Raw genomic sequence first — 72,089 nt, 5'->3', positions numbered from 1 at the left:
CTAGATAAGGTTTCATTTGCATAATTATTTTGGTAAATAATTTTTTGAAGACCCTTTTCAGTAGTTAATTGATTTGGGGCTTGAACTAGAGGAGTTGCAATAAACATATTGTTAATAATAATTTCTCCTTTTGGTGGAAAATTAGCAATAATTTCTTTATTAGAAATAATATCTTTATATTTTTTCTCTAAAATGGGAGTGATAGAATCATTTTTAAATGGGTAATTTATTTTATGTTTAGGGGCATAAATTACCATTGAAAAAAAGGAGAATGAATTTTATTTGATAAAACATAATCTTCCCAAAGGCATAAATGGAGAAATCTTAAGTAGTATGAAAAATTTTCTTCGTGCCAAGCTTTTTTGTTATTGTTATAATCTTTATAATACTCAATATATTTTAAGTAATCAAAATAACCTTGATATTCTAAATTCGAGAAATTCATTTTAACAGGTTGTTTTTGTTAGGATTGAAGAAATATGTTTTATTGATTCTAAATTATGACTTCTTGATTTTTCGTATTTTTTATTCCTATCTTTAGCCTAGAATTTTTTTCTATTTGTTTATTATATTTATTAGTGTATGGAGGTATTTTGTATAAATTATAATTTTCATGAGTTCTAGTTTCTTCTATATGTTGAATGGTTTTGCATATATTAGAATTTATCTTCCAGTGCCTTTTTAACATATTAGCCCAAAGCTTATTATTTTTTGAACAATTAATTTGTACTTTAGAACTCATAATTGTTGTTTAAAAATTTGAAGTTCATCAATAAAATCTGATTTAGTAGGACTAGGAAGACTATTTTCACTTTTTTGATCATCTTGATATAATGGTTTGGGAATAGAATTAGTATAGTCAACAGTTTTTAGTTTTAAAGATCTGGACTTTAATAACGAAGATTTTGAAGAGCCTGTTTCTGGGATAAAAGAAGTTGATAATCTGGATGATGAAATATTTAAGGAAGAAAAATTTATATCTACAAAACCATCATTATATTCAATAATATTTGAGATTTGTTTTGAAGAGTCTAGTGGTTTTGGATCGATAACATTTTGTAAGTTCCAATTACATGATTGAGTTATATCAGACCATTTTAATCTTTTTATTGTGTGAACTTTGGTATGGTTAGTATTTGCTTCACAAATAATTGTTTCATTTCTAGGACTTGATAAACATGTTTTCGGTTCAAGTGTAGTTGTCATAGTTTTGTAACAAACACGATAAATTATTGCTAAAGGCTTTGTATCATCTTTAAATTCTAAATTTTTTGTTTTTATAGTTAACACCAAAGTATCTAAAATATTTTTATCAAATAATCCTACAGAAAAATTTGGATAACAATTGAAATAAATAGGCCCGTTAACAATATTTGTTTCAGCCATAGCTAAAATAGAATTTTAAAAATCTTTATGTCTATTGTCTCTTAAAATAAGGAGAACATGGGCATCTATTCCAATTCTAAATAGAGGCTTGATAGCAATTTGGACTAAACCGACATGTAAAAATTTATATTTCGTTCAATGCTCTAGAATAGATCGTGATGATAACAAATGTAAATTTTGTTGGTTTTGACCAATAGACAAAGTTTGCTCTGTCATTTTAATAGAATAACCTTGAAAATAATCAAAAGTTCCTATTCTATATATTGTATTAACATTAGTTTTAGGTATTGTCCAATTATTCAAACTATGTTCTATGTTATTAATGGTTTCTTCAATAGAATTTATTTGATTATCATCATAATCTTGTTCATTGTTGATACTTTTACCAGGAATATATTTTTTTTTGGATAGTATGCCTGAAAATTTACTCATATTTAATTAATTTTGCTTTAAAATTCTATAAAAAAAACTTACTTGTTTTAATAATGGTGAACAGAGGGGAATCGTCCTGACGATGATTGTGGTCCGGCACCGCGACTTACGTCCTTATCTGCGTGCTTTACGCTAATCCAACCAATCATGGTCTTGTCTCTGAATCATGCTTATTAAAACTTATAAATTTCTTATAGAATACTAAACAAAAATTCAATAAATTTGAAATAAATATACCATGCATAACCACCCCAAAAAACTTATATATATATATATATATATATATATATATATATATATATATATATATATATATAGAGGGTTGAGATCCGTTCTAATGAAATAAAAGTGAAGCGTTAATTAACTAATTAAAGGCATGATTGTCATCTTACCGATCACATTTAATGTTTAATTTTTTGTATTAGTGAAAATATTATTAAAAAGGTCTAAATATTAACAAAATAAATCAAATTTAAGATTTTTTTTAAATCAATTTTCGATTTTTTTAAATGGAGATTTTTTTACTTTTTTTCAGGAAACATGAATTTTTAACAAAAATTAAAAAAAATATATATTTTAAAAAAAAACTGCATTATTTTTCAAAAAAACTCCAATTTAATTTTAAAAAATTGTAATTTTTTTAAAAACTGCAATTTTTTCTTAAAAACAACATTTTTTAAAAAAAGTAAATTTTAAAAAATCAGCAAATTAAAAAAAAAAAAACTAGAATATTTAAAAAACAAAAAACTCTAATCTTTTTAACAAAAACAATCAACGTTTTAGGTGCACAGTGTTACTATTTCTTCATATTAAGATCTTCATTTTTTTTCAATTTATCACTTTTCGCATCTTATTTAAAGAGAATTAAAGAAGGAAGAGAAATGAAATTCTATAGCAGATGATAAATGAGAACTTACCCAAATAAAACTGAAGCTGAAGTGTTTAAGACATATGTCTCGCCAACAACTATTTTAAAATGCATCAATTCGGATACATAATAACCTGATGTTCCACTACCATCTCCATAGTGGAGATCGTAGGTGTATTGATTATCGAAACATGAGTTGGATTTCGGAGAACATCTTTCGTCCGAACATAAGATAGGAGAAGATGTGGAGGAGCTTGCAGGATCATAGATAGTAATAGGAATCTGTTCAAAGAAAGAAAAATCATACATATAGTACCAATATTAGTTAATAAAAAGTCACACCTTATAAGAAATGATCATAACATACTTGTAGTGTGGATGATGTTGGCAGGGTTTGCAACCTACCCACAACAAGTCGCTTCCTGTATCAATTACTAGATAGTATTTTTTTTTTGGGGGGGGGGGGGGGAATCCTAGCTTGATTTTTGTGTAGTACAAGCTACAAGTTAACCAAATTACAAGATGTTAAGGAATTGAAGAACATGTGACTAAGAACTGGAAAAATTGACTTGTTCACAAAGTCTTTTAAGTTTAACTAAAACATATGCAAGAATAGAACAAGTGTAAGTCTTTGTTCATCAAAAACTATAAAGCAAAACGTGAACTAGAATTGAAAAAACAACTAAGAGATTAATCCAATTTATACTAATCATGAAAGAAACCTAATGCAATACGCTTATTGACAAAAAGAATCCTAAATAAATACCAAGAATTAAAAATTTGGCAGTTTTTCCCAGAATACCCCCAACTATTTTTTGTCCTAGATTTTGTTTTTATGAAACAAAAGTTGGTGTGGTGATTAATAAGGATTAAGCGTTGTGACTGCACCACAACAACATAGAGAGGAATTGAAGAACAGGTAACTAAGAAATGGAAAATTTGACTTGTTCACAAAGTCTTTCAAGTATAACTAAAACATATGCAAGAATAGAACAAGTGCAAGTCTTTGTTCATCAAAAACTATAAAGCAAAACGTGAACTAGAATTGAAAAAACAACTAAGAGATTAATCCAATTTATACTAATCATGAAAGAAACCTAATGCAATACAGTTATTGACAAATAGAATCCTAAATAAATACAAAGAACTTAAAATATGGCAGTTTTTCCAAAAATACCCCCCGACTATTTTTGTCCTAGATTTTGTGTTTATGAAACAAAAGTTGTTGTACGTACCCAACATCAAAAGGATCGTACGTTCCTAATACTCCAAATCCAACAACCACATTTGGATCAGAATACTTGTGTAGTATTCTACGACGTCTTAAACCATCTCTTTCCGCATGTCGTTTCAACTCAACGCCATGGTTGGTGGGAAACGATTTTTCCAGCTTTAGAGTCACCGAAAACCCAAGAACACCAACAACATGCAGCAACACGAGACACAACAATGTCGAAGTAGCCATTGGTTGTATAGAAAGGGAAATGGGCATCTTTTTAAATCGGGCATTTCTTCCGCTATATCAGCTACCAATGAATCAACACTACACTTTTGTAGTGTTGATTCATTCGTAGCTGATTTAGCGGAAGAAATACTTGATATAAAAAGATGTCAGTTTCCCTTTTTGTACGACCAATGGTGACTTCGACATTGTTGTGTCTCGTGCTGCTACATGCTGTTGGTGTTCTTGGGTTTTCGGTGACTCTAAAGCTGGAAAAATCCTTTCCCACCAACCATGGCGTTGAGTTGAAACAACATGCGGAAAGAGATGGTTTAAGACATCGTAGAATACTATACAAGTATTCTGATCCAAATGTGGTTGTTGGATTTGGAGTATTAGGAACGTACGATCCTTTTGATGTTGGGTACGTACAACAACTTTTGTTTCATAAACAAAAAATCTGGGACAAAAATTGTCGGCGATATTTTGGGTAAAACTGTTATATTTTAAGTTCTTGGTATTTGCTTAGGATTCTATTTGTCAATAACCGTATTGCATTAGGTTTCTTTCATTATTAGTATAAATTGGATTAATCTCTTAGTTGTTTTTTCAATTCTAGTTCACGTTGTGCTTTATAGTTTTTAATGAACAAAGACGTCCACTTGTTCTATTCTTGCATATATTTTAGTTATACTTGAAAGACTTTTTGAACAAGTCAATTTTTCCAGTTCTTAGTTACATGTTCTTCAATTCCTCTCTTTGTTGCTGTGGTGCAGTCATAAAGCTTAAACCTTATCAATCACCACACCAACTTTTGTTTTATAAACACAAAATCTGGAAAAAAATAGTTGGTGGTATTTTGGGAAAAACTGCCAAATTTTTAATTCTTGGTATTTATTTAGGATTCTATTTGTAAATAACTGTATCGCATTAGGTTTCTTTCATGATTAGTATAAATTGTATTAATCTCTTAGTTGCTTTTTCAATTCACGTTTTTCTTTATAGTTTTTGATGAACAAAGACTTGCACTTGTTTTATTCTTGCATATGTTTTAGTTATACTTAAAAGACTTTGTGAACAAGTCAATTTTTCCAGTTCTTAGTCACATGTTCTTCAATTCCTTAACATCTTATAATTTGGTTAACTTGTAGCTTGTACTACACAAAAATCAAGCTAGGATTCCCCCCCTAAAAGAATACTATGTAGTAATTAATACAGGAAGCAACTTGTTGTGGGTAGGTTGTGAACCCTGCCAATCTTGCCCTACTTCATCCACACTATAAGTATGTTCTGATCATTTCTTATAAGGTGTGACTTTTTTTATTAACTAGTATTGGTACTATATGTATGATTTTTCTTTCTTTGAACAGATTCCTATTACTATCTATGATCCTACAAGCTCCTCCACATCTTCTCCTATCTTATGTTCGGACGAAAGATGTTCTCCGAAATCCAACTCATGTTCCGATAATCAATGCACCTACGATCTCCACTATGGAGATGGTAGTGGAACATCAGGTTATTATGTATCCGAATTGATGCATTTTAAAATAGTTGTTGGCGAGACAGATGTCTTAAACACTTCAGCTTCTGTTTTATTTGGGTAAGTTCTCATTTATCATCCACTATAGAATTTCATTTCTCTTCCTTCTTTAATTCTCTTTAAATAAGATGCGAAAAGTGATAAATTGAAAAATAAAATGAAGATCTTAATATGAAGAAATAATAACACTGTGAATCTTTGTCGCATTTTTTATTATTTAAATTTTCTTTTGTATCAAATAAAATACTTATACAATTATGTTCATAGATTAATTAATAAAAATACGATTTTTTATGATTTACTTACGAATTTTATAGTATAAGAAATATGCATATGTGCACCTAAAACGTTGATTGTTTTTGTTAAAAAGATTAGAGTTTTTGTTTTTAAATATTTTTGTTTTTTTTTAATTTGCTGATTTTTTAAAATTTACATTTTTTTTTAAATATGCTCTTTTTAAGAAAAAAATTGCAGTTTTTTAAAAAAATTATAATTTTTTTAAATTTAATTGGAGTTTCTTTTTGAAAAATAATGCAGTTTTTTCTTTAAAAATTTGCAGTTTTTTTAATATATATATATATATATATATATATATATATATATATATATATATATATATATATATATTTAATTTTTGTTAAAAATTCATGTTTTCTGAAAAAAATTAAAAAAATCTCCATTTAAAAAAAAATCGAAAATTGATTTTAAAAAAAAACTCTTAAATTTGATTTATTTTATTAATTTTTAGACCTTTTAATAATATTTCCAATAATACAAAAAATTAAACATTAAATGGGATCGATAAGATGACGATCATGCCTTTAATTAGTTAATTTTGATTTAACACTTCACTTTTATTTCTTAGGTTCTCGAGAAACTATGGGTTCTCAACAGATCTCAACCCTATATATATATATATATATATATATATATATATATATATATATATATAAGTTTTTGGGGTGGTTATGCATCGTATATTTATTTCAAATTTATTGAATTTTGGTTTAGTATTCTATAAGAAATTTATAAGTTTTAATAAGCATGATTCAGAGACAAGACCAGTGATTGGTTGGATTAGCGTAAAGCGAGCAGATAAGGACGTAAGTCGCGGTGTCGGACCATAATCATTGCCGGGATGATTCCCCTTTGTTCACCATTATTAAAACAAGTTTTTTTTATAGAATTTTAAAGCAAAATTAATTAAATATGAGTAAATTTTCGGGCATACTATCCAAAAAAAATATTCCTGGTAAAAGTATCAACAATGAACAAGATTATGATGATAATCAAATAAATTCTATTGAAGAAACCATTAATAACATAGAACAAAGTTTGAATAATTGGACAATACCTAAAACTAATGTTAATACAATATATAGAATAGGAACTTTTGATTATTTTCAAGGTTATTCTATTAAAATGACAGAGCAAACTTTGTCTATTGGTCAAAACCAACAAAATTTACATTTGTTATCATCACGATCTATTCTAGAGCATTGAAAAAATATAAATTTTTACATGTCGGTTTAGTCCAAATTGCTATCAAGCCTCTATTTAGAATTGGAATAGATGCCCATGTTCTCCTTATTTTAAGAGACAAGAGACATAAAGATTTTTAAAATTCTATTTTAGCTATGGCTGAAACAAATATTGCTAACGGACCTATTTATTTCAATTGTTATCCAAATTTTTCTGTAGGATTATTTGATAAAAATATTTTAGATACTTTGGTGTTAACTATAGAAACAAAAAATTTAGAATTTAAAGATGATACAAAGCCTTTAGCAATAATTTATCGTGTTTGTTACAAAACTATGACAACTACACTTGAACCGAAAACACGTTTATCAAGTCCTAGAAATGAAACAATTATTTTTGAAGCAAATATTAGCCATACAAAAGTTCACACACCAAAAAGATTAAAATGGTCTGATATAACTCAATCATGTAATTGGAACTTACAAAATGTTATCGATCCAAAACCACTAGACTCTTCAAAACAAATCTCAAATATTATTGAATATAATGATGGTTCTGTAGATATAAATTTTTCTTCCTTAAATATTTCATCATCCAGATTATCAACTTCTTTTATCCCAGAAACATGCTCTTCAAAATCTTCGTTATTAAAGTCCAGATCTTTAAAAGTAAAAACTGTTGACTATACTAATTCTATTCCCAAACCATTATTTCAAGATGATCAAAATAATGAAAATAGTCTTCCTAGTCCTACTAAATAAGATTTTATTGATGAACTTTAAAATTTTAAAGATTATAACAATAAAAAAAAAAGCTTCGCACGAAGAAAATTTTTCATACTACTTAAGATTTCTCCATTTAGGCCTTTGGGAAGATTATGTTTTATCAAATAAAATTCATTCTCCTTTTTTTCAATGGTTTGAATTAATTTATGCCCCTAAACATAAAATAAATTACCCATTTAAAAATGATTCTATCGTTCCCATTTTATAGAAAAAATATAAAGATATTATTTATAATAATGAAATTATTGCTAATTTTCCACCAAAATGAGAAATTATTATTAACGATATGTTTATTGCAACTCCACTGTTGATGAATGGAATATTGATGGCCATTCCGAACATCAAATTATGAATATTTTACAAGAAATGACTATGGCTGCTAATGCTTATAAATCTCATAATAATATTCAACTTTAAATTGTTAATATTATTACTTCTGGTTTTACTGGCAGTCTTAAAGGCTGGTGTGATTTCTATATTTCACAAGAAGAAAAAGATTATATTTTATCTGCTAAGAAAACTATTATAAAACAAGAAAATAATCAACAAATACAAACGTTTGAAGATGATATGGTTAACACGTTAATTTTTGCTATTATAAAAAACTTTGTAGGAGATCCTACTAATTTTCATGAAAAAGCTTCAGAAATTTTAATGAATTTAAATTGCAAAAAACTTACTGATTTTAGATGGTATAAAGATAATTATCTTGTTAAAGTTTTTTCGAGACTTGATTGTAAAGAGTCTGATTGGAAAGTACGTTTTATTGCTGGCCTTCCAAAACTCTTTGCAGAAAGAGTTGGACAAAAATTAAGAGAAAATTTTAATAATACAATCCCTTATCAAAATTTAACTTATGGAGATTTAATAAACTATATTAATAAAGAGGGATTAGCAGTTTGTGCTGATCTTAGGTTTAAAGAAAAACTCAAAAAGGATAGAATTAACAGTAAAAATGAATTGGAAAATTTTTGCCAACAATATGGTTATCAGCCCTTGAATAGTCCGTTTACTTCAAAATCTAAAGTATATAAGAAAAGATCTTCAAAATATTTCAGGAAAAAGAAACATAATCTTCCAGAAAATTATAAAAAGGGCAAAGATTATGCTTCGAAATCTAAAAAACCTTATAAACCAAATTATAAAAAAATCCAAAAGAAAATAAAAATATATTATTATTTGTCATAAATGTGGGCGTAATGGTCATACAACTAATAATTGTTATGCTAAGACAAAAATAAATGAGTTAAATGTCTCTGAAGATTGGAAAGAACAAATAAGAAAAATTATTTTAAATATCGATTCAGATTCCGATAAAAGTATTTCTGATTGTCAAACAAATGATTTAAAAATTCTCGAAAATACTACTTCAAGTTCAGAAGATTCTGATATTTGTGAGTGTATTGGTAAATGTCACTATAATAATTTAATCAATATAATTACTAGTAGTTCCATTAATGTTCTTTCACAAGATGATAAAGATATTTTCAACTCTCTTGATTCTATAAAAGATAAAAATATCCTAGAATTATTAATAAAACATATGCTTAATAAAACTAATAACATAACTCCTGCTAATAAAGAAAATTTTAATTTAAAAAATATATATGAAAGATTTACTGAAGCAAAGCCAATTTCTATGCAAGAACTTCAAGAAGAATTCAAAATAGTAAAAAAAAAAGAAATAAAAGAAATAAAAAATAAAATTTTAGTTTTAGAAAAAGAAAAACCTTCTAATTTTAAAAACAAAAATATAGAAAATAATAACTAAGAAGAAAATAAAATTGAAAATGTAACTATTCGTAAAATTATAAATAATCAAGTGTCTCAAAAATGGAACACTCAAATTACTTTAGTCAGAGATAATTTTAAAATCAACCTAAATGTTTTAATTGATAGTGGTGCTGATATGAATTGTATTCAAGAAGAAATTTTCCCTACACAATTCTATGAAAAAACTGCATCTTAATTTACTGGTGTCGGAGGTACAAAATTAATTGTAAATTATAAAGTTTCCGATGTTGATATTTGTAATGACCAAGATTACTGCTATAAAACTCACCTAATTTTAGTAAAAGATCTCTCTTCTCCTTTAATTCTAGGAACGCCTTTCATTACAAAACTATATCTTTTTATGGTTCATGATGATGGTATAAGAACCAATGTTTTTGGAAAAGAAATTATATTTAAATTTTGTGAACCTCCTCTATATTCAAGGATTAATGTCCTTAGTTATAAAACGCAACAAGCCAAATATCTTATTAACGAAATAAATAATGTTCGAATAACTAATCAATTAAATGATAATAATATTAAAAATAAAATAACCGGTTTAAAATTAAAATTTTAAAAAATGTTTGTTCTAATATTCCTAATGCCTTTTGGAATAGAAAACCACATATTGTAGAACTACCATATATAATTTTTTTTAATGAAAACGATATTCCTTCAAAATCTAGAGCCATTCACATGAATAATGAATTAGAAAGTCATTGTAAAAATGAAATTCAAGATTTAATAAATAAAAAACTCATAAGACCTTCTAAATCACCGTGGTCTTGTTCCGCATTTTATGTTAGGAATGCCGCATAATTAGAAAGAGGATCACCAAGATTAGTTATCAATTATAAACCTTTAAACAAAGTTGTAGAATGGATTCGTTATCCTATTCCTAATAAAAGAAATTTGCTAAAAAGGCTTTATGATTCAAAAATATTTTCAAAGTTTGATATGAAATCAGGATTTAGGCAAATACATCATGAGGAAGATAAATACAAAATTGGTTTTAATGTTCCCTTCGGGCATTTTAAATGGAATGCAATGCCTTTTGGATTAAAAAATGCTCCTTCTGAATTCCAAAATATTATGAATGATATCATAACTCCTATAAGTAGTTTTGCCATTGCTTATATTGACGATGTCCTAATTTTTTCAAAATCAATTGATCAACAGTTTAAACATTTCAATCAATTTCATGATTTAATTTATCAAAATGGTTTAGTTGTCTCAGTAGCAAAAATGCATTTATTTAAAAATGAAATTCGTTTTTTAGGACATGATATTGTCAAAAACACTATTAGACCTATTACAAGAAGCTTGCAATTTTCTATTAAATTTCCTGATGAAATTAAAGATAAAAAGCAACTTCAAATGTTTTTAGGATGCTTAAATTATATTCATGATTTTTCAAAGATTTAGGGATTATATGTAAACCGCTTTATAATAGATTAAAAGACAATCCTGAACCATGGACTGAAAAACATACAGATATAATTAAACATATAAAACAAAAGGTCCCTACTATGCCATGTTTAAATTTACCTCATCCCAATGCCAATATCATAGTTGAAACCGATGCTAGTGATATTGGATTCGGAGGAAATCTAAAACAAAAATTTTCTAACTCAACTGAGGAACAATTGGTTCGATATTACTTTGGTGCATGGAATGATACACAAAAAAATTATTCAACTGTCAAAAAAAAATTTAAGCATTGTTTTATGTATTAAAAAATTTGAAGATGATTTATTTATGAAAAGTTTTTTTATTAAGAATAGATTGTCAATCTGCAAAAACTATTTTAGAAAAAGATGTGAAAAATATTATTTCCAAGCAAATTTTTGCTCGTTGGCAAGCCCACTTAGGTAACTTTGATTTCGAAATAGAATTTATAAAAGGAGAAACTAATTCACTTCCTAACTTTCTTTCTCGAGAATTTTTGTAGGGAAAATGAGTTCGTCGTCCTCTTCCAAACATGATGACAAGAAGCCAGTCTCTCAAAAGCTTGTTCCATTTCAAAATCAAATTCATTTTTCTGCTTTAACTCCTACTTCTAAGAATTCACAACTTTATTCTAATATCCTTCAGTCAAAACTTGTTACTCCAAAAGTTACTTCAACCGACACGATAAGCTGTTTTGTAAAACCTATCACTCCTCAAACTCAAAAATCTATTACTCCTAGACCTTCTACAAAAACTCCTTATGTTCTTAATCCAAATTTCTTAAGAGTTCAAATTCTTGAAGATTTTAAAATCCATAAGTTACATCAAGGTTTTCATATTCTCACAAATCATCTCTTTGGTCAATGGAAAACCTTTTATGTTGATTCATATAAAACTCGAGAATATTATCAAGCTATTCTGCAAGAATCTGGTTCAGTCAATTTTGTTCATCGTTCTAATTCAAAAGAGGGAAACATTGATTTTAGCAAAGCTCATATTATTAAAATCATCTCTCTAGAAAGTTGGGTTCCAAACCTTCACTCTGAAAAACCTCTTATAAGTTATCCTGCTTATCCAAGATTTTCTTACTATGATTGTCAAGATGCCTGGACTAAGGCATTCTTTGTTCGGAATTATTCGCATTCATCGTTTATCTTCTTTGATTTGAACTTCAATTGTGAATATCCAAGATGTTTTATCAAGTGGTACAAATATATAGGAATTCTTCCAAATTGTTTACCAAAAGAAATTTACGCTGGATATCTCAAATTTAAGGAATTGTTTATTCAACAAATTCTAGAATTTGAATATATGTTACAATTCACCATGATATTTAAAGTTCCATGGATAATGTCTTGGACTTTTCATTATCAAGAAGAAAGGATTCCTTTCCTCCTTGGCTTAATCGCCAATTTCGCTCAAAATGGTGGGATAAAATGAAGATTTCTCAAGCCAGTGAACAGGTAGTAATTAAACATTATCAAGAAATATATATTCAAAAACCAGAGGTTGAAGCCACTTTTATCAACAGTCTTCCTCAAAGTGATGTGGATCTAATTGAAAGAATTAAAGATGCTGCTACCTCTTCTCCTGAAGAACTTCAAAAGCTACTTCAAGAAATTCGCCAAACTCCATCAGTTTCATAATATTCTCCAAAATCTATAAAAAATGATTTATTTCAAGACTCTCAGGACCCTTTTAATGATCCTTGTGAAGAAAAAGAAATTCTTATCATTAAATTTGGTGTAATACCTTCAATGTAAGGTATTTTGTTTCTTCTATTATCAAAATTATTATTTCAAATACGAGTGTGTATAAACTGTGTGAGTATACACAATATATGTATTTATAGTGTATAAACAAATATTATCAAAATTATTTATTCTTATCATCAATGATAATATGAAGACAAGAAACTTTAGAAGATGCTCTATAATGGCATGCTTTATCAAAAGAATATATTCATTGATTACAAATGACAATTTCTTCATAAGATGAGTGACAACCACTTACAAGTAATTGATTGGCCATTTGATCATACGACAAATTTCACTACAAGATTTCAAGGCTTTGAAGACTTCAAGATGAATATAAATAAACATCATATTTGAGTAGAGGCAAGCAAGAAAATATTCATTCTCTAAAAAATGTTCATCCCATGTCTAAAAAATCTCCAAGAGTCTCTCTTTCTACTAGTAGATGTTCAAAGTCTCTAGATTTTGAAATAATTCTTTCTCCAGATGTATGTATTGATTGTAATTCAAGCTTAATTCAAGAAGGTACTATCTGAATATTTTATCGTTGTATTGTTGTTATTAAATTTATTTCTCCATGATAGTTTCATTTCGAGTTATTCTAACTATTAATTATACAAGATTTGAAATTTTTGTTAAAATAGTACTCGTTTTTAATAATCAAGTTAATCAAATTCATGCTTAAATTATTTAATTATGTCTAACAAAATCTTGATGAATTGTATTCCTAATAGAAATATTCTTTTAAGAATACAGCAAATCTAAGAATCTATAAATAACTTTCAGCAAAATCTTAAAGATTCTTATAAACCTGTTAATCTAGGTACGATTTTAAACAATAATCATATTCATGATGCTAGATGGCTCATAAGAGCTAGTATTAAAATTTATAACAAATAGATACGTTATCTAAAAACAAAACTATTTCTTTTCTAAAAATAATATTTAAAAAAAATTAAATATTTTAATAATATAAGTCTGAACTCTCTATAGATAAAGAAAACTCAATTAAATACAAACACTAAAATGGTATCTCTATAGATAAAGAAAACTCAATTAAATACAAACACTAAAATGATATCAAAGCCAAAATTAAATAAATTTGAAATAAATATACCATGCATAACCACCCCAAAAACTTTTCTTGGCTCTAATACCATTTTAGTGTTTGTATTTAATTGAGTTTTCTTTATCTATAGAGATAACATTTTAGTGTTTGTATTTAATTGAGTTTTCTTTATCTATAGAGAGTTCATACTTATATAATTAAAATATTTAAAACATTTTTTTTAAAAATATTATTTTTAGAAAACAAATAGTTTTGTTTTTAGATAACGTATCTGTTTGTAATGAATTTTAATACTAGCTCTTATGAGCCATCTAGCATGATGAATGTGATTATTGTTTAAAATCGTACCTAGATTAGTAGGTTTATAAGAATCTTTAAGATTTTGCTGAGAGTTATTTATGGATTCTTGGATTTGCTGTATTCTTAAAAGAATATTTCTATTAGGAATACAATTCATCAAGATTTTGTTAGACATAATTAAATAATTTAAGCAAGAATTTGATTAACTTGATCATTAAAAACGAGTACTATTTTAACAAAAATTTCAAATCATGTAGAATTAATAGTTAGAATAACTCGAAATGAAACTATCATGGAGAAATAAATTTAAAAACAATAATACAACGATAAAATATTTAGATAGTACTTTCTTGAATTAAGCTTGAATTACAATAAATACATACATCTGGAAACAGAATTATTTGAAAATCAAGAGACTTTGAACATCTACTAGTAGAAAGAGAGACTCTTGGAGATTTTTTAGACATGGGATGAACATTTTTTAGAGAATGAATATTTTCTTGCTTGCCTCTACGCAAATATGATGTCTATTTATATTCATCTTGAAGTCTTCAAAGCCTTGAAATCTTGTAGTGAAATTTGTCGTATGATCAAATGGCCAATCAATTACTTGTAAGTGGTTGTCACTCATCTTTTGAAGAAATTGTCGTTTGTAATCAATGAATATCTTCTTTTGATAAAGCATGCCATTATAGAGCATCTTCTAAAGTTTCTTGTCTTCTTATTATCATTGATGATAAGAATAAATAATTTTGATAATAAATTTGATAATATTTGTTTATACACTATAAATACATATATTGTGTATACTCACACAGTTTATACACACTCGTATTTGAAATAATAATTTTGATAATAGAAGAAACGAAATACCTTACATTGAAGGTATTACATCAAATTTAATGATAAGAATTTCTTATTCGTCATAAGGATCATTAAAAGGGTCTGAGAGTCTTGAAATAAATCATTTTTTTTATAGATTTTGGAGAATATTCTGAAACTGATGGAGTTTGGCGAATTTCTTGAAGTAGCTTTTGAAGTTCTTCAGGTGAAGAGGTAGCAGCATCTTTAATTCTTTCAATTAGATCCACATCACTTTGAGGAAGACTGTTGATAAAAGTGGCTTCAACCTTTGGTTTTTGAATATATATTTCTTGATAATGTTTAATTACTGCCTGTTCACTGGCTTGAGAAATCTTCATTTTATCCCACCATTTTGAGCGAAATTGGCGATTAAGCCAAGGAGGAGAGGAATCCTTTGCTTCTTGATAATGAAAAGTCCCTGACATTATCCATGAAACTTTAAATATCATGGTGAATTGTAACATATATTTAAATTCTGGAATTTTTTGAATAAACAATTCCCTAAATTTAAGATATCCAGCGTAAATTTCTTTTGGTAAACAATTTGGAAGAATTCCCATATATTTGTACCAATTGATAAACCATCTTGGATATTCACAATTGAAGTTCAAATCAAAGAAGATAAACCATGAGTGTGAATAATTCCGAACAAAGAATGCCTTAGTCCAGGCATCTTGATAATCATAGTAAGAAATCTGGGATAAGCAGGATAACTTATAAGAGGTTTTTCAATGTGAAGGTTTGGAACCCAACTTTCTGGAGAGATGATTTTAATAATATGAGCTTTGCTAAAATCAATGTTATCTCTTTTCAATTAGAACGATGAACAAAATTGACTAAACCAGATTCTTACAGAATAGCTTGATAATATTCTCGAGTTTTATATGAATCAACATAAAAGGCTATCCCTTGACCAAAGAGATGATTTGTGAGAATATGAAAACCTTGATGTAACTTATGGATTCGAAAATCTTCAAGAATTAGAACTCTTAAGAACTTTGTATTTCCTATATTAAAATTACCATCGATTTTGCAAGGAACAAAACTTGAATTATTAGTGCTTGCCATATCTTGCTTATTAACGTTTTTATCTTTGAAAATTTTTTCTTCAATTTTAACTAAATGCTCGGTAATACTAGATAAGGTTTCATTTGCATAATTATTTTGGTAAATAATTTTTTGAAGACCCTTTTCAGTAGTTAATTGATTTGGGGCTTGAACTAGAGGAGTTGCAATAAACATATCGTTAATAATAATTTCTCCTTTTGGTGGAAAATTAGCAATAATTTCTTTATTAGAAATAATATCTTTATATTTTTTCTCTAAAATGGGAGTGATATAATCATTTTTAAATGGGTAATTTATTTTATGTTTAGGGGCATAAATTAATTCAAACCATTGAAAAAAAGGAGAATGACTTTTATTTGATAAAACATAATCTTCCCAAAGGCCTAAATGGAGAAATCTTAAGTAGTATGAAAAATTTTCTTCGTGTCAAGCTCTTTTTTTATTGTTATAATTTTATAATACTCAATATCTTTTAAGTAATCAAAATCAACTTGATATTATAAATTCGAGAAATTCATTTTAACAGGTTGTTTTTGTTAGGATTGAAGAAATATGTTTTATTGATTCTAAATTATGACTTCTTGATTTTTCGTATTTTTTTATTCCTATCTTTAGCCTAGAAATTTTTTCTATTTGTTTATTATATTTATTAGTGTATGGAGGTATTTTGTATAAATTATAATTTTCATGAGTTCTAGTTTCTTCTAAATGTTGAATGGTTTTGCATATATTAGAATTTATCTTCCAATGACTTTTTAACATATTAGCCCAAAGCTTATTATTTTTTGAACAATTAATTTGTACTTTAGAACTCATAATTGTTGTTTAAAATTTTGAAGTTCATCAATAAAATCTGATTTAGTAGGACTAGGAAGACTATTTTCACTATTTTGATCATCTTGATATAATGATGAATAGAATTAGTATAGTCAACAGTTTTTAGTTTTAAAGATCTAGACTTTAATAACGAAGATTTTGAAGAGCCTGTTTTTGGGATAAAAGAAGTTGATAAGCTGGATGATGAAATATTTAAGGAAGAAAAATTTATATCTACAGAACCATCATTATATTCAATAATATTTGAGATTTGTTTTGAAGAGTCTAGTGGTTTTGGATCGATAACATTTTATAAGTTCTAATTACATGATTGAGTTATATCAGACCATTTTAATCTTTTTGGTGTGTGAACTTTGGTATGGTTAGTATATGCTTCAAAAATAATTTTTTAATTTCTAGGACTTGATAAACGTGTTTTCGGTTCAAGTGTAGTTGTCATAGTTTTGTAACAAACACGATAAATTATTGCTAAAGGCTTTGTATCATCTTTAAATTCTAAATTTTTTGTTTTTATAGTTAACACCAAAGTATCTAAAATATTTTTATCAAATAATCCTACAGAAAAATTTGGATAACAATTGAAATAAATAGGCCCGTTAACAATATTTGTTTCAGCCATAGCTAAAATAGAATTTTAAAAATCTTTATGTCTCTTGTCTCTTAAAATAAGGAGAACATGGGGATCTATTCCAATTCTAAATAGAGGCTTGATAGCAATTTGGACTAAACCGACATGTAAAAATTTATATTTCGTTCTATGCTCTAGAATAGATCGTGATGATAACAAATGTAAATTTTGTTGGTTTTGACAAATAGACAAAGTTTCAATAGAATTTATTTGATTATCATCATAATCTTGTTCATTGTTGATACTTTTATCAGGAATATATTTTTTTTGGATAGTATGCCTGAAAATTTACTCATACTTAATTAATTTTTCTTTAAAATTTTATAAAGAAAAACTTACTTGCTTTAATAATGGTGAACATAGGAGAATCGTCCCGACGATGATTGTGGTCCGACACCGCGACTTACGTCCTTATCTGCGTGCTTTACGCTAATCCAACCAATCACTGGTCTTATCTCTGAATCATGCTTATTAAAACTTATAAATTTCTTATAGAATACTAAACCAAAATTAAATAAATTTGAAATAAATATACCATGCATAACCACCCCAAAAACTTATATATATATATATATATATATATATATATATATATATATATATATATATATATAGGGTTGAGATCCGTTGAGAACTTATAGTTTCTCGACAACCTAAGAAATAAAAGTGAAACGTTAAATCAAAATTAACTAATTAAAGACATGATTGTCATCTTACCGATCCCATTTAATGTTTAATTTTTTGTATTATTTGAAATATTATTAAAAAGGTCTAAAAATTAACAAAATAAATCAAATTTAAGATTTTTTTTAAAATCATATTTCGATTTTTTTTTAAATGGAGATATTTTAAATTTTTTTCAAAAAACATGAATTTTTAACAAAAATTAAAAAAATATATATTTTTTAAAAAAACTGCAAAATTTAAAAAAAAAAAAAAAAAAAAAAAAAAAAAAAAAAAAAACTGCATTATTTTTCAAAAAAACTCCAATTTAATTTAAAAAAATTGTAATTTTTTTTTAAAAAAATGCAATTTTTTTCTTAGAAACATAATTTTTTAAAAAAAGTAAATTTTAAAAAATCATCAAATTAAAAAAAAAAACTAGAATATTTAAAAACAAAAAACTCTAATCTTTTTAACAAAAACAATCAACGTTTTAGGTGCGCATATGCATATTTCTTATACTATAATATTCGTAAGTAAACCATAAAAAATCATATTTTTATTAATTAATCTATAAATATAATTGTATAAGCGAATGAAAGAAGGAAGCGAAATGAAATTCTATAGTAGATGATAAATGAGAACTTACCCAAATAAAACTGAAGCTGAAGTGTTTAAGACATTTGTCTCGCCAACAACTATTTTCAAATGCATCAATTCGGATACATAATAACCAGATGTTCCACTACCATCTCCATAGTGGAGATCGTAGGTGCATTGGTTATCAAAACATGAGTTGGATTTTAGAGAACATATTTCATCCGAGCATAAGATAGGAGAAGATGGCGAGGAGCTTGCAGGATCAAAGATAGTAATAGGAATCCATTCAAAGAAAGAAAAATCATACATATAGTACCAATACTAGTTAATAAAAAAAAAAGTCACACCTTATAAGAAATGATCAGAACATACTTGTAGTGTGTATGATGTAGGACAAGATTGTCAGGGTTTGCAACCTACCCACAACAAGTTGCTTCCTGTATTAATTACTACATAGTATTCATTTTTTTTGGGGGGGGGGGGGGGGGGGGAATCCTAGCTTGATTTTTGTGTAGTACAAGCTACAAGTTAACCAAATTATAAGATGTTAAGTAATTGAAGAACATGTGACTAAGAACTGGAAAAATTGACTTGTTCACAAAGTCTTTTAAGTATAACTAAAACATATGCAAGAATAAAACAAGTGCAAGTCTTTGTTCATCAAAAACTATAAAGAAAAACATGAACTATAATTGAAAAAACAACTAAGAGATTAATCCAATTTATACAAATCATGAAAGAAACCAAATGCAATACGGTTATTGACAAATAGAATCCTAAATAAATACCAAGAACTAAAAAATTGGCAGTTTTTCCCAAAATACCGCCGACTATTTTTTTCCCAGATTTTGTGTTTATGAAACAAAACTTGGTGTGGTGATTGATAAGGTTTAAGCTTTGTGACTGCACCACAGCAACAGATAGAGGAATTGAGGAACAGGTAACTAAGAACTGGAAAAATTTATTGGATTAATGTCTAAGTCCATAACTATAATTGGTAGGACTTGACCCGACCCGGCATGGTCCATTTGGGTTGCATGGCATCATGCATTTGGATAGACTAAAATGAGAGAAATAACACTTAAGGTTTATTAATATATTATAAGTTATAATATATTAATAAGATTATTTAATTAGTATTGATCAAGAATTAATCTAGAATTAATTAAGTTATTAAAAGAAGACTAATTAAATATATGGGTTGATTGTGTAAATCATCCATACTTATATAGTGGGCTAATGCTCCATGGATTATCAAGTTGGGCTAAAAACCATAAGATGCTCCATGGATGCTCCATGGTGTATTTGAACCCATGGATCCAAGGAAATGGAAAGGCATGACAATTAGGGTTTACCCTAATTGTAACACACTATATAATGATCTCTTTCTTGGGAAAATCGGCACTAGTGGATTACATAGAGGGCAAGCCGATTTTAGGAGTGTACTAATTTCTCTCTAAGTTATTCCAAGTGCTTATGGTGTTGTGTGAACCATTTGAGGTGTCACACTTGGGGCACTAGGCTCTCAAGCTACATGGAATCAAGCACCAACAAAGAGGTATGTAATTCTACTAGATTTCTATATTACTTGTACTTCATAATATGCTAGTTAGGATAAATACCTTGGAAATTGATATTTGCATGTATAATAGAGAAAACATAGATCCAAGGTATTTAGGGTTGCATGTACACCATAGGAGTGTTAGAATGCTCAAAACCCTACAGTGGTATCAAAGCCTAGGCTTGTTTTCACTTATACTTGATGCAAATTGCTGGAAAAAGTCGATTTTCTGCTCACTGCCCAGTTGACTCGTCGAGTCCATCATAAAACTCGACGAGTCCATGCCTTTCTTCAACCAACTCGTTGAGTCAGTTCATGCACTCGACGAGTTGGCAGCCCAGAGTGCAGATTTTCGAGTTTTGGTGCTGGAATTGGTCTAGAATCATTACCTTTAACTGTTTTGGACTTATAAAACCTATTTTTAATGTGGTAATGATTATGCTAAACCAATTTCAATGCTATAATCAAAGTTTCAAGTTTATATGTGTTTATGCTATTCTTGAAAATTGTTGATTATGGATGTTTATGCTTATGAGTTTTGTTAGATCATAGGAATTATGTGCAAATTGTTTGTTAGTATAATTCATTATCTTGATGAAAATTGTATGGAGTTCATAACTTGTCCTCAAGTTATGAATTTCCAAGAGTTTTATATTTCCTTGATTTATGATTTAGTTTAGATTGATGGAAAAAAAAATTGTGTTTTTTGTTGATTTCAATCCATATTAATCTAAAAGAAGTTCATAAAATATGTTTTTGTAACTTGTCTTCAAGTTATGTGAAAAGTCATATTTATGAATCTTAAAACTCATAAAAGTGTTGTAGGTTACATAAAAATGAAGATTTTTTCCATTAAATTGCTTAATGACTCCATAACTTGTCTTCAAGTTATGGATGTTGAAAAGTCACTTTATTAAATGTTATTAAAGAATAAGGGGTTACATTAAAATGAAGAGTCTTCATTTTTAATGAACCATTAAACTCATAAGTTATGAAATAAAAGGTTTTGAATAGTTTCAAAACTTGCCCTCAAGTTTTGGAATTTGTAAAGTCTCACACACATTAATGCTTTAATTCCAAACTCTACAATTTTAACAGTTAAAATTCAAACTTTTTGGACTTCATTAAATTAATTATAATGTTTAATTAAAAGAGTTAATAATTCCATAAAGACATGGTTTAAGTTTAATTAAATTAATAGTATAGTTTAATTAATAGATTAAACCACCAAGTATTTTAAATGTTTAAAATACACCCTTATACTATTATTTTTTTAATTATATAGATATGTATAAGAAAAGTCAATCTTACCGTTAGTAGGCCTCATTCACGAAGTCGGTCTATAAGGGGGTATAATGTTACTGCCTATAAAATGACAGTTTAATGGGTGTCCACTCTCACCCACCGCTTCCTTGACTAGTGGAGGGTCGTTAGCCGAACGGGTAGGATAAAGACTATACTTCTCCTTTCATTAAAAGTATAATGTTAAATACTAAGTAACTAAACACATATAAATTCCCAATCTTAGTTACTTAGGAAAATGTGAAATAGGTGCTAACCCATGAAATTACACTTTGTACCTTACCAAGTCATTAGTGGAGCGTGTGTGGTTAACCGGCACACTAATAAGGACTAGTAAGAGTGGCAAATGGTAACTTGACTTTATTATAGATCGGTGGAGCATGTGTGGTTAACCGACACATCGATTGGGTGATAAAGTTAAGGGTACCAAGTCAATTTGCATGGTTATTCACACCTTGTTTGTGATCCTCGGCATCCCAGTCACAAACTTAAGAGGGCACAATCGAGATTCAAACATGCCATTGAAAGTTCAATGTATCTCAAAAGATCTAGGAGTTTCAAATCCAATTAAAACTTAATTATATTTTGTTTTTCATGGTGGAAATTGGTAAATCGTCATTTACCTACCTTTAACTATTTTATAATTTGGATTACGGTATCCCTCTTCCAGTTATAAATAGGTTATTGGGTCCTAGCCTTAATATTTCATATTGGGTGTTATATTAAGGACTTTAAATCAACTAACTTTGAATTTCTCCCTTATGGATGTCTCCTTCAGACAACTATGATCTTCCCAAATCCTTAGGAACAAGCTTTCCAAATGAAGATGATATCCCAAAAGGCAATCAAGGTGAAAGATCAATCACTTTGTTGCGCATTAGTGGGACTGGAAATCATACTTCACCTCCTCCAATAAATCTCCCTATCCCACAAGTTTCAAGACTTGATAAGTTCTAAGTCACTCAATCCCTATTAGCAGTCAAAGTCTGTATGTGCTTACATCTTAAAGGTTAAGTCACATATTGACAAGCCGGGAGAGTCGGGTGTCGAAGTCTCGAGGTAGCTTGCTGTTGACTTGGTTCTTCAGTCACTCCCTAATGACAGATCACGACATGACCCTTATTGATCTTACCCATTTGCTTGATGATGCTGAATCAGCAATGATTTGGACCATTGGTAAAACAAATTAAATTGGAAGATCTACTTCCTAAACCTATTTGGACATTGACATTGGTAACATTGGAAGTCCAGAAAAACTTTCTCTTCCCAATTAAAAGGGATTGGCCATGGTCAAGTCATTTTGACCCAATGGTAAAGAGAAAGGCTAAGTCTGTGATAGTCTCCTGTACCATTTTCAAAGAGTCCATATGTTTCTTTTGCCAAAAGAAGGGACATTGGTTGTAAAACTGTCAGATTTACCTGAAAGATATGGTAAAGTCAAGAAGTTTGACTCTACATCAGGTAAAGTCCATTGTCTAACTCTATTAAGTTTTTATTTTGAGATTCTTGTTACATGATGTGACTAGGTCACATGTAGATGTTTTTAAGAATTAAAGAAAAGAGGAAGCTTAAAGGAAGTATATGCTGATTCTAATCGCGAAGATGGATTTTGATCGCATGGTTCGGTGATCAGAATTTTGAGTTGTTACTTAAGAGTTGAGACATATTGCTTAGGAATAGATAACAACAAGGTTTTCATATGGGTTGTAAGGATAAGTTTTTCCGCAAAGTTTTAAAATAAAAGAAAAAGTTCTGATTTTATTTATTTTAAGTATCCTTACAAAGGCATTTGTGAAAAAATTGTTTCCATTGATAAGCAATATTGGAAAATGAATTTGATTCTTTCGTTTGTGGTAGCATCATAATTTATCAAATAAGGAAACATTCTCATCACCCAAGTTTCAGTTGGATAGAAACTTGGAATCATGCAAGTTGTATTGTGTAATGAATGAGAATTTTCATCTTTGGTAAATTAAGACTAATTCCTTGTTCACGTTCGCATGTGAGTCAAGCGAAGGACTAAAGGATCGGGTACATTAGGTTGTGCACTAGTCAGGTCCACCAAAAAGGTTGATAAGATTATTCGTTATGATTTACTAAAGTTTAGTAAATATGATTATGCTTACAAGTTTAAGTGTAATTCTGAAACATTGGAATGGTTCAATGTATGACAGTATGAATAAGAAGAATCAAATAAGGCAGAAAGATAAAAGTTTCTCCAATCTGAAGAGATGGGAGAGTACTTGACTATCTTGTTTTATGATTATCTTAGTGATTATGAATCCATATCACAATTAATCCTCTAAGGACACCTTAGTTCATTTGTGTGGCTAAGGAGAGGAATCATGAATTGTTGAAATGGTTAAATCAAAAGATAAATCATACTTCAAAATAAAATCTTAGAGTCATACTCCACGATTGAGCCTTGAGTGACATAATCTTCAGAAAGTTTATAACACTTGTCAAATGTAGAGTGAGAGGTGTCCTACTCTTGTACATTTGAGATTGGTTAGTTGTGATGTTTTGGATAAAACAAAGACCAACTAAGTCCAATTATGGGAAGTGTTTAACTTGATAAGAATCCGCACTAACTTTTGAATATTTGTTTTGTCAAGGAATGGTTCTTGACAAAGAGAATCATATATGTCAAGAGGTCAGTGGGAGTCTTAAAAAGATCTTAAGATAGGTTCAAGAACTAATCAAGAGATTTGTTAATCACTAGCCCACAATTTGAGGTGTTTAACCTATCGTGTTGACATATTCTATGCCCATCCCAGTTAAGGTTGGATTTGCATTAGAGTTCTGAGAGTTCTCAACTGTTTGCATAACAACCTGGAAGCAATCGTAGACCCTTGTACTGCCGGGTGGCAAGAAATTAAGATTGAACAAGTTCAGTCCATATGTGTTTGGATTTGCCACTAACCTTGTCTTGTGATTATGGTTTTGACAAATGCACATGGATAGGAACTTATACACCATAAAATCTAAATGTCATAAGGTTTCTCTCCGATTCATGAAAATGATGGTGAGGAAACGCTTTCACTAAGAAGATTTTAAGCAGATAGCGGTTGTGATATTTGCATTCTCATATAGTTAGTGGAGCGTGTGTGGTTAACCGGCACACTAACTACTGAGAATTGCAAAAGGTCTAGACAAACATGTGAGCTATCTAAGGAAAGGTGTATGTTTTGATAAAGTCTTATCAAAGCAATCTAGTATCAGAAATCTGAACTTTTGTAAGAAAGTCAATAAAGTATTGTTTTTCTAGAAGTCCAGCTGATTTCTAAGTACATGTCAAAGCTAGTAGGAGCATAAGTGTTATGCTAGTAAGATAATAATCATTATGCTAGTGGGAGCATGATTATTATATTAAGTGTTGCAAGTAAGCAATGTTAATTATAGAAAACAAAAGTTTCAATTCGCCTTGAAAAAGTTGTTTTGCTATAATTAAGGGAGAGAATTTTATACTTCATTCCAATTCTACAAGCTTAGATTGATATTTTAATCTACTTTAGTCGAGGTTATATGAGAATGTTATGTTGGAATGGTTCAACATAAGGAAATTCTATATATGTTGCGTTCTCAAAATTCGATTATGATTACGGCATACCTCTTCATAGTTCGAATTGTGAGAACATGGCAAATTAAAATTTTATAGCATGAATCGTGTCCCATATGCTTCGGGTATAGGTTCGATTACATGTGCTATAATCCGGTCTAAATTTTCCAAATGCCTAGGGCATTAAGATGGAAAAAGAAACAGAACTGGAAATGACTAAAATGATTAAGCAACTTGTCGAGGACAATCTGAGGTTTACCAAAGATTGGTTGCTCATGGAAAATTAGAAGTATAGAGTAAGGACCATATTGATATATTTTTAAAAGAGGCAACTCTTGTTCAGAAGTGATGGTCAAAATGGTAATATGGAATTGTTTCCATAGGTGGAAGTTATTATTTGAATTTGTGCTAGATTAAAGAGCTTAATGCAAAGAAGGATGTTCAAAGAATGTACTTTGAATTTGAGACTTCATTTCCATGGAATTGCTTTCCATTGGAGATACTTTGTAATGTCTGTTGCCAAGTCTTTGTGACTTGTGTGCATATTCATTACAAGAGGATTATTGCATATGAGTTTAGAATCTAACAAGATTATAGTAAATGACAAGAGTTTGGTATTCTTACATTTACAAAAGGGAATGGGATTGTGAAATGAGCATCATTGGAGTCATGTTCAATTGATCTATTTCACAAAAACAAGGACCATTGGAAAAACATAGTGTGCATGCTTGGAGCATGGCATGTCTATTGTTTATTTCAAGTATTAAGTTGATTAATCGAAACATGAATAATGAGTAATCAATATGGTGCTTAGATAAAAGGGTTTTTATTTACACTCAAGAGTTTGGGGTCATATAGGATTAAGTATTATTCTTGTGTTTCACTTTTCATGTTTTGACTTCCCGAAAAACTAAGTTATTCAAACCATCCACAGTCGGTCATATGTTGGAAGTAGATATGAATCGAGACTGTCATGAATCTGGCTTGTATGATTTGTCTAATGTGCAATAGACATAGCAATGGTTGCTATAACATTCATGAGTGCTCATAAGTTTTGAGTATTGGATTCAACCCACGCTCATTTGAATCACTTCATGGATTTTATCACGAGTGAATCATGAGATGATAATATCTTATATTCTTCAAACCTAGAGATATGAGTTGTTGACTATGAGTTGGTTATACATTGATTGCACGAAAATGATTGGTAACTCGACGTTATAAAACGTGCCTTTGTGTATGATTCAACAAGTAATCAGTACAAGCATATGAGTCAAAGCTTATCCATTCCTTTTACCCTCAAAGGGATAAAAGCGATATATGTGGGCCCCATCGATGATTTAGTGATGACAAAACATAAGTGCTCGGTCGGGTCTGGACTGATTTGATTTTTTCAATTAGTTAGTCGTCATAAATCGGAAATCGGGAAGCAACAGATGGACAGAGAGAATGATTATAATCCATGTCTAGTCCATATGATATCTAGAATGGAGGAATATGTGATCACTTATCTAATGGACGCGTCATTGATTTGTTCAGAGTTCGACAACGGCTTTTGAGAGCTACGATTGCTAGTCGGGTTATGAAGTCGTACTTGCAATAATAGTTTTAGACTTATCCAAGTAGGAGACTGTTGGATTAATGTCTAAGTCCATAACTATAATTGGTAAGACTTGACCCAACCCGGCATGGTCCATTTGGGTTGCATGACATCATGCATTTGGATAGACTAAAATGAGAGAAATAACACTTAAGGTTTATTAATATATTATAAGTTATAATATATTAATAAGATTATTTAATTAGTATTGATCAAGAATAAATCTAGAATTAATTAATTTATGAAAAGAAGACTAATTAAATATATGGATTGATTGTGTAAATCATCCATACTTATATAGTGGGCTAATGCTCAATGGATTATCAAGTTGGGCTAAAACCCATAAGATGCTCCATGGATGCTCCATGGTGTATTTGAACCCATGGATCCAAGGAAATGGAAAGGCATGACAATTAGGGTTTACCCTAATTATAACACACTATATAATGATCTCTTTCGTGGGAAAACGGCACTAGTGGATTACATAGAGGGCAAGCTAAATTTAGGAGTGTACTAATTTCTCTCTAAGTTATTCCAAGTGCTTATGGTGTTGTGTGAACCATTTGAGGTGTCACACTTGGCGCACTAGGCTCTCAAGCTACACGGAATCAAGCACCAACAAAGAGATATGTAATTCTACTAGATTTCTATATTACTTGTACTTCATAATATGCTAGTTAGGATAAATACCTTGGAAATTGATATTTGCATGTATAATAGAGAAAACATAGATCCAAGGTATTTAGGGTTGCATGTATACCATAGGAGTGTTAGAATGTTCAAAACCCTACAAAATTGACTTGTTCAAAAAGTATTTCAAGTATAACTAAAATATATGCAAGAATAGAACAAATGGACGTCTTTGTTCATCAAAAACTATAAAGCAAAACGTGAACCATAATTGAAGAAACAAGTAAGAGATTAATGCAATTTGTACTAATCATGAAAGAAACATAATGCAATACAGTTATTGACAAATAGAATCCTAAGCAAATACCAAGAACTTAAAATATGACAGTTTTACCCAAAATATCGCTGACAATTTTTGTCCCAGATTTTGTGTTTATGGAACAAAAGTTGGTGTACGTACCCAACATCAAAAGGAGCGTATGTTCCTAATACTCCAAATCCAACAACCACATTTGGATCAAAATACTTGTGTAGTATGCTACGGTGTCTTAAACCATCTCTTTCCATATGTTGTTTCAACTCAACACCATGGTTGGTAGGAAACAATCTTTCCAGCTTTAGAGTCGTTGGAAACCCAAGAACACCAACGGCATGTAGCAGCACGAGACACAACAATGTCGAAGTAACCATTGGTCGTACAAAAAGGGAAATTGACATCTTTTTATATCAAGTATTTCTTCCGCTAAATCAGCTACCAATGAATCAACACTACAAAAGTGTAGTGTTGATTCATTGGTAGCTGATAGCGGAAGAAATGCCCGATTTAAAAAGATGCCCATTTCCCTTTCTATACGACCAATGGTTACTTCGACATTGTTGTGTCCCGTGTTGCTGCATGTTGTTGGTGTTCTTGGGTTTCCGGTGACTCTAAAGCTGGAAAGATCGTTTCCCACCAACCATGGCGTTGAGTTGAAACAACATACGAAAAGAGATGGTTTAAGACACCGTAGAATACTACACAAGTATTCTTATCCAAATGTGGTTGTTGGATTTGGAGTATTAGGAACGTACGATCCTTTTGATGTTGGGGATGTACAACAACTTTTGTTTCATAAACATAAAATCTGGGACAAAAATAGTCGGGGGTATTTTGGGAAAAACTGCCATATTTTAAGTTCTTTGTATTTGTTTAGGATTCTATTTGTCAATAACCGTATTGCATTAGGTTTCTTTCATGATTAGTATAAATTGGACTAATCTCTTAGTTGTTTTTTCAATTCTAGTTCACGTTTTGCTTTATAGTTTTTGATGAGCAAAGACTTGCACTTGTTCTATTCTTGCATATGTTTTAGTTATACTTGAAAGACTTTGTGAACAAGTCAATTTTTCCAGTTCTTAGTTACCTGTTCTTCAATTCCTCTCTCTGTTGCTGTGGTGCAGTCACAACGATTAAGCCTTATTAATCACCACACCAACTTTTGTTTCATAAAACATAAAATCTAGGACAAAAATAGTTGGGGGTATTTTGGGAAAAACTGCCAAATTTTTAATTCTTGGTATTTATTTAGGATTCTATTTGTCAATAACCGTATTGCATTAGGCTTCTTTCATGATTATTATCAATTGGATTAATCTCTTAGTTGTTTTTTCAATTCTAGTTCACGTTTTGCTTTATAGTTTTTGATGAACAAAGACTTGCACTTGTTCTATTCTTGCATATGTTTTAGTTATACTTGAAAGACTTTATGAACAAGTCAATTTTTCCAGTTCTTAGTCACATGTGCTTCAATTCCTTAACATCTTGTAATTTGGTTAACTTGTAGCTTGTACTACACAAAAATCAAGCTAGGATTCCCCCCCAAAAGAATACTATGTAGTAATTGATACAGGAAGCGACTTGTTGTGGGTAGGTTGCAAACCCTGCCAATCTTACCCTACATCATCCACACTATAAGTAGTTTCTGATCATTTCTTATACGGTGTGACTTTTTTTTATGAACTAGTATTGCTACTATATGTATGATTTTTCTTTCTTTGAACAGATTCCTATTACTATCTATGATCCTGCAAGCTCCTCCACAACTTCTCCTATCTTATGTTCGGACGAAAGATGTTCTCCAAAATCCAACTAATGTTCAGATAACCAATGCACCTACGATCTCTACTATGGAGATGGTAGTGGAACATCAGGTTATTATGTATCCGACTTGATGCATTTTAAAATAGTTGTTGGCGAGTCAGATTTTTTGAACACTTCAGATTCGGTTTTATTTGGGTAAGTTCTGATTTATCATCAACTATAGAATTTCATTTCTCTTCTTTCTTTCGTTCTCTTTAAATAAGATGGATGATTTAGTGAATCATGCATGAACAACTGTAGCACGTCCGAAACAGGACGGCTGAGTCAAACTGACAAAACAGTTGATGGGATTATGGGATTGGGCAGACAAAGTATGTCTGTGATTTCCTAGCTTTCATCTCAAGGGATTGCACCCAATTCCTTTTCACGTTGTCCGTCTGGTGGTGATGGAGGTATGATTTTGGTTTTTGGTACACCCATCATGCCCGATCTAGTCTTCACTCCACTTGTGAAATCAGCGTAAGTTTTTATTTTCTTTTTATTTATTTATTAAGTCAAAAGGAAACATGTATATATCTTTTACCATACTAAATCAAAATAAACACCATTTGTTTCTAATTTCTTTCCATATACATTTACAGGTGGCATATGGACTTGAATGATATGAGAAACATAAGTGATATATTGGTTGTTTCTTTATCTTTATCTTATATTGCCTGCTTAGTCTTTTTCTAATAAAAATTTAGTTGCATCTTGTGTTATATATCTTGTAAAAAACAAAAAGGGATTGGTGAAAAGGTAAAGCGTTAAAAGTCTGAGGGGATACCTTAACCTTTAAGATATTCGTCCAATCACAACTGTGCTTTCTCCGAAAGAGTTAGAGTTCGTCTTAAACACACAATCGGTACCCATTTTTAACCACCATCTATAAATATGTCGTAAGTGTAGTGTTGATTCATTGGTAGCTGATATAGCGGAAGAAATGCCAGTTTCCCTTTTTGTACGACCAATGGTTTCTTCGACATTATTGTGTCTCGTGTTGTTGCATGTTGTTAGTGTTCTTGGGTTTCCGGTGACTCTAAAGCTGGAAAGATCGGTTCCCACCAACCATGGTGTTGAGTTGAAACAACATACGGAAAGAGATGGTTTAAGACACCGTAGAATACTACACAAGTATTTTGATCCAAATTTGGTTGTTGGATTTGGAGTATTAGGAAAGTACTATCCTTTTGATGTTCGGTACGTAGACCCACTTTTGTTTCATAAACACAATCTGGGAAAAAAATAGTTGGCGGTATTTTGAGTAAAAGTACCATATTTTAAGTTCTTGGTATTTGCTTAGGATTCTATTTGTCAATAACCGTATTGCATTAGGTTTCTTTCATGATTAGTGTAAGTTGGATTAATCTCTTAGTTGTTTTTTCAATTCTAGTTCATGTTTTGCTTTATAGTTTTTGATGAACAAAGACCTGCATTTGTTCTATTTTTGCATATGTTTTAGTTATACTTGAAAGACTTTGTGAACAAGTCAAATTTTCCAGTTCTTAGTTACCTCTTCTTCAATTCCTCTCTCAGTTGCTTTGGTGCAGTCACAAAGCTTAAACCTTATTAATCACCACACCAACTTTTTTTTTTCATAAACACAAAATCTAGGACAAAAATAGGCGGGGGTATTTTGGGAAAAACTGCCATATTCGAAATTCTTGGTATTTGTTTAGGTTTCTTTCATGATTAGTTGGGAATTATTAGGCTTTAAGGGTCATTATTTTGTTATTGGGCCATGTTTTGGACAAGCCCATTATGGGAAGGATAAAATGGACTTGTATCCTAGAACTTTGGTTTTGGGATATAGACCCATGATTATGGTTTATAACCTAATTTTGCTTAGGGTTATTCGTTGTGTTAGTGAGGGGTTTTCCAATTTTGCATCCGAGCACCTAGTTACTTATCTGCTGGCTGAGGTGAGTTTTTTCACTGTACTCGTGGGTCGAAGAGACCAATTCTTGCGCACTGGATTATGTTTGTAGGATGATGTTTGTCTTTGTGAACCTTTTTCTTTATGCCTGCACGTGCTTGTATTCTTTGTAACTCATGCTTATATGTTTATATGATTTATGTATATAGCTCGTAATCATTATGGGATCGGGGGTTGATATGGTCCGACACAGCTACAAGTTGTTATATAGAGTCATTATGGACCCGAGGGTTGATACGGACCCGACATAACCACATGCTGTTTTATTTGTACATGTATATGGTACTTTGGGGAAGCTCACTAATCTTTATGATTACAATTTATGTTTATGTTTAAGGTACTTCCGCTACTAAGGGAAAGGGCCTGAAGTGACGGCACATCACTCTCCCCTCACCATTTTTCACTTATTGATATTGTTACTCTGATGATTTGACGTTGTTGTTATGAAGTGATTTTGGAACAATTTATTGAATGTAACTCTTGTTTTAAAGCGAATAATTTTATCTTGTTTTTTTGGGTTATTACAATTCCGTAGTATATTCCATAACATAATAACTACATATTATGATTCGGTAGCAAATTTCCGTAGTTACTTCTACCTTTTCTTGTAGTGGTTGCTAGCCGGTCTTTGGGGACCTTTTCTAATGAGCACTTAGAAAGTCATGTTGCATAAGATAGACAAAATCTAGTTTAGAAAGCCATACAGAGTGTTGGACCCCGATATTTCTCTTTGATGCCTAAGTTAGATGTTATTTAAGGTTGGAGGAAAATTGCTTGAGGATATAGAGAAAGAAAATGATGCTACTTGTTCGATAAGTACTTGATGCTTTTTATATATGGGAGTTGGTCCGATTTGTTGTTTTTTCTATCGAGGTATTGCTTTTGCTCAAAGATCTCAAGGGTAGAACCTTTCAATAAAATAATGTTTTCTTTTCCATGTTCCCTGGGATACTGCCTGGAGATCCATACAGAAGATTTCCTTAATATTTTATTTCTTTCCGACCCAATCAACCAAGTTAGACTGACAGTCAGCCCATTTATATATATTTGGGCTTTGGTGACGCTATCTAGTTTATTTCTTGCCATGTCAACCTACTTTTATGTATAGACTGATAACCATACACCATTAAGCCCCCAACTTAATTGTTAAAAGCAGTTGCTAAATAGTTTAAGTTTACCCTTAAATATTAAGAGCTAGCCTCCCAAATCACAATATCAAAGAGATACAAATATATTTAGAGGTATAAATAACCGATGATGCGATTTTTTTATTTTTTAAAATACAAGTAGTTCCGGTAGAGTTTTGCATTATATATCGCTCCAAAAACGTTGCACTACATTATTCGTAAAACCGTATACCAAAATATATTGCACCATTCTATATAACATAGATAAAAATTTGTATTATTAATACTAATTATTAAGTGTTAAAAGCTATAAAAACATTGGAATTTGAAGAACCATTTGAATTGTGGTGAGTTGGTAATGCATGTAGAAGATATTGTCGATAACCTATTGATCCATGTTCAAATCCTAGCACTACTCAACCCATTTGACAATGGAGGTTCGTTAGTAGTAACTCCAGGTCATGAAACATAGCATCATGTTTGCAGTGAGATATTAGTCGGTACACGAAACTGGCCTGGAACCCTCATCAGGGAAGTTCCTTTCAAAAAAAAAAACAATAGCAAAAACATTGTTTTAGAAACAAAAACCATTTTTCTGACAAAAAGTACATTTCAGATCGACATTCCTGAATTCTGGATCCCGTACTGAAATTTCAGATTTTGGAAGAAAAAAAAAACTTCGGACTTTCAAAAACAAGTTCGAAATCCGATGACCAATTTTGGAATTTCGAGAAAAATATTGTTTTTATTTAAATTTAAGAAAAAGTTAAATAATTATAGTAAATGTGAAGTATATACAATATCAATACATTAAATCTGACATTTTATGAAAACGGTGACATTAAACACTTTGAAATGAATATTTCATATGTAAATGAGGATATTTCTTTCAAAAAAATTGTAAAAAAAACAAAAAATAGTTCTAAAATTTGAAAATCAAATTTGGAATCGAGCATTTGAGAGTATACTCTCGTTTAGACACCTCAAAATATACATTTTGGATATTAGTAAATAGATTTTAAAAAAAAAATTGAAAAAAAAAAGATTTGAATATCAATAGTAGTTCGGAATTCAAAATTCGAAAGAAAATAATTATTTTTCAAAAACTAGAAAAAATGTTATTTTATTTTAAAATCTCATTTTTATATTACTTAATTTCCCAAAAACATTTAGGTTAACTTGTCAAAATCATTACGTAAATTTTGAAAAAACAAAATATTATAAATAAAAAAATTGTTAGAGAAATTCATATCTCAAAATGACATTGATCTAATATAAAACTCAGTAAGTAAAATATGTTAAATAAACATCTTCACAAATCAAATGGGTGTAATTGAAAGCTCTATTAATCTTAACTCTATTAATCTTATAGTTATTAAGGGAAATGGAAGTTATTTAATATTAATATAAGAATCATTTCTAATAGGTATTTAATATTAATATTACAATCATTTCTAATAAATAAAAATGATTTTGTCATTTGCTATCTTCTAATAAATAAAAATGATTTTGTCATTTGCTATCTTCTAATGCATCGTGCCATACAAATTTTGTTATTTCTAATAAATAAAAATGATTTTGTTTAAATTTAAAAAAGAAAAAAACATTTTAATAAAACTAATTCAATATTTTTTTACTTGTCTTATAAATTCAAAATTTTCAAATGTTTAGAATTTCATATTTAATTTTTTTTAAACAACCTCATATAATACACGAGTCTCACATCTAATAAACAAATACAAAAATAATCAATTAATCAAATATGTAAGTTATTCATTTGTTAATATATGTAATTAAGAAAGAATAATTAGAGTTAGAATGTATTATGTCACTTTGCTTGTAGTTTGCTTCAATTAGCTTCAATCACTCAAAAGTGTTATTCCAAAGGCATTCATAAAAAAATAAAAAAAAGAGTAAGGGGGTGTTTGGCTTAGCTTCTTAGTGGTCAAAAGTCATTTTCCAAAAAGTTACAAAAAGTCAGGTTTTCTGACTTTTCCAAAAAGTTGATTTTTCTTCTATTCAAAATCCACAAGTTGCTTTTAAAAGTTTTTTGTCAAACATCTTTTGGCTTTGATCTTTTACTAAAAGTTCTTTTGACATATGAAAAGCTAAGCCAAACACCCCCTAGTGTCAGTGCATGTGGTCAACATCTTTTGCCATCTTTTACCATAATTCTCGAATAGCTTATACTTTCAAACAAATGTTACAATGAATATTTTTAACAAGACATTAGTAAATGAAAATTGTAATTTTTATTTACTGTACACAATGCTTGATAAACAAAATAGTTGTATATATGTTTTTGTGTGACGTTATTAATAATGCAAAAAAAAAAAAAAAAAAATTAGATCCCATCCAAATGACTATTAACATAATTTTATTAATTGCATATATAAAGATTAATAATCAACTAACTACACCGCTTATTGGGGGGAGAGAGAGAATGAGAGAGCTTCTTAATAAAATTTAAAAATATATATATAAAGAAAATTTATTTAAAATAACAATATAAAATAAAAAATATATAAAAAAAACTTTTTTTTACGGCAAAAAAAGAAAAAAAGAACTATGATGTGCAAATAATGATACTAAAAAAGGGTCACCACAAAGATTGGTGAGAGTTACAACTTTTTTACTAACCGCAATAATGATACTATAAAAGTCTAAAAGTATTCATTTTGTCGTTAAAACCATGTTTGATAAAAGTTTAGATCATAAATATATCTATACTTTAAATATTTGTTAAAGAGATAAACCATAAGCAAATCCATAATTAAAATGTTTGATAAAGTGATCAACGATAAGTAAACTCATACTTTAAATGCTTGATAAATAGAAAAACCATAAGTAAAACCATACATAAAATGCTTGATAAACAACTAAACCATAAGTAAATCCATACTAAAATGTTTGATAAAGAGTTAAACCATCAGTCAATCCATACTTAAAATGCTTGATAAAGAGTTAAACCATAAGTCAATCCATACTTAAAATGCTTGATAAACAGAGAAACCAATTTCGTGGTTTCTAGTTAAGGAGTCCGGTTAATTCCTATAGTGAGTCCTATAACCGAGCTTTGTGACTAGTTATAATCCCTTACGACGCTTCATTGGACGTCATAGTTAAACTAAAGATAATTATCACCCGCTTCGATTGATCCGTCGAGGTTGTAGCTAGCAACCCCATGTTGGGGTGTCAACCTGTATAGATCTATACATACGTATCTCGCTTCGAGGATTAACGGTTATAGTTTAATGGGAATACTAAGTGGTTAAACTTAGCTAATGATTACTATCTCACTATAAAGGCCATTAACTATGTTATACGATAAAGTTTCACTATAAAAGCCGAGTAGGTTCGATGTATCCGTAGAAACATCTTTTACTCGCTTAAATCGATGGTAGGTTTCTCAAGTGCATGTATAAATACCAAGTATAAATACCAAGATCTAAGTGTTATGCTTTATACATACATTTTCAACATATGTATAAGTATATGTAGGATATAGATACAATGATAGAAAATTAATAAACATTTGTTGTACACTTGTTATGACATGTATTTATCATATGAAATCATAAAATAAATCTTATGACATATAATTTATGATATGCAAATTTATCCTGTAAAATCATAGTATTATATGGTTAAATAATAAGTTACATTTTCTAGTTGTAACACGTTTTAAATCATTAAAACATATGTATGTCGTGATACAAACTTGTGTACGATATATATTCTTTTGTCAAAAATGCCAATCATAGTTTCATTATAAATTTTAGCATGCATTTTCATTTTTAATATACGATGTATTCTCCCCCAAAATAATAAAATGTTAAAAAGGGGTTGTAACACTCACCCTTGAAGCGCGAACGAGGCCCGCGGGTGAAACTTGTCGTGAAAGCCGTTTTGTGATGTTCCGTGCCCTAAAAACGAATCACCGGGTCTATTTATATCACCTAATAAACCAAAGGGTAGTTTTGGTATTAATTATTAAGTATAGGGTGATCTTTATTAAAGTAAATAAAGTCTAGGGGTTGATTTTGTTAGAATCATTCAACAAGGGACTGATCTTGTAATATATTTCCAATGCAGGGACTAAAATTGTACATTCACAGCCTAAGCTGCAAATTTCGGACCCATCTTGCTAAGATTTTCGATGAGAGGGGCTGGAAATGCACATTTAAAACTATTTTGCAGTTCCAGGACTAAAACTGATAAGGTTTTCAGTGGGAGGGACTGTTCTTGGTCATTTTAATGGCAGTTTAACTTAAATGGTGAATTATTTCTAGGGAGGGGCCAAATTAGTACGATCCAACAACTTTGGGGTTATATTTAATTATTTTGAAGAAGAGTTTGAACAGTAACTCTTCTTCTCATCTCTTTCACGGTTAAAAAAAAAAGAGAGAGAGAGGGAACGAGACCCACTTCTTCGGTCTCTTCGATCTCAGCTGATACGAACGGAGGAGTCATAACAAAACGAAGGTGGTGGTGATTCGATACCTACTGCGGTGGAGGAGGGGGCTGGTCTGAAAACCTCGTGGCGGCAGCAACCGGTCGTGGCTGAGGTCGGCTGTTGTGGGGGGGCGATTGCAGCTTCCTGCTTCCGTCTTCCAGCTGTTTCGACGACTTTAACGTGAAAGGATTTCAAGAAGGGGCTGGTCACGGTGGTGGTAGTGGGTGACGAGGGTGGCAACCCTCTTGCTGCCTCTTTCATTTGCTGCCTTAATTCGGTTCTCAACTCAACCAGAGGGAGAGAAGGGAGGGAGGCTGTGGTGGTTGTGGTGATTCACAGTGGTCAAGTTGGTGGTCGATAGTGGCTAGCGACAGCAGCAGCAAAGCCGGCGGCAGTGCCAACAGGGAATGGCAGTGGGTTCACGGTGGCAGCCTTCTGTTGCTTCTGTTTGCTCTTCTGCTGGCGAGTTCGAGGGAGGGGAGAAGTTGGAGGTAGCAGCAGGTCGGAGGAGGGCAGGAGGTATAAGGAGGCCAGGGAGTGTTTGGGTGGTGGTTCAAGGTGGTCAAACAGCAACAACACCACCACCCCTCGATGGTGGTTGTTCTCAGCAACGAAGAAAGAAAGGAAAGGATGGGAGGAGGCTGGGTTGGGTTTGATTGACGAAGGCAGTGGGGAAGTAGAGGGTGGTGGCCATTAAGAAAGGAAAGGAAGATTTTTAAAGGAGAAGAATGTGTAAGGGATAGAGAAAGACGTGAGTAGGAAAAAAAATTGTGATGATGCCTTGGTAAAAGGCTGCAAGATGCCCCTCCTTTTCTTTTCTTCTTTTTCTTTTTTTCTTTTTTTTTTGACTAATTTATTTATTCCACTCATTAATTCTAAACCATTTACAATGGTCAAAACCACAAGACAATCAAATCAAATAAAAAAATATAAAAAAATTACAATAGTCATCCATCCTAACATCAAATTTTCTGTTCATTTTGACACAATTAAATATTTTTTTTGTTTTATTTTTGATTTAGATTAAATAACTTCTATATCAATGTTTATAATTGTAATTTTAGTTTTAATAATTATTACACGTATTTTTCTTTCTATTTATTTATGTCAAAATCTTAAAAAAAATTATTTTGTATGATATTTTCTGCCATGATGATACTATTTGTATGATTTTTTTTATCATGGTGTTAATATTTTTTATTATTAATATTTTGGTATGTATTTATGTTCTGGTCGTATTATTTGCATGATATTTTCAAGAGTTTTAAAATTACATTTTTTGAATTGTTTATTTAATTATTATGATTCGAAACTTCTAACAAATGCTTTTAAGTATTTTAAATTTTTGATAGAAAAACTCCATATTTGTTTACTAAATTAGATAAGAACGAAAATGCCTTTGTCTTTAGCAGTATAGTTATATGTCATCGTTCAATAAGGTTGGATATTTAAGTTCCGTTTTGGATATATGTGGAAAAGATGAGTAGATTAAGATTGTATTTTTGTGTTTGCCCTTTAAAAAAACCCTAAATAAAAAAATGAAAAAACATTATAAATAGTCCATATGATTTCTTCAGATCTGAAGTTTGATCCATGTGCTTTCAAAACATCATAGATGGTCCTTTTGCTTTCAAAACTTTTGATGTTTGGTCTTTATTGTTCACTCAGTTAAGTTTTGCCCGTTAACTGAAGGACATTTTCGTCATTTCACTGCCAAAAGGACCATTTATGATGTTTTCGGTTATTTTAAAAAAATAAATATAATTATTTGACATATAAAGGGTCTCTCTCTCTCTCTCTACCTCTCTCCTCTCTCTCTCTCAACATCTCGATTCCTTCCCCAATTATTTATTAAACCATGTTGCTGCCATTTCCGCTAAACCATTTCTTCCCTTTAACGACAAATTGAAATTTTCAATGGCCAGATGAACACCTTACTCCTTAATCACCACTGCCCTTGATTTCTCCTCCTCCCACGAACCAATAAAGTTCCAAATAATGATCATGGAAACGAAGTGTAACGCCCGTAGATCCGGGCTAGTCAATTTAGAGATAATAGGGGTCGAAAATGACTTTTCGCAAAAGATTATTTAGAATAAATAATCTTAACCAAGTTGTAGAATATGTCTCAAGGGTTCCGTATATATAAAGAACGCCGAAATCCGAGTTATAACGAAAAAGTTATGGCCCGTCGAAGTTTTACGGCAAAACCTACGCAACACCGGGAGACGTAAATAGTGAATTTCCGATGGAGGACTTTTTAGCCTTAGTGATCTAAAAAAAACTTGTAGTATACGTTAAACTGAGAACATACAAAAAAATGCCCAAATCTGACTTCATATGAGGAAGTTATGAATTTTCTAAGATTTGACACAGCAGTGCACGACTCGAAACTCGAATTTTAGTTCGAGTGGTTTTTGGCCTACATAACCTAAATGAGAGTTGAATATCTCATTAATAGGAACTCAACGATAAAAAGACAGACGAAAACGGAGTTCGTATGAAGGAGTTACGAATTCTTCGCGTTCATTTAACAGTCTAATCTCCTCCTACTGTTAAATTTAAGATCGGTCGAGAATTAGCTGACAAAGTCAAAATGAAAGTTATAGATCTTATTTTTACCTACGCGTGGATATAAAGAACGTCGAAAACGGAGCTCGTATGAAAAAGTTATGAATTTTTGAAAATCGGCTGATTTCCACCCTGTGTGCGATGCCACGTGTCAGCACCAGGCTCAGACTTGGAGCCCAAGTTGGCTCACGATGTGAGTGACCCGCCAACCCCTATAAATAAGAGGTGAAGCCCTCTTCATTCCTCACACCTCCTATCACTTCCCTCTCTCTCTAAAACCTCTCTCTAGCCCCGACCCCCTCCCCCCCCCCCCCAAAAAAAAGCCTAGGGAACCTCCCTAGCACGAGGCGGAAGCCCCGAAGAGCCCGAAGACTCCGAGAAGAAGAGCCTTTCGGCTCGAGAACGCTGCTCTAGTGGAGCGCAGTTTTGAGAAAAAACCCGCTGTAAGTGAGCTACGCCTAACCTATCTTTAGTATAACTTATGTTTTAATATAGTAATGTTACTAGGACCTTATGATAAGTATTTGGACTATTATTATAAGTCATATAAGTGTTGTTATAATATCTTTTTAACTAAATGCGGTACGGGGAACCTGGTTTGGAGGGCCGGTGGATTCAGAAGTGTTATATGCCAAATGATCCTACCCTCCGGTATTCCATGTCTGGCCCTGTCTGTAATAGTAATAGTAATAATAGTGGGTGAAAAGTATTGTTTAACGCTTATATAATAGTAATAATAACTAGACTATTAATTAGTCTCATCAAACATTAGACTAAACTCTAGTGGTAATGATACTAGGTTTTGTCTGAGGGAAATTGTTTTAACAGTAACGAAGTGATGTCCGAGTGCCGAGTCACCACCTTGTCAAGTGAGTGCATAGTTACTTTCATCTTACACAGATATGATGTATTTTATTTGAATTACGTGCTATGTGTGTATAATGTCTGAATACTTGCTGTCTATGCTGGATGAAATGTTTTATACATGTTCTTAAATGATTTAAACTGTATATGTATTTTATATCTACAAAATGTGTTAGGTAAAACATGGGTAGATTAGAGGTGAGATAAATGATGGGCGATGAAAGATGAGATAAATGATAAGCGATGAAAGATGAGATGAATGATGAGCGATGATATATGAGTGATAAAATATGGTGCAAAGAGATGAGCCAAAACGATGACCCAAGCGATGGCCCTGTCATCTAGCAGAGTATGGATGACAACCACAGACTATTCTAGACAGTCTAGTGGAACACTAGCAAACTCGCAACCTGTAGGTGTTGTGAACGATGTGTTCACCCGGTGTACTCTAAAAACCCGTTGACAGGTATTGCGAGTGGACTCTCGAAAATGATACTATCAATAAACGAGATAAACCCTGGCGACTATGCAGACTTAGTGCCGATTCCTTAGGATACTCCTTAGGAATGAATGAACGAGGAATAGCTAATTCTTAGGATAGATCCTTAAGAGTAAAGAAGATAATGGGGATGAGTAATTGGGTTGATTGTTTGATGTTTAAACATAATAATTATAATATTGTGGGTTGAAAACCCTATGTGCTCACCAGGTTTCCCAACCTGACCCACTCAAGCTTATTTGAAGCACAGGTGCCAATACGAAGTTATATTACATCGAGAGATTAAAGAGGTGTAGATCACTAGTGTAAATAAATGTAAGTTCTGTTTATGCTTATGTTTCTGTATTGACAATGACATCCCAAATGTTTTAAAATGAATAAAAATACATTTCTTTGGAAATGATTTGATAACGTATTTATCATGTTTTACTTGGAACCAATTCCGCAACATTTTTATCAAAAGAAGTACTCTGATTTTTATAAAGCATATACAAAATCGGTCTTTTCTGGCCGTGAAAATAGGGATGTCACATGAAGATATGTGAAGGTTTTCGTAACCTAAAGTTTATTTATTACAATAAAACCAGAAGCAGATGTGAGAACTAAAGAGAAGAAAATGAGCAAGAAATCGACTTTCGTTAATGCTTGCTTGTACCAGTCTTGCTTGCAGTTGAACACTTAAGGGGAACGAGACTCGGCCTCTTCACCGACGAAGATGGATGTGAAGCAACATGGGAAATCCTTTTACCTCTGTGGGATTTTGATGGAGGACTAAAACTGAGAAACGAAAGCAAGAGGAGCAACAAGGGGTGGCTGACATGGATGTTACAACCGGTCAGTAGCGGCAGCGACGGTACATGTGGGTGCTTTAGCTAGACCGAGTTCTAGAATCGATTTGAATTCTAATTTTAGGGTTCTAGAATCGGTTTCAACCTCATAACACACATAGATGTAGCTTCAGAGATGGGGTCTTCATAATCAAAAACCATTTTGTACATGTTCGTTTGTGGTCGCTAGAATCTAATCGAAACCCTAACAGCTTCTAGCATCAGAGATGGGGATTTTCAGGGTTTAAAGGGTAAGGTGCAAATGGTTTTTGGAGTTTTCTTCTGTTGGTTTATAAACAAGTTACATGACGATGATGAAGATGGTGGCATGTGGCCGAAGAAGTGGGAGATGAGGGGGTGGGGATGAAGATTTGTTTTGGATATTGGTATTAGGAAGGTGGCATGTGACTAAGCATAAAAAATTTTGAAAGCACAAGAACTATATATGATGTTTTGAAAACACGGGAACCATCTATGATGTTTTGAAAGCACATGGATCAAACTTCAGATCTGAGGAAACCACAGAGACCATTTATGATGTTTTTTCTTAGAACTTTGTAGTAAAATACTTTTTTTTTATTTATTTAAAATTCTATCATTTTTGCCTACCATAATTATGTGGTTGCTAAAATATCATGTTATGTTAGTTTATACTACAAAAATAGAAATTTAAAAACAAACAAAAATGACTAACTTTTTTTTTTGATTATGTACGTTTATTAATAAGTATACATGTCATGCATTAATTTTTAGATTTTAGATAACTGTTGTAAATTGTTTAAAGCAATACAAACGAACATATTTTGATTTTTTTTTTATCTTCTTATTTACGTTTTTATCAAATATAATAGTTATTTAGAAATAAATAAGGAGGATAATAATTAGAAAGTTATCAAATATAAATTTAACTCTGATCCTATTTTTATTCAAATCACATGTGCTTCTTTTTCATTTAATTCTTGTTTTTTCTTCTCAATAATTCAATATATACATATCAATATTTGTGCTTCTTTTTCATTTAATTATTGTTTTTTCTTCTCAATAATTCAATATATATATATATATATATATATATATATATATATATATATATATACTCGACATTCTAAAATTTAAAAGTAATTAAAGAAAATGGGGGAACATTACAAAGAAAAGCACGTGACAAAAAGGGACAAGGTTGGAAGGGGAGATGTCTTTTCAATTTGGGTTTTAAATTTTTAATTAATGTTGATGGTCCATGATTTTATGGTCATTCTTTTGTATAGGTCTTGGTAGGACGTTGGGGAGTGTTGTAGTAATTATAGCTTGGTTGTGGGTGTGTGTTGCCGTTACTGTGTGTGTGGCCGCACATTGTGTGTGCGGCCGTACATGCATGTGCGGCTGCACTCTTGTGTGCTGCTACAGATGGTATAAATAGTTTTAGTTTGTGTCAGTGTGTCAGAAGTGAGTGACGAATGAACAGTGATTTATTTGTGTGTACTTTCAAGGTGAACTTGACATTTATGAGCTATAGATGTGTGCATGCTTGATGTTATTTCTCTTCTACTTCTTATACACTCTATTTTGATTGTTATTACTTCACTGATTACTGATTTGGATCTATAGTTTTTGGGACTAACAATTGGTATCAGAGCCAATTTGGTATCAATTGAAGTATTTTTGACTGTGCGGTTGAAGAAAATTGTGGTTTTTGAGATACATTCATACTTTTGAATTGAAGAACAGCTACTAAATCATTGTGTTTACTAGTTTGGAATTAAAATTTGTCCAAAATATCCAGTTCTTTTGACTGTGCGGTAGTGTTTTTGAGTGTGCGGCTGGAGTTTTTGAAGGTGTGCGGTTGGAACTTTGAAGGAGTATGGTTGCGTGTACGGTTGAGTTTGCTACTGTGTGTGCGGTTGAGTTTGTTGTTATGTGCGGTTGAGTTTGCTGTTGCGTGTACGGTTGAGTTTGCTGCTGCGTGTACGGTTGTGTTTGCTGCTGCGTGTACGGTTGTGTTTGTTACTGAGTGTACGGTTGTGAAGATTGTGTGTGTGGTTTCAATCATTTAGGTTGTTCAAAGTTTTAAACATGGAATCTCAAAGCATGACAGTACATCAAGAGCTTGACTCCATCATGGGAACAACTTCTCGGATTCCTCGACTTTTGAATGCTGAAGGCTTTCCAGAATGGAAATACCGAATTGAAAAGTATATTAAAATGAAAGACTTCAAGATCTGGCGCAGTATACTTAGAGGACCACTTCGAATCACTACAGTAGTGGATGAAGGCATTGTCGACAAACGAATTGAAAATTATACGAATAAGGATTTCGAAAGGGTTGAAGAATAGGAGAAAGCCCTTGCTACGCTTACAATGGCATTATCTCCAGAAATTGCTCAGGGTTTTCGTGAGTATACATCTGCGAAAGCACTTTGGGAAGCCCTAATCGAAGTCTATGAGGGTAATGAGGATATGAAGCAGATTCGTCAGGACATGCTTCGACAAAAGTTCAACATGTTCAACTATGTCCTGGGTGAAACTCTTGAGAATCAACTCCAAAGGTTCATTACTCTCACTACAGAAATGAGTTATGCAGGTGTTTTAGTAACAAGATCAGAAATCAATAAGAAATTGTTAAACTCTCTTCCAAAATCCTGGGACATGAATGTCTCAGTGATTAAGAAAACAAAAGACTTAAACAGGTTGAATTTGGCAGAAACAATGGCTATCATCAAGGCTTGTGATCTTGATGACAAGCAGAGGGAGATTAATCATGGTAATTCTTATTCCATTGCAAATCTAGGGATCCAAACCTGAAACAACAATGCTTTTTCAAGCTTCACAGTTGCACAAGCTCCTCAAGTTACCCCAACTACACATGTTACACAAGTTCAACCCTTCATGACTCATCAATCGATTCAACCTACATCCTATGTTCCCCTTTCCATGCAACAAGTTCAAGTCTCTCAACCTCAGATCATGCCTCAACAAGTTCAAGTCTCTCAACCTCAGATCATGCCTCAGCAAGTTAATCACAAAGCGGGTGTGAATAACCATGCAAACTTACATGGTGCCCTCACATGTTACAGTCACCTATTCGATGTGCCGGTAAACCACACACGCTCCACCGAACTATGACAAACATTGAGTCACCCTTTGCTACCTTTGCTTAGAACCATTTAGTGTGCCGGTAAACCACACACGCTCCACTAACGTCTTCGCAAGGGCACAAAGTGTAATTTCATGGAGTTGCATCAATTCACTTTTACCTAAGTAACTAAAATATTGGGAATTTTATGAAAACATTTAGTTACTTTTATACTTTATTATAATTATAATGGAATGTTTCGTCCTATCCTACCCGTTCGGCTAACGACCCTCCACTAGTCAAGAGTGCGGTGGGTAAGAGTGGATACCCATTCAATCGCCATTTTATAGGCAATTTCCTTAAACACCCCTTATAGACCAGCTTCGTGAATGAGGCCTACTAACGGTAAGACTGACTTTTACTCATACATATATATAATGTTAGACTTTTAATGTTATATATAGTATAGGGTGTATTTTACACTTTTAAAATATTAGGTGGTCTAATTTAACAATTATACTTTTAATTCAATTAAATTGTAAACCTAAACTTTTATGGATTTATTAAACTTCTATTAATTATACACCTTAATTAATTAATAAAACCATAAGGGTGTGATTTGAACTTTTTCAAAACAATACTAGAGTTTTAGAATTTAACATTCCTAATTAAACTTTTAATCAACTTTTAAATTCCAAAACTTGAGGGCAAGTTTTGAAACATTTCAAGACATTAGGGTTTAGAATTTAAATATACATCAAATTAAACTATTAATCAAAATTTAAATTCCAAAACTTGAGGGCAAGTTTTGAAACCTTTTTCAAAAAATTAGGGTTTTAACTATTTAAATTTCAAAACAACAAAACTTTTGGGTTCAAACTTAAACTATAAAACCTAAAGGGAAACATATGAAACTTTTCAAAACAACAAGGATCAAATAACAAATAATCTTAATTAACATTTAATCACATAATTATCCATATTTGATTTATTTAATGATTTCTTGCAAAACAATTTATCAATTTAGTCAAAATAATTAATCAATTATCACATAAGTAGAGATGGCAAAAAAACCCGTACCCAACGGGTACCCGAAACCCTAACCCGAGTTGACCGGGGATGGGTATTACCCGAATATAAAAAACGGGGATGGGGATGGGGATGGTTTTACATGTCGGGTACCCATACCCGTACCCGAAACCGGCCCCGATGGGTACCCGATATATATATATATATATATATATATATATATATATATATATATATATATTATTTATGTTTTTATTTTTAATAATTCATAAGCAAATGTTCATTAGACAAAATAAGGTTTTCTAACAATCAAACGTATAGTTTTGGGAAGACTTTTTATGTCTTTTTTTTGCAAAGAATGATTTAATTTGTAACCTTCAATGTTATTGTTCGTGTTTGAAGACATTCAATGATTATATTAGTTCTGTTAGTTTTTTTTGTTGGTTAATATATAATTATAAGTTATTTTTCATAAAAGTTCAAAACTTTGTAACAGGGAAAAATCCCCGATTACCCATTGGGGATCCCCGATACCCATTGGGGATGGGGATGAGGATAGATTTTTAATCCCTGATGGGGATGGGGTCGTGTATGGGGATGGAGATGGGGATTCGGGTATGGGGATGGGGAACACGAATCTCGATATACCCGTACCCATTGCCATCCCTACACATAAGGAAACAATTATCTTATTAATTGATAAATATCTTCAATTAGATCAAGAATATAGTCAAATATATCATAAAATCGGATTTATATTGATCTAATATGATAAGGTAACTATCCCAAAGCAAAAACAGCAAGAAATCCCGAGATATACTCCATCTGACAAGTTGACTCGTCGAGTCAAGCATGGACTCATCGAGTCACCATGGACTCGGCGAGTCCAGCTTCCAGAAACCAAAAAATCGAATTTTTCAAACATATCAAGCATCAATACAATAGAAACCAGTCTAGGCTCTGATACCACTGATGGGTTTTGGTCATAAGACATCCTATGTGCTCATGCAAACCCTAATGCTTGGATCTAGGTTTCTCTATTGTACATGCAAGTTATCCAAGACTATAAACCCTAATTCTAGCATTCAAATAATCATATTAACATGAGAATAGGTTTATAATGTTACCTTGATTGTTATGTAGTAATAACAATCCCAATTCCACCTTTAATTGACTTTGGAAGGCTTAGAGTCACAAGTGGCACTCCTCTAATGGCTTACAAACACCAAGAGCAAATGGAGAAGGTATAAAGAGAGAGGAGAGGTATAAGATTTCGTCCCTAAGATGCCTTGGGAAGGTCTGGACGAAATCATGAGCCAAAGGGGGTTTATATAGGTGTAGAGATAGGGTTTCAGTCTTTATCCTTATCTAGTTGCTTGCTTACCAAGCAACCCATAAGATAAGCCTTGAATCCTTATCATAGTCGAATTCTAAGGCCCTTATCACCTCAAATTCGTCCAACCTATCCTTAAGATAATCCTTACCTTATTTTGTAACTATCACATAATTACAATTCATCCCCTCTAGTTTAATTAATTACATTTGATCACAAAATTAATTCTTAATTAATTATTGACCAATATTAATTAAACAAATATGATTTCTCCTTTAATATATTATTCTTATAACATATTAATAAATCATAATAACCTCTCTCTCTAGTTATTTCTCCAATCAAGTTGCTTTGGTGAAGGCAACCCAAAAGGACCATGCACCATCGGGTCAAGTACATACCAAAATAGTTATGGACTTAGACACTAATCCAACATCTACACCTTCCACATCTGCTTCAAAATCTGGTGATCTTTCTTGCAAATGTGAAAGTGTTGGAAACAACAATAAACGAAAGAAATTTGTCAATAGCAGTGCCAAAATCATTTATAAGAAACAAACGTGTTTTAACTGTGGCACTGCTGGACATATTGCAAGAAACTGTTTGAATCGAATGTTTGTATCTCACACATCAAGAAGAGGAGAGAATGAATTTCGGGGACGATCTTTAACTAGAACATTCCCCAGAACTCGTTCTCGGAATGGTGACTTAAACACAAAACCAAACAAGAAAATGACCAATTTTCAAAAGAATAAACAGGTTTTTCATAAATTCAACAATATTTGCCAAAATCAACTCAGGCTAAGCCCAAGTCGATTTTGTCAAAAAGCAGGAACGGATCTTCAAACTCTTCGAGTAGAAAATCCACCTGCTCGAAGCAAACTAATAAATTTTCAAAACCTAACTTTCAGTGGATTCCTAAACTGAATTCAGACCAGTCACCATTTACCTCGAAATCTCATGAAAACGAAAAAACAAATGAAAAATCTGTGAAAGTGAAGGGTAAACCCAGGACTGTGATGACCTGGGTCCCCAAATCTAAATAATTCCGCTCATCGTGTAGGGACAGTTGTGGAGGAATGTCGTCAGACCCTGGTATGTCGACATCGGCTGCTCCTGGCACATGACCGAAGATATATCCCAATTGCACGACATTCAGACATTTAATGGGGGATATGTCTCTTTTGCGGGAGGTGAAGGAGGAAAGATAACTCAAAAGGGAACAGTTTCAAATGGAGTGCTAAATTTTGAGAATGTTAACTATGCCCCTGAATTGAAACACAGCCTGTTGAGCGTGTCCCAGATGTCAAACATGAAAGAAAAAGAAGAAAATATGGCTCTTGCTACATGTTTGGTAAACTGCTATAATGCTTTCATGGCTGGAGAACTCTCTCCACAACTTTCGTTTGCCGATCTTGATCAAATTCATCCTGAAGATGTAGAAGAGATGGATATAACCTGGCAAATGGCCATGGCTATGTTCAGGGCAAAGCAGTTCTCCAAGAAAACTGGTAAAAACAACTGGATTGTGAATTCTGACAAAAAGGTTGGGTTTAACAAAGGCAAACTTTGCTCCTACAACTGCCATGAGCCAGGGCATTTTGCTAGGGAATGTCCAAAGCCTAACAAAAGGGAAAATTCTGATCAAACCGTGGTGCCAGTTACCTACGTCCACAACAACAACAACAAAGGATCATCATCAACCAATCAATCTGCAAATTTGGCAATGGTGGCCCAATCCTTTGATTGGGAAGATCAAATTCAAGTCCTGAATATCTTAGGACCTGAAAATACCTTTCTAGACCAGATCGAGGATTGCAAGGAGAAAGAGACGGAGGCAGATCCCGTAGAAGAAATGATGAATCTCCAGTTTTCCTTCATGGTGCAAACTACTTCTGAGCCATCCAAGCCCGATGTAAGTGAATCTGGGTGTCCTCCATCTTGCGTTAAAACTATTAAATATTTGTGAGAATCAATAGAATTAATCAAGAGAGAGAACGAGGGCTTGAAATATGAGGGATACACACTTAGGAAAAACCAAAAGCCCTTAAAAACTCAACTAGAATATAAAATAAAGGATTTTAGGAAATTGCAAGAAGACTACAACAACAAATGTGAGAAGTATGATCATCTCAAACGAAAATTTGAAGCTGTTTCCACTAAACTTGACTCATTGAAAACACGTTTTGAAAATGCTGAATTTAATTTTAAAAAAAATATGATGGGTCAAGTGAAACAATTGCAAAAATTATTGAGGGACAAATGCACTGGAGAGATATCACTCATGGAAATGAGATAAAAGTTGGATTAGGATTTGAGAGTGTCCCCCCTCCCTTCAATCATAACTACACTACTATTCCCTTGTCTCAAGAAGAAATTGACAGAGAATCTTACATGGTATATGGAAAGTCAGCTTCTAAGCAAGCAATACAGTTAAATGATAAGGTTTTGGGTACTAACGTCTCCAATTTGAGTGCAGATAAGTCCATAGCTCAGGGGGAGTAAAGAGGTGAAAAGTTTGATGTTCTTGAGTGTAGTGATAATGATGTGTCAAAGTTTGGTGTTAGTTTATGTAATGAGTCCACATTAAACTCGAAATTAGACAACTTTGTGTCTGGTGGTATTGTTTGCTTTGATAAGACTACAACTGATAATAATGTGCTTGCTAATGTTTCAATGTCTGATTCAAATGTTTCTACACCTTCCACATCTGCTTCAAAATCTTGTGATCTTTCTTGCAAATGTGAAAGTGTTGGAAACAATAATAAACGAAAGAAATTTGTCAATAGCAGTGCCAAAATCATTTATAAGAAGCAAACCTGTTTTAACTATGGCACTGCTAGACATATTGCAAGAAACTTTTTGAATCGAATGTTTGTATCTCACACATCAGGAAGAGGAGAGAATGAATTTCGGGGACGGTCTTTAACTAGAACATTCCCCATAACTCGTTCTCGAAATGGTGACTTGAACACAAAACCAAACAAGAAAATGACCAATTTTCAAAAGAATAAACATGTTTTTCATAAATTCAACAATATTTGCCAAAATCAACTCAGGCTAAGCCCAAGTCGATTTTGTCAAAAAGCAGGAACGGATCTTCAAACTCTTCGAGTAGAAAATCCACCTGCTCGAAGCAAACTAATAAATTTTCAAAACCTAACTTTCAGTGGATACCTAAACTGAATTCAGACCAGTCACCATTTACCTCGAAATCTAATGAAAACAAAAAAACAAATGAAAAATTTGTGAAAGTGAAGGGTAAACCCAGGATTGTGATGACCTGGGTCCCCAAATCTAAATAATTCCGCTCATCGTGTAGGGACAGTTGCGAAGGAATTTCGTCAGACCCTGGTATGTCGACATCGGCTGCTCCCGGCACATGACCAGAGATATATCCCAATTCCACGACATTCAGACATTTAATGGGGGATATGTCTCTTTTGCGGGAGGTGAAGGAGGAAAGATAACTCAAAAGGGAATAGTTTCAAATGGAGTGCTGAATTTTGAGAATGTTAACTATGCCCCTGAATTGAAACACAGCCTGTTGAGCATGTCCTAGATCTGACAAGGGATATTCAACTCATTTCACAGATAAAGAATGTCTGATCTTAAATCCAGGTGTTGTCATTCCGGAAGAGTGGATTCTTGTAAAATCTAAACGGGATGGGAATGCCTACATCATAGACATGAATAGTAACATCCCCAACGAAGTCACTTGCCTATTCTCCAAAGTCTCAGAACAAAATGCGATGTTGTGGCATCGTCGTCTCGGTCACGCTAATGCAAAGAACCTGAATCGGCTTGCAAAGAACGAACTGGTCCGTGGTCTACCTGTCATAGATTTCATTACATTTGAAAAATGTTTTTCATGTGCTCAAGGAAAACATCATCGGAAACCACACCTTCCAAAGTGGATCAACTCCATTAGTCATTTGCTCGAGCTATTACATATGGATTTATTTGGTCCGGTTAACGTTCTCAGCATCAATTGCAATTCATACTGCCTCGTTGTGATAGACGACAACTCTCGGTTCAGTTGGGTTTTCTTTCTGTCCAACAAAGCTGGGATCGCTGACCTCATCAAAAGGTTCATTGTAATGATCGAGAATCAGAACAACAACCGAGTGAAAGTGTTGCATACTGATAACGGAATAGAGTTCAAGAACGCTATTCTTGACCATTTTTGCGCTGAGAAAGGGATTATGCGTCAATTCAGTTCTGTTCGCACACCACACCAAAATGGTTTTGCCGAACGCAGGAATCGAACTCTTAAAGATGCTGTAAGGATGATGCTTTGTGACTCCAAACTTCCTGTGTTCTTTTGGGCGGAGGCGATTAACACGGCGTGCTACGTTTAGAATCGCGTGCTGATCAACAAAGCCAAAATGAAGACACCGTACGAAATTCTATACGGACATAAGCCATCTGTTAGCCATTTCCGTGTGTTTGGCTACCCTTGGACCCTTCTCCACTTGGAATCCAACCCCAAATTTAATTCAAAAGCCGATGATTGTTATTTTACTGGATATGCTGCTCGAACTGCGTACATGGTTTATAATAAGAAGACAAAACAGATTGTGGAGTCTTTCGACGTTCGTTGGCTTGAAGAAAATGAGACAGACGCTAGAGTGGGTCCAGACTGGCTATTTGATTACACATCTCTTTTCAAATCCTTCAATGTTTCGTCAGATAATCAAGCAAGGTCTGCATCTAGTTCGAAGATCATTATTGAAGACGAAGAGGAGGAAGTTGTCTACAGACCACCTCTGGTCTCTTCTGATCCTCCAATGGTGTCCTCTGTTCACACTGATTCTTCTGAGTCCTTTCCTCAACAACCTTTTCCTGATGCTGTTGCTACTCCTCTAACTCCAGTGGAAAGAGAGTTCATGAACCAAGAGACTTCCGCTGTAACTTCAAATCTGATGGAACTTCTCTTTCCGGAAAGAATTGCTGAAGAGTTTGTAGCAGATCCGACAAATGAACCTAGTTCATCTACCGTGGATCATACAGCAAATGACGGAGCAGTTAACATCCATAATCTTCCAGTCTCTATCAATGACATCAGCTACGAGATCCCTGCACGCATTCAGCGCGACCATCTAATAGAGAACGTCATTGGATAACTTGGCGACGGTGTTCAAACGTGAAGTCAGAGTGGAGACGTTAATACGTGTCTCTATTCTTGCTTTATTTCTCAGATAGAGCCCAAAAATGTCGAAATGGCTCTGAATGAGCCCAACTGGGTTGACGCCATGCATGAAGAACTTAATCAATTCGAGAAGCTCGGGGTTTGGAAGTTGGTGGAGCTGCCAAAAGGAAAGAAATCTCTTGACACCAGATGGGTCTTTCGGAACAAGCAAGACGACTTAGGTGTCATTGTGCGTAACAAGGCGAGATTAGTGGTTCGCGGGTTTCGGCAAATTAAGGGTCTTGATTATACGGAGGTTTATGCACCGGTGGCGCGATTGGAGGCTATTCGTATCTTCCTCGCATATGCTTCCTATATGAACTTTACAGTATACCAAATGGACGTCAAGACGACTTTCTTGTATGGCAAGGTCAAGGAGGAGATATATGTTGACCAACCACCCGGTTTCGTTAACTCAAAGCTTTCCAACCATGTCTACAAGTTAGACAAAGCTTTGTATGGGCTGCATCAAGCTCCTAGAGCTTGGTACGCTACCCTAACACAAAATTTGCTCAAACACGGCTATTCCCGAGGCACCATTGATCAAACCTTATTTATCAAACATGTCGGTCCGGATCAAATTCTTGTTCAAATCTATGTGGACGACATTATTTTCGGGTCGACAAGCCAACAGCTTTGCAAAGAGTTCGAAGTCGTGATGAAGAAGCGGTTTGAGATGAGTTCGCTTGGGGAAATGACCATGTTTTTGGGGCTTCAGGTCCAACAATCTTCAACCGGAATCCTTATTCACCAAGCAAAGTATGTGGATGATGTGCTGGAGAAGTTCGGGTTCCGAGATGCGAAACCTACTCTTACACCCATGTCGGAGAGACATTTACTGGCTCCTGATCTTGAAGGTGAATCCGTAGATCAGACGTACTATCGATCAATGATTAGATCACTCATGTATCTAATTGCTAGTCACACAGACGTAATGTTTGCGGTTTGTCAATGCGCTCGCTACCAGGCTAATCCTAAACTTTCTCATTTAAATGTTGTTAAACGGATTTTTCGGTACCTCAAAGGTTGCCCAAAACTGGGACTTTGGTATCCGAAAAATCTAGAATTTGATCTTTATGCTTTTGCAGACAGCAATTATGGCAGGTGCGAGCTTGATAGAAAACTGACTTCAGGAGGATGCCAATTTCTGGGAGATAGACTGGTCTCATGGCAGTGCAAGAAGTAGCATACCGTCTCAACCTCAACAACAGAAGCGCAGTATGTCACTACGTCTGCCTGTTGTTCTCAAGTGATATGGATCCAACATCAGCTGTTGGACTACGGTTTGAATTTTCAAGAAACCCCTATATTTAGTGATAATGAGGCTGCACTCCAAATTGCAAAAAATCTGGTCCAACATTCCAAAACCAAGCACATCGATCTCAAAATTCATTTCATTAGAAAATGTTTTGAGCGCTTGCTCATTCGGCTAGAACAGGTCCGCTCTGATAATAATGTAGCAGATCTGTTCACCAAGCTATTTAACAAAGCTCGATTCGATGTGCTGGTTAATTTTCTGAAAATGATTCGCTTTGAGGATTAATTTTTGTTAGGTTAGTTTAAATTTGCGCATTTTAATTTCATTCTCACCCATGCACAAATTTAGGGGGAGAAATAAACAAAAACCAAACAAAAATTAGAAAATCTATAAAATCCAAAAACATCAGAAAAAAAAATCAAAAATAGTTCAGTGAAGTGATCATTTGGGAAGTGATATCAACAAGTGATAACGTGCAATCTGAGTCTGTGTAAAGTACTAAAGCTGAATTGTCTAGGCTCTGTGTTTGATGCGCTGGTAGGCATGAATAGTTTAACGGACTTGACTAGGTGCAGATGAACTTAAGGAATCTAGAGACTTGATAAATCTTGACCTAGATAGATCCGTTCAGCCTGACAATACGACGCTCAGATAGGTTGAGCAGGGAGATATTCATGAGAATCCACCAATCACACTAAAGAACCCGTATCTAGAACTGTGGTTTCACTTTTCCTCGATGTACGGATTATGTCCTTAATTCCGGTATTGACGGAGCGACTGGGGAATTCCAATAAAGTAGGTCTGTGGAAAATTATTTTCTTTCTTTCTTACTATTAGTCATATGTTGCCTCCTTTACGTGATTGGAAGAGATCCAACCTGGACTGCAACATATGCAACTTTGTCTATATGGATCTTATATATATATATATATATATATATATATATATATATATATATATATATCCTATTCTTCCTGTCTGTTAGCCATATGTTGTCTCCTTTGTGTGATTCATAATCCGACCTGGTACACAACATATGCAACCTTCTACTTCTAAATCCCTCTAAATCTCTGATTAATAATGAATATTATAAATCTATCCTCTCTATGAATAATAGTCTGCTCACCTAAAGTAAGGAGTATCTCGGAAGTTCTTGATTGTTGGGGTATATCAGGAAGCGGGAAACATGTTTTAGTACACTTAAAATTGAACCATTATAGATTGTCTGTAGATCTCGCTGCTCAACTTAAGTGGACAACAATATCCTTGGTAGTCATCAGATGAATGGTCCTTAGGAAGTTTATCTAGGAACTTAGGATCAATCTGTCCTATCACCGATAACATTCCTAAAATTTGTCACAATTTTTCTTGCTTAAGTGGACCACAATACTAGCGATCGACCAGATCTATTCATGAAAGGGGAGGTGCTGCTAAATTGAAAATGATTGTCTAACAACTTTGATCCCATATCTCAAAAGATTAATCAATTTCAAGATAGAGGATTAAAATCTGTTAAAATTGAAATTTTAGTATTTTTATTTTTTTTAATTTTTTTTTAAAAATGTTTTCCTTTTATTTTTGTTCTTTAACTTTTTAGAATTAGTAATATTTTTAAAAATTTTATTTTATTTTTATTTTTATTTTTTTTATTTTTATTTTATTTTATTTTGCAATTAATCCTCAAAATGATTTGTTTCGAAATATTTTGAGTTTTGGGCTTTTATTGGCAAAAGATGAAAGATGAAGGGCCGGCGCAACATTATTGGGCCATATAAAAGGAGGAATGTGCGATCATAACTCACTTTTTACCATTACTCGACCGCACACTCCTCTGATTCTCTCTTTCTTATCTTCAAGATCTCTCCTCATTTTCGTTGAAACTTAAGGTAAATACTCATTAGTATAATAAAATCGACTGCCATAATACTGTTTTTGATAAAAAAACGACATTGAAATCGATATCATATGTGCGTGTGCGGCTGGCTGTGTGCGGCTGGCTATGTGCGGCTGACCGTGTGCGGTTGGTCTGTGTGTGGTTGCCACGTGTAGAGTTGACCCGTGTACGGCCGCACCATCCGTGTGGATTGGACTCGTGTGCTGTTAATAAGTATCTAATGTTGATTTAATTTTTTTTTGGAAATCTCTTAATTTTTCTAATTTTTTTATTTCATTTTATTTTTAGAAAATCATGGGAGACTCTGAGTTCGCAAAAGTGCACAACTTGGCCATCTTACTAGAAGATCCTCCAATGGCCCACCTCGATCTCAAATTTATTGTTGATGGTCTGAGAAGATGTTGCTTGGTCTCTGCTCTCACATTTAGTCCAACAATTTATCAAAATCTGATTAAAGATTTTTGGGGTATCGCTTCTGTAAAGAGGAACAATAACGATGAGGAATATCTTGAGGCATATATACAAGGAAAGAAAGTTTTAGTCACGGAAGACATCATTCGAGAAGCCCTTCAAATCGATGATAAGCATGAATATCCAAGAAAGATTAGTGATAATCAGATTAAGGAAGTTCTTGGACAAATGGGCTATGAAGGAACCTTTCCACCAACCCACAAGAAGCTGTTACCACCTTGTTGGAAATATCTGGCTCATGTTTTTGTGAGCTGTATTTCAGGACGCAGATCTGGTGCTAACGAGATATCTCTAGCGAATACTGCTGCCATCACTGCTTTGGCCTCTGGAGTAAACTTTAACTTTTCAAAATTTATCTTGCATGAGATGATTTTGAATGTTGAAGGAAACAATAGGGACAAGTTTCTGATGTATCCAAGGTTTATCCAACTGATCCTTAACGTCATGCATCCTGAGATTGAAAGGAAAGGAGAGACCCTGGATATCAAGTCAGTTGGCCCAAGTGCTTTTGGTTTAATGAAGCAAAAGAGATCAGGAAAGCTCAACTTTGAAGGAAAATTTCCTTTAATCAGATTTGGTATCTTTGCCGAGGAGAATGATCAGTCAGAACCCAACGAATCTTCTTGTCATACAGAGACTGACGATGTGGTCATCTCTACTTCTGAACCTGAAACTGAAGAAGGTTTAAAATCTCATGTGGCTAGAGTTGCATCACAACATGATATGATACAGATTGTGGAAGATGAGAGGGATTCTGATGGAGATAGAGAAGAACATGAAGGGAATGACGAATTTCTAAATGATATGGACTTCTCAGGCCTTGAAAATGTTGCCATTCCCCTCAACTTTGATTTTGAACATGAAAATGAACTTGACACAGATCTGGACCTCTCTGACAGGTTTTTCAAAAAGGTCGATGAAGTTGCTCAAATTGCAACCAAGACTAGGGCTGCATAGAAGACTCTCAATCCTATGCTTCCTTCGTCTACCCAAATGGAAGAAAATTCAAGTCAACAGGGTACAGATTCAAGGATTCCTCCCCTAGACTCTGCTACTCCTACATTTATCTCGACACAGACATAGACCTCTCTGCCTCCCGTACAAGGAATGGATCAGAATTTGAGGCAGGGAGTATTCACTCAAAACCAGTCACCACCTGTTTCAGCCACTATTATCACCACAACTGTTGCAACCCCACCCCTCTAATCCCATGAAGGTCCAAGTACCATGCATGAGACAGGCGAACCATCTAGTGTTCCGGCATATTCCCCAATGAGACCGTCGCTTGATGAGGCCTCTATTAGACTCACCAAGCACCTTGCTCAACACAGTCCAACCTCTTCCTCTCGTGGAAAAGGTATATCTTTCAGAGAAGAGCATTCAGGTGATGACAAGTCTGCTGTGTCAGAACTTCGAGAAGAGATTGGTGTTCGCAGGCAAGAACTAATTGAAAAGAACATTCAACTGGATCAACTCACTTCTCACATAGAAGAGCTTACAGAAAAGGATGAAGAGAAGTCAAAACAGATTAAGAATCTGCAGACGAATCTTGGCTCTGTGACTGAAGAACGTTCTGTATGATGCTTTCGGGGATAAAGTTAAAGCATTATTTCAGCAGCCGCACGGAATTGAGGATCCTCCCATGACCTCCACACAATCTACTTCAGGTGACCTTCCAGTTGATCCTCTTTCTCCTAGAACAACTACAATTGTCAATAGATTTGAAAAGGAACCTGAAGGCAACAGAGCCCACATCACAATCAAACAGGGAAAGAGGACTGTTATGGCTAACAAAAGCGAGGGGTTACTCTTCATGAAAAACTCAAACGAAAATCGGAAGACAAAGGATCCTGAATTAACAGTGACGGATATTAAAAACCGAAAATTTGGTGATGAGTATGGAGATCGCTCTGGGATTAGAATGTGGGGTTATGATCCTGAGTCTAAGCTATGAGTGGTTAAGAGGAATTCTGGTCCCTCAGAACACTACAAAAACATCCATGATTTTCACTCATGGACAAAGGTCGATCTCTCTGAACTCTCAAGAGCCCCATTCCACAATTCCTCTAATAATCAAAGTGCCACAAATTTCCATCAGTTCCTGATCAGACAGGTTAGGGATAACTTCGCATCAATGAAGACGGAAAAATCCATGATTGTAAAGGATAAAGATATTCTTGATCCTAAGACTAACCGACCAATGAAGATCATGTTGTGGCCTGCTACCAATCAAGTCAAAGAGATTCCCATTCCACAACATTTTTAGGAGGGATATCTTGATGATATGGAGTTTTGGGCTTTTGATGACGAAACAGCAACTGCAGCTATCAAGTTCAAAAACAGGGACATTGTTCTGAGACTCGTCTGCGCAAAGGATCTTCTGAGATTTAGGGAGAGAGACATTCGAACCCTAGCTCGTCACCAAATTATTTGTAGAAAAGATGTCATGGAGGTTGCTGCGAAGGAATTCACTAGAATGGTCGCCTCTATCATAAATGGAAAGCTATGGATGGGATCAATGGGAAAAGTTGTCATGAAGCTGTCCAAAGCTCCTGGAGAATGAAGACCTGAGTTCATGCTAGCCACAAACCAAGGGGGAGATTGATGGTCTATGATTTTATGGTTTGGGCTAGGCATTCTTTTGTATAGGTCTTGGTAGGATGTTGGGGAGTGTTGTAGTAATTATACTTGGTTGTGGGTGTGTGCTACCGTTACTGTGTGTGCAGCCGTACACGCGTGTGCGGCTGCACTCTTGTGTGCTGCTACAGGTGGTATAAATAGTTTTGTTTGTGTCAGTGTGTCAGAAGTGAGTGACGAATGAACAATGATTTATCTGTGTGTACTTTCAAGGTGTACTTGACATTTATGAGCTATAGAGGTGTGCATGCTTGATGTTATTTCTCTTCTACTTCTTATACACTCTATTTTGATTGTTATTACTTCACTGATTACTGATTTAGATCTATAGTTTTTAGGACTAACAAATGTATAGGTGGTTTTGACTTTACAAAAAATGGGTTTTGACTATATAAATCGGGTGCGGATAACAACACCCTATATTTGGGGTTTGTAAAAATATTTCGAAGTCAGGAGCATGGAACGGTCGCGGTGATTTCAAATATACAAACGGAATTTAAATCCGATTTACGGATCTTCGTAAAACGACGTTTGAAGTTTTGCGTCAACCGAGTTCCGATTTGTCAGTTTTTGTGAATCTAATTTCGTTTCAGGATAAAAATACCGGAGAAGTAAAATTAAATACTAGGACGAAGCCTAAGTTTAGAAACATGCTCAAAATTTATTTACGAGAAGTGTAGCTATTTTAAACTAAGTTGCGTAGTGTCCGGTACCGGTTAAAATCAGATATTTATCTATTTAAAACTTAGAACGTGCATAACTATCTCATACGATCTCTATTTTGGACGTTCTTTATATCCACAAAATCTTGAGAACATGTTCTATCCAATTTCATCATCTGTGGCCCCAATGTAGGTCAAATGCGAAAATTTGATTTTTAGAGCATCTAGTCTCACCGATTTTTGAACTGTTTCCTGTTTGATGATGACGGTTAACTTTTCGAGCATTTTGAGGTATCCCAAAGGAACTTATAAGTAATATGATCTCATTTGTATGTTAAATCTTTTGGGTACTATGTAGTAGGTTCACTACATTGTGGTTTGCGGAGAGCTAACTGTTTACAAATTTAGACCTAAATTTTGGGATGTAACATGCGCGTACTGCCTTAAGTCCAAGTACGCTAAGCGTACTGGACGTGGTACGCTGCGCGTACGTCTTTTGGGCTGATGGGGCATGTTTTGGGCTTTCGGACTCGTGGGCCTTATCTAATGTTGGGCCTTGACTCATTAGGATTGGTGAGCCTAACTTTCTTTTATGGACCCTAGGTGGATGGTTGGGTCTTTTTGGGCCCCATGGCCCACTGTTGTTTTTGGACTAAGGATTTTCAAGCCCATTAAAGAGAAAGGCTTGGGCCCTATTTGAAGAGTTGGACTTAGGAATTTTTGGCCTTGAGTGGGTTTGTACTATAATTCTGGTTAGGGTAAATTATATATTTACAGTGTGAGATTTCCAGACCAGTAGCCGCGCAATTATTATTATTCAGTAGTTCGAGGTGAGTCTTCTCATTATATCAATAGGTCCAAGGCACCAATGTCGACCCATCATCTAACATGTGAATTGATAGTGTTATATGTTTGCTTGCATGAAGACCATGGGGGTAGCCCATGACACTTGGATATCAGACGATGGAGGTAGCTCATGACATTCCAGGTAAAGCCCATGAGGGTAGCCCATGACACTTGGATATCAGACCATGGGGGTAGCTCATGGCATTCCAAGTCAAGACCATGGGGGTAGCCCATGGCACTTGGATATTAGACCATGGGGGTAGCCTATGGCATTGTAGGTAAAGACCATGGGGGTAGCCCATGACAATAATATGTATGTTACATAGTGTTTTGTGGTTGCATGTGCGTGATATTTTAGGAAAATCACTAAGCTTTTGCTTACAGTTTATTTGGGTGTTTTCAAGAACTTCTTATACTAAGGGGTAGAGTCCGGCTTGATGGCGTAATATTCACTCTCCAACATTTTCCGCCTTTATTGGAAAATATGACTTGATGTAATGGGTTTTTGGAATCAACTTACGATTGTAATTCCTATTTTAAAAATGAAAAATTTTATCTGCTTTTTAGGTTATTACAAGTGGGTCTTCATTAAGGGCATTTTAGATGTTTGCTTGTAATCTAAACGTTGGTATTACTTTTGTTGGTACAAATCACACATACAGTTCCATAGTCTGTACATCCACATATATCAAATGAAAATCTGTATTATTCAATTTCCTTAAGGTTTACATCCTTCAAAATGCTTTCATAGATAAATCGGCACTTATATTCCTTCTTTTTTGGGCCTTACTAATTAAATATTCATTGGTCCATCCTTAGTTCTTTACACTTGTTTTATACTTTAAATACAACAAAATGTTATATATATATATATATATATATATATATATATATATATATGTACAGAAAAGTTCTGTAAAATGTAGTGTATATTCATGAAGACTGAAAACACTATATATAGTACAATCTTTGGGACCTAGGAATGGAAAGAAATCATCTACACTAATTACTATACATATATACAACATCAGATCATTTCCAAAGATAAATCAACCAGCTAGGAATCAGGGAATTAATTAGCTGGGAAATCAATTCTGTGATCTGGTATTTTGGTGAATTTATTGCTGTTCTGTTAACAGCTTGAGTTGTCAACACCCCCCTTCAAGCTGTTGAATGGATGTTTTCCATTCCTAATTTGTTAGTGATGCCTTGAAACAAAGAACTAGGGAGTCCTTTTGTTATAACGTCTGCCAGTTGTTGGTTGCTAGGAATGTAAGGAGTGCATATGAGTCCACTATCTATTTTTTCTTTGATGAAATGGCGATCAATCCCCACATGCTTGGTGCGATCATGTTGTACAGGATTGTGAGCAATGTTGATAGCAGATTTGTTGTCGCAATAGAGCTTCATAACACCTTCATACTTGATACCAAGGTCCCTTAGGATGATTCGTATCCAAAGAAGTTCACATATGCCTTGAGCCATTGCTCGAAACTCAGCTTCAGCACTTGATCTAGAGATGACCGATTGCTTTTTACTTCTCCATGTGATCAGGTTACCTCCAAGAAAGGTGCAATATCCTGAGGTGGATCGGAAATCAAGAGGGGATCCAGCCCAATCTGCGTCTGTATATGCTGCTAAGTCTAGTCTCCCATTTCTTCTAAATAGAATTCCTTTTCCTGGAGTAGCCTTGAGATATTGAAGAACCTTGTATGCGGCTGTTAAGTGTACCTCTCGAGGAGCGTGCATGTATTGGCTGAGTACGCTTACTGCATAGGCTATATCGGGTCGTGTATGTGCTAAATAAATGAACTTCCCAATCAATCTTTGGTAGCGTCCCTTATCAACTTCCTGTCCATCCAGTCCTTTCCCAAGTTTGCACTGGTAATCCATAGGAATTTCTGAAGGTTTGCAACCCATCATTCCTGTTTCTTTAAGAAGGTCCAGAATATATTTTTGTTGGGAAATAAAAATTCTAGCCTTAGAGTGTGCAACTTGAATTCCTAGGAAGTACTTGAGTCTTCCTAGGTCCTTGATCTCAAATTCCTTTGATAATTGCAATTTCAACATCTTTATCTCTTCCACGTCATCTCCTGTGACGATTATATCATCCACATAGACGATTAATGCAGTAGTCTTCCCGTCTTTTGATCTTTTGACAAATAAACTATGATCTCCCAGACTTTGTTCAAACTTCATTCTTTTCATGGCTTTGGTAAATCTCCCGAACCAGGCCCTTGGTGATTGTTTGAGACCGTATAAAGCTTTCTTTAACCTGCAAACCTGGTTAGTACCAAACTTTTGATTGAATCCGGGTGGTGGCTCCATATATGCTTCTTCTTCCAAGTCTCCATGTAGAAATGCGTTTTTTCACATCAAATTGTTGTAGACTCCAATTGAGATTTGCTGCCAATGAAAATAAAAGTCTAACAGTGTTTAGTTTAGCCACAGGAGCAAACGTTTCATGGTAATCTATCCCATATGTTTGAGTGTAGCCTTTCGCAACAAGTCTAGCCTTATATCTCTCCAATGACCCATCTGCTTGATACTTAAGAGTATATACCCATTTACAACCAATCACCTTTTTTCCTTTCGGTAGTTCAACAATTTCCCAGGTTTTATTTTTTTCAAGTGCCCTCATTTCTTCAATCATGGCCTTTTTCCACTCACTATCCCCAAGTGCTTCTTGAACATTTTCTGGAATTGAGATGGCATTTAACTCGGTAAGGAAGGCTCTATGTGATGGAGACAGGTTTGAATACGAGAGAAAATTGGCTATCGGATGTTCTGTGCACTTTCTAGTCCCTTTTCTGAATGCAATTGGAAGGTGATATTCAGGTGGTAAGGAATCCGTTTTTTTACCTGTCTTTTGAGTGTGATCTTGTACCGGGTCTAATGATTGAGCTGCTAGCTTGTCAGGATTTTGTCTTCTTCGTGAGTACACTTGTAGTGGTGGTTCAGAACAATCATTTTCTGTAAGAGGTGGAGTTGAAATAGACTCATCTTGGGCTGTTTTTTCTTGTTCAAAATTTGTTTTAGTTGATTTGGTGGGATGATGATCAGGTGGACTTGAGATGGATTCAGGCTGGGATTGCGTTTCTTTTAAGTTTACTGGTTGGGTTTCGGGTGTTTGAATTGTAGTTGGTTGATTTGGAGTAGATAAATCAAAAGAAAGAAATTCTAGAGCATTGTCATCTATGCTAGACTCTCTTGGAACACAAACTTGATCATAGAACCCTTGGTTTTCAAGAAATGTGACATCTTTGGAGACATAGGTTTTTCGAGAACTTGGATGATAACACTTGTACCCCTTTTGTGTAGAAGAATATCCAAGAAAAATGGTTTTTAAGGCTCTCGGATCAAGTTTACTCAATTAGTCTTTTTGTTGAATGTGAACATAAGAAACACACCCGAATGTTTTTAATGGAAGGGATGAGTGTTTAAAGTCTAGAAAATGTTCAGAAAGAACATCAATAGGGGATCGACCTTGAAGGACTCTGCTGGGTAATCGATTGATCAAATACGCAGCTGTGCAAACTGCTTCTCCCCAATAAAATTTAGGAACCTTTTTTTTCGAATAGAAGGGCCCGAGTTATTTCTAAAAGATGACGGTTTTTTCTCTCTGCAATCCCATTTTGTTGCGGGGTTGCAATACAAGAGGATTCATGAATGATACCCTTTGTAGTGAGGAATGGAGACATAACTTGATTAAAATATTCGGTACCGTTGTCGGATCGAATATGTTTAATGCATACTCCAAACTGAGTGAGAATCATCTGATGAAATTGGGGAAAAATAATACTAACATCATATTTATTTTTCATCAGATAAATCCAAGTAATTCTCGAATAATCGTCGATAAATGACACAAACCATCGGGTTCCATTGATATTAGGGATCTTTGAGGGGCCCCAAACATCTGTATGAACTAAGGAAAAAGGCTTAGAAGATCTTGAAGTGCTGATTGGAAAGGGGACTCTATGGTGTTTGGCCATTTGACACACTTCACAATTGAATTCATTGACATTCATATTTTTAAACAAGAAAGGGAACATTGTTTTTATTAATGCAAAAGATGGATGACCCATCTGAACATGGTGAAGCCAAATTTGAGCCTTATTGGCAGAATGAGTTAAAGACAAATAAGATTTAGAAAGGAAACTACTTCTAAGACCACCACTATTTGTGTCCAGGTAATAAACCCCATCCTCCTCCTTAGCATGCCCAATCATCTTCCCCGTTTTCAGATCCTGAAAATGACAGTAGGTTGGATAAAATGTCACTTTACAATTCAATTGAGATGTAACCTGCTTAATAGAAAGTAAACTGACTGATAATTTTGGGACATGTAAAACGGAATGAAGAGTCATGGTTGGAGTGGGTTTGACGGTTCCTTTTCCAGCAATAGAAATTAAAGTTCCGTCGGCAGTTTTTATTTTTTTATTTCCTGGACATGGGGTGTATGTTGAAAGATTATGAGAGGAGTTCGTCATATGATCAGTTGCACCCGAGTCTACCACCCAAATTCCATTCGATACAGTTGAAGAGCCATTTAAAGGACAGTTTGTAGAGTACTTACCTGACTGAGCCATAGAGCATGAACCTATTGGTTTATTGATTGTGGTGAGGAAGCTGTGAAGTTTCTCAATCTCTTCTCTATTTAACCCGCTGATTTCTTGAATCTCAACAGTTGTGACATCCTGCTGTTGTCCTTGGACAACATTAGCTTGATGATTTCCAGGTTGAGACTGCATTTGGTGGTTGTTCCTCGGTTGCCCCTTTCCTCGTAACCTCCAACAATTTTCTTTTGTGTGTCCTGATTTCTTGCAATGGTTGCAATAGAGGCTTTCTTTGCTGCCCGAAGATCTAAAATTTGTATTGGTTGACCAATTTGGGTGTTTTTGCATCACTGGTTGGGCAGTTCTGGTTGTAGCATTACTTGGAGCATGTTGGTTTGAGGCAAGTAAGGCAGAACTATTAGTTGATGTGTTCTCAAGCATGACGCCTCTTCTTCCTTCTTCTCCCCGGATGGTTGAGAAAACCTCATTTAGACTTGGCAAGGTGTCCTTGCCAAGGATTTGGATGCGGACTTGGTCATATTCGACATTAAGTCCTGCTAGAAATTCATAGACTCGTTCTCCTTCAACAAACTTTAGCATCATTGCAGCATCATCACTGCATTTCATCTTTATGTTGTGGTAGTAGTCGAGCTCAAGCCACAAATTCTTCATTTTGTTGTAATAATCTGTAACAGAGAGAGTACCTTGTTTGGTTGAGTGAATTTTGGTTTTGATCTCATATACTAAGGCAGCATCATGAACTTTGGAATACATCTGTTTGATGGTATCCCAAATGTCTTTGGCTGTTGTCAGGAACATGCAGGTACCACTAATCTCAGGTTGCATTGAGTTCCACAACCACGACATGATTGATGAGTCTTCAACATCCCAAGCAGCAAATGAGGGGTCATCTTCCCTCGGTATAGGACCAGTCAGGTGGCTAAGTTTTCCTTTTCCTTTCAGAAAGGTTCGGACAATTTGAGACCAAACTATGTAGTTGCGGCCATTGAGTTTGAATGATGGCTGTAAATTCTGATACTCTCCGGTTTGGGTTGGTGGGATAGGGTTTGAACTTGATTCATTAGACATGGTGGATTCGGAGACGACAGACATTTTAAGACACAATTTTCTGGAGAGGAATGTTTATAGAGTTGTTATAGCTCTGATAGCATGAACAGAAAAGTTCTGTAAAATGTCGTGTATATTCATGAAGACTGAAAACACTATATATAGTACAATCTTTGGGACCTAGGAATGGAAAGAAATCATCTACACTAATTACTATACATATATACAACATCAGATCATTTCCAAAGATAAATCAACCAGCTAGGAATCAGGGAATTAATTAGCTGGGAAATCAATTCTGTGATCTGGTATTTTGGTGAATTTATTGCTGTTCTGTCAACAGCTTGAGTTGTCAACAATATATATATATATATATATATATATATATATATATATATATATATATATATATATATATATATATATATATATATATATATATATATATATAAGCTTAAATTTCAAACCTAATTTTTGAGACTAACCGAGTGTTGATGCTCTGTTTTATCAATCGATATAAATAAATATTTTTATTATTTAAAATTAGTTTTTATTCTTATTTCAATTATATCAATGTCTCATAAAATAACAATGGAATAATGCTTCGTTATTATCAACATTTCACATAAAGGTCTCCGGTTCAACGAATGTTTGAGGTGAGCACTTCGGCAGGTATATCTTCCAGTGAACTTTCGTAGATTTTTTCTTCTGGTAGAGATATTAGGCTTTTGTATTTTCTCAATGAATTAAAAAGTTCTATATTTGATTAATTATTTGATTTTTTATAGAGTTTTTACCAAGTTTCCTAATTTATTTTGGTGCTCTGATTTTTACGGAGTTTGAAACCTGTAAGATTAGTTTTCTAATTTTTTGAAGTTAGTTATATGTATATACTTGAATATCAACATATTAGAAAGTAAAAAACTCGTGGGCCATTGCCTCCTGACCCTTTAGAGATTCCTACATTCTTTTCATGTTAATTTAAAGTGAATGGCTGAGGTGTAGATCATGTGATATCTTACCAATTATATGAGTAATCATGGTAAAAACCTTTATGACGGTTTTAACTTTTATAGTAATTAATTTTGTCCTTTATAACGAGCTTCCATACTTTGCAAGAGCATCACCATTCTTTCTCAAAATGGCTTCGGTTAAGAGCCATCTCCTTCTCTTACACCTCCTCCTTGTTGGAGAGACATTAAACAAGAAACATTAAAAGAAGAAAATTTTGTGAATATAAATTTTTATTAATTACTGTAGTTTTAATCTTGTTGCTACGTTAGTTTTGGGGTAATTTCCTGTTTATTCCAATTGATAAAAGACTACAACATAAAAGTTTAAAGGGAAAATGACTTAAAAGCCCAACGAAGTTTTCAAACCGTTTAAAAAACCTCAATCATATTTTGTCTGTTCAAAAAAACCCAACAAACTTAACATTTTGTGTAAAAAGCCCAACTAAGTTACACTTTCCTGAAAGTCAAATAAGAGAAACAGATGACGTGGCTTATTACCGTATCGGAAAAATGACTTGTTAGGCCAACGAAGTTTCCAAAACGTTTAAAAAACTCCAATCATGTTTTGACTGTTTAAAAAAACCCAACGAACTTAAACAAAATAAAATTGGGATTTTTTTGAACGGTTTGGAACTTTGTTGGACTTTTTAGACAAAATGTTAAGTTCGTTGGGTTTTTTGAACAGACAAAACATGATTGAGGTTTTTTGAATGGTTTGGAAACTTTGTTGGGCTTTTAAGTCATTTTCCCAAGTTTAAATACTAAAAAAACTCCAATAAAGTAGGACCACTACTCCCACAATTCCACTAACGAACGAGTTTCTTTAGTGTCCTACTATTCATCTCCAATAGAATTTGCGTTTCTTTATTTGACTCCTTAAATAAATGAGGATGTTATGCAATGAACTTTTAAAAATGAAAGTGGTTTTTGGGGTCCATCGGTCAATGAGACCAACTCGACCAACTAGCAACACATTCTGTTAGTCGTGATTAAAGAGACCCAATCCATTTGGATCTAGTCTTGAGGCATAACATCAAACACTTACAAATTTCCAGCAATAAAGATTATCCAAATGAATTAAACCTTATTAACGGTTGCAGATAAGATCGATTATGAAAAAAAACAATATGGTAACCCATTTGGAATCTAAATCAAAAACGAATTGTGAAAAATCATAATTTTGAGGATTAAGTGGATTAAGAACACATACTCGGCTGATTTGTCATCTAATCATCTTCATCCTCAAGGTCTAATAAGAAGGAGCGACTCAGTAATCTAGTAGTAGTACCAGGCCAACCTCAAAAAAAATTATGTTTCTCGGAGAAACTTGAGGGTAGCACATGCTTGTTTTGTATAAATATTAATTTTTTCAACAATCTATGTAATATACGCAGACAAAAAAAGTAAAGATAGACTATCAGGAAAAATGACTTACATGTGGTTAAAGATAGAAAAGTAAAGATGACTATTATATCAAAGAGAAGCTGTCAGTTTCAACATGTGTTTTCGCTTTAATTTAGTATACATTGCTAAGGGGTATGGTCACACCCAACTTACCGAAAAATGATATCATCTCATCGTCATGTCATCTCCACTACCAACCCAGTGATTCTTGAAAATTGTTACGATTCCAAATCATTTTTTTTTGACATTATTAGATTAAATTAAAAAAAATAATTCAAATAAAACACATATTAAAAACATTAAATAAAAAAACATTGCATTAATTTTAAAACACACAAATTTAAATCCTAAAATACTTAAAAAAAAAAAAATCCTAAATTACTTATTTATCCTAAAATACTTAAAAAAAATCCTAAATTACTTATTTATCCTAAATTACTTAAAAAAACACACAACATAACAACTAAAACATAAATATTAGAACCTAATCGTCAATTTAGCACGGATACATTGTTGGATTTTCAGAAATGTCGCGAGATTTTCCGGGTCTAGATCCACTTGGGACTTCGTGTTTATGATTTGAAGATCAGTAAGAACGATTTTTTGGCGACGAGCTTCCTCCATTGATTGGTATTTTTATTTTCTAAAAAACTTAGAGTTTTATCTATGGATTCCACAAGCCCGTCGTCGCTAGTTGCGGTTGTTTTCCCGATTAAAGACGCCGCCCGTTTTGCTTTGTCCCTTCCCGTTGGTCGACGGAGTTGGATTTCAGGTGGACCCTCTCCATCGGTAACATTGGCGTAATCATTGAGGTCTATCCCAAAACCCGCTTCCAAATCAGAAGTTTTTGGTCTTTTGTTAGAGCCGGTGGTCGAGTTCGAATGCGATGTCTCCAGATTAAGGACCCATTTTGGACTTTTATGACAAACTTCCCATGCTTTTGGTAACCAAATGGTTTACCGTTGTTGGTCAGTTTGAATTGGTAGCACACGGTTGATAAAATGTTGAAATTGTTGGAACCACTTTTATGCATATTTTTTAGATTTTCAAATATGCCATTAAACTTTGTGCAAATCGCTCGAAGATCACGCTATTTTCCGTTGACTGCGTCGTACGACCGATCCGTTATCCTTCCAAGTAGAACGTGAAATTGATCCAAAACATGATTCCAAAAACTTTCTACAGATTGCGCATTGCATCTTCTCGAGTCACATGATATGAAAATCCAAGCTTTTGCTAAAGCTTCTTCCTCTTCTTTGTTCCAAGCCATTGCTTTCTTTTTCCCTTTTCCTTTTAGTTGCCTTCTTCGAGATGGTTGTGGTGTTTCTTGGACTAGTTCATCGTCGTTGTCGAGATTCACGGTTTGGGATTGAGATAATGGGACTTGAGATGATTGTGTTTGGAGTTGTGGAGAAGCTTATTGTTGAAAACCTTGGAATTGGGGAATGAATTGAGGTTGAGTGAATTGTTGTTGTGTTTGGTCAAAAATATGGTTTATACTTTACTTTTCTGGGCAATTATATTTTTCTGTAATATTTTTGGAGTTTACGGTTGAGTTTACGGCCGTAAACACCTTACGACCGTAAACCCATTTACGACCCGTGTTATCCGACCCATCTTCTCCAAGTATAAATATAGGTGTTAGGGTGAGGAGTAGAGATTGACGAACATAAAAGAGTTTACGGCCTAGCAAGAGAGAAATGAGTGTGTGTGAATCTTGTATTTGGATCTACATTCTAATAATCAAATAAAACAAAATTTATATTCTTCTTCTTCTCCTTCTCTTCTATTTGATCTGACATAATCCGTTTGATTGGGATTCCGCACCATCAAATGGATCTGATTGATACACAGGCAAATTAGGGACTTACAATTGGTATCAGAGCTTGGTTGTATCAATCAATTTTTTCAGATCTGGAGCTTATTTGATCTTATTTTGAAGAGATTTTTGCGTTTTTAGATAGATCTCGCAAAAATAAGGGGGGTTTGTTCTTCGCGTTTTTCCTAAAAACGAGTTTTTGATCGAGTTTTGGAGCAAAAAAGATGAAAAAACGTTGTTTTTCATAAAAAAAAACAACGATTTCTGAAGAGCTTACGGTCTTTGAAGGAGAGTTTACGGCTGGAAACATGTTCACGACCGGAGACGGTTTACGGCGGCGGCTCGGCAGAACGGTTCGGCTTGGTGATCGGCTAAGCATTCGGATCAGTAGTGGCGCTTCATTAAAAAGGAAAGGGGAGGAACAGAATTGTCGACGCCTAGGATCGATCCCAGGTCTTCCATTCCTTTTTCTTCAACGTCTTACCAGTTGAACTAACTTGAATCTTGTTTTATTACTCCGAAATTTAATTCTTAAAATCCTAGTCGCATCCAAACTTTCGCAATTTTGTCAAATTATGCCCAAAAATCAATTTCTTTTATTTTTAAGCTCTATTTTCAACAAAAAAATTTTAATTTTTAATTTTTGAATTTTATTTTTGACTTTTTACTTAAAATTTTGAATTTGACTTTTAAAGTTTGACCTTTGACTTTAAACTTTGACTTTCTCGTTTGACTTTTAAAATTTCAAATTTAGCTTTTCGGTTTGACTTTTGAGTTTGACTTTTTAAATTTGACTTTTAAGGTTGACTTTTGAGGTTTATCGTCAAAGGGCATATTTTTTAAAATTTTAAGTTTGACTTCTAGTTGTGTTTTTAATAGTTTTTGAAGTTTACGAGGGAATTGAAAAACATGAAAGTGAGTCGTCAGGATCAGTTAAGGCAAAACTTCAACTGTTCGATTATATCCCTGGACAACCCTCGAAACTCAGTTGCAGTGATTTACCACACTCTCTACTGAGATGAATATAGCTGGGATCGTCTTGACCAAATCTGAAATAAACAAAAAGCTGCTGAATGCACTTCCGAAATCGTGGGATATGGACGTGGCTAACATCAAAAAGACAAAAGATCTCAATCGTCTTAGTCTGGCTTATATAATTGAAGAACTTAACGCTTTGAATTGTCAAAAAATAATAAGTTCCACAAACCTCCCGGTCAATGAAGTCTCATGTTCTCAATCATGTGAAGTTTCATGTACGCTATCTAGTGAAGATACGATTAAATTTCTTCGGGAACAAATTGATTTATTAAAAAGGGAAGTTGAGGACCTGAGATATAAAGGATATTAACTCAGGAAAGGACAGAAACCCTTGAAGGCTGAATTAGAAGCAAAAACCAAGGACTTTAGGAAGCTTCAGGAAGAGTATATCAACAAGTGTGAAAATTATAACTATATTCAGAGACAACTTGCTTCTGTAACTGAAGAACTTGACACTTTAAAAATTAAGTGTGGAAAAACAGACGTTAGTTTTAAAAATTATACTGCGTCAAGTCAGACAGTCGAGTCCTTGTATGAAACCCAATTAAAATTTAAAGAAAATCAAAACAAGGGTCTAGGGTATGATAATGTTCCTCCACCTTTCAATCATAACTACACATCCATCCCTATGACACAGGAAGAAATTGCCAGGGTGGCACATCTTAAATATGGAAAACCAGCTGGATTTGTGTCAGGAGGAGTTATTAATGTTGAAAATACTAATGTTTCTACTTTATGTGTAGGTAAAGTAGCAGAAGATGAGAACAAGGAAAAAACCATTGAACAAAACAATATCTCCTTGAA

General features: G+C 33.3%; 1 long non-coding RNA gene across 2 annotated transcripts; it reads right to left on the bottom strand.

Annotated features, from left to right (window-relative positions):
* Window positions 1-15,045: 15,045 nt before the first annotated feature.
* On the bottom strand, window positions 15,046-37,996 carry LOC145100884 (uncharacterized). Of its 2 annotated transcripts, none has more exons than XR_013705347.1 (4): window positions 37,205-37,996; window positions 36,636-36,735; window positions 18,019-18,136; window positions 15,046-15,564 (listed from the first exon to the last, which is right to left on the bottom strand). It is a non-coding gene; the product is annotated as an uncharacterized LOC145100884 (long non-coding RNA). The 2 variants fall into 2 exon arrangements; XR_013705348.1 differs by having other exon boundaries at window positions 37,280-37,995.
* Between the last annotated feature and the right edge of the window lie 34,093 nt (window positions 37,997-72,089).

This window comes from Lactuca serriola, chromosome 1 (assembly GCF_051521515.1).
Source record: "Lactuca serriola cultivar US96UC23 chromosome 1, Lser_US96UC23_V15, whole genome shotgun sequence".
Taxonomy (NCBI): Eukaryota; Viridiplantae; Streptophyta; class Magnoliopsida; order Asterales; family Asteraceae; genus Lactuca; species Lactuca serriola.
The sequence above is the reverse complement of the archived record's forward strand: the minus strand, read 5'-3'. Positions and strand labels throughout refer to the sequence as shown.